Source organism: Triticum aestivum, chromosome 6A (genome assembly GCF_018294505.1).
Source record: "Triticum aestivum cultivar Chinese Spring chromosome 6A, IWGSC CS RefSeq v2.1, whole genome shotgun sequence".
NCBI lineage: Eukaryota > Viridiplantae > Streptophyta > Magnoliopsida > Poales > Poaceae > Triticum > Triticum aestivum.
Window position 1 is genome coordinate 602013764 of NC_057809.1, and position 72089 is coordinate 602085852.

The 72089-nt window shown below is 49.2% G+C and overlaps 1 protein-coding gene, 1 long non-coding RNA gene and 1 pseudogene across 7 annotated transcripts; 2 read left to right on the plus strand and 1 right to left on the minus strand.

Moving 5' to 3' along the window:
- Window positions 1-3928: 3928 nt before the first annotated feature.
- Window positions 3929-17949, plus strand: LOC123129790 (protein ATAF2-like; annotated as a pseudogene).
- Window positions 17950-37515: 19566 nt separating this feature from the next.
- On the minus strand, window positions 37516-43515 carry LOC123128907 (uncharacterized). Of its 6 annotated transcripts, none has more exons than XR_006463489.1 (11): window positions 43357-43515; window positions 43152-43283; window positions 42605-42715; window positions 41957-42095; window positions 41797-41871; window positions 41500-41582; window positions 40621-40713; window positions 40452-40518; window positions 39777-40007; window positions 38651-39698; window positions 37516-38380 (listed from the first exon to the last, which is right to left on the minus strand). It is a non-coding gene; the product is annotated as an uncharacterized lncRNA (long non-coding RNA). The 6 variants fall into 6 exon arrangements; XR_006463487.1 differs by having other exon boundaries at window positions 37516-37844; window positions 38172-38380; window positions 40621-41582; XR_006463488.1 differs by having other exon boundaries at window positions 37516-37923; window positions 38172-38380; window positions 40621-41582.
- A 17482-nt stretch (window positions 43516-60997) lies between these two features.
- Window positions 60998-64076, plus strand: LOC123131286 (NAC domain-containing protein 92). The gene is made up of 3 exons (XM_044550990.1): window positions 60998-61616; window positions 62659-62945; window positions 63057-64076. Exons 1-3 carry the CDS (start codon window positions 61439-61441, stop codon window positions 63525-63527), a joined length of 936 nt encoding a protein of 311 aa, XP_044406925.1. The 5' UTR covers window positions 60998-61438; the 3' UTR covers window positions 63528-64076.
- Window positions 64077-72089: the final 8013 nt, after the last annotated feature.

The following is a 72089-nucleotide window of genomic DNA, read 5'->3' on the forward strand; positions in this document are numbered from 1 at the left end:
ATCTAGAAATTTTTTAAGACAAGTATTAATTAGTGCACTAAACTAGTACTAGTACAACTCATCAACTTGTCATACTATTTGTATTTATATACATGCCAGATATATGCAATTCCTGCAAGTGCTTCTTCGGATTTGGAGTGGGATACCTTGCTGTTAGACAATTAATCCCATAGGACCTACTTAACAGATCGTAAGCTAGACACTAGATCACCTAATTGCATCAATCAGAGAGATAGATTAGGCTCTTACCACCAATGAAAGCAGCCATTGGTGTCGACGATGCGAAGTCCCATGCCTGCACGATGCAGGCTTGATGTAGGTGCTCGCTGCAGGTAGCGGCGTCCCTCCGGGCGCCACAGGCACTGCCCTGGAACAGGGACAGACCTTGGAGATGATCTTCCCGTCGTGCAGCGCTCCCCCAGATCGGTTAGGGTTTTGGGATGTGAGGAGTAGGAGTAAACGGTATGAGAACTAGTCTCACATAGGTGTCGGCTGCTCCCCCATCTTTTTATATGCGCTGACGACAGGGGACCAAAACCATAGTTGGTTAGGGTGTCCCCGATCAGGGCACGTAAGTTGGGATCGAGGGGTACGAACGTTGGTTCGTGACTGTTGAATATATGGTTCGTGCATGTATATTGTATAGCCTGCCCACCTCCTAGTCTTTGTATAGTTGAGGTTGTGGCCCACCTTGTACTCCATATATACGTGCGCTATGCACCGATCAATACATCGTGAAGCATTGCCAAAACCCTTGTCTCCAACATGGTATCATACCTAAGATCCTAACCCTAACCCATGTGCCGCTGCCGCCGACGCCACCCACCATCGCCGCCACCACCACCCGCCGTCGTCGCCGCCGCGACCGCCGCCCCCGTGTGCGCTGCAGCCCCCGCTTCTGCCTCCACACTACAGCGCTGCCATCCGGCCGCGCCGCTTCCCTGCGAGACGCCGCCAACCCCATGGCCTCCCCCGGCTCCTCCGGCACCACCCGCAGCCGCCGCACCAACCCATTCGAAGGTCCCGATCCCGTCGTCATCCGCGATCTCAACATTCTCACCCGGTTTCCCGTCGTCCTCGACCACCTCACCTCCATGTACTATGCATGGAAGACGTACTTCTCCCTCATGTTCCCGGAGTACAACATCCGGGATCACATCGATGGCTCTGTGGACTCCCGCTTCATGGAGGACGATGAGGAATGGATGTCCATCGACGCCACTCTCATCCGTTGGTTCTACACCACCATCTCGAAGGACCTCTTCCACACGGTGGTCTCCGCCGACGATGATGCTCACGTCGTTTGGACCAAGCTCAACGGCCTCTTCACCGACAACGCGCTCCAACACAAGGTTTTCTTGCACGGCGAGTTCTTTGGGTGCCAGCAGCTCGACACGTCCGTTGGTGATTACTGCATGCGCCTCAAGAAGCTTGTTGACGAGCTCCGTGATATTGGTGAGAAGGTCTCCGATGAGCTCCTCCTCAGCACCCTCATCGCCGGCCTGAACGACGATTTCGGGAACGCCGCCTCCAACATCCCCCTCACCACCAACCCAACGTTCCCGAGGATCGTTGCATACCTGAAGTTGGAGGAGCGGAGGATGCGGATGTCACGCACCCAGGCCACCCACACCGCCCTCACCGCCGGTACCCACGGCGGTGCGCCACCGATCGCTCCGCCAAGGCCCCCCTTGGGTCCCTTCCCAGCGCCGCCGCCACCCGGGTTCCCATACCCGCAGCAGTCGTCGGCCGCTCCGCAGCCCCCCGCCGAGCAGCAGTAGCAGCGCCGCGGGGGCCGCTGTGGCCGAGGCGGCCGCAAGCTGCAGCAACAGTAGCAGCAGCCGGCTGCGCTCGGTGGGGCGCCGCGCCACCACCAACAACAACACCCACCGGTGCCCTGGCAGGCCGGCCAGAACCCCTGGACTGGGGTTGTGCACGCATACTCCATACCTATCCCGCGTGCCCCCGTTCCGGGTCTCTTCGGCGCCTGCCCTGCCGCTCATCAGGCGCTTCATGCGGCCCCTTAGCTGTACCAGCCCGTGCCGCTCTACGGCCCCTCCGCGGCCTACGGGCTGCCCTCGGCCGATCGGTACGTGGCGCCACTGCCTCAGCCGGCGCCGTCTGCCCCAGCTCTTCTGCCGGCACCTTGGGACCCCACGCTCCTAGCGGCCCTCCACACCGCCCCCACGCCGCAGCAGTACACTGGCGGTGGCGACTAGTATATGGACACCGGAGCCACGGCTCACATGGACGCCAACCCCGGTAACCTTCTTGCCGCTCACCCCGTTCACACCGCCGCTCACATTACCATGGGTGACGGTTCTTCCATGCCTATTACTCATGTCGGCCATGCTGCTTTTCCTTCTAACTCCATGCCATCATATCTTTCTAACATACTTATCTCTCCTGACATCATTAAAAATCTTGTTTTTGTTTGTTCTCTTACACGTGAAAATCCTGTTACCGTTGAATTTGACATGTTTGGCTTTTCTGTTAAGGATGCCCGTACCCGATGGTGCTCCACCGATGTGACAGTCCCGACAAGCTCTACCCGGTCCACTCATCCACTTCCTCTGCCGCTGCACCCATGGTGCTTTCCGCCAGAGTGGACCTCTGGCACGCCCGTCTCGGTCATCCCAACACCGCCACCCTTTGTCATATTCTTCGGAGTTTTTCATTCATGTGTAATAAGATCGACGATCACACTTGTCATGCTTGTCGTCTCGGCAAACATGTTCGTCTTTCTTTTAGCAATTCCTCGCATGTCGCATCATACCTGTTTGAGTTAATTCATAGTGATGTTTGGACCTCTCCTGTTGCAAGTAACACGGGCTATCTTTATTATCTTGTCATCCTTGATGATTTTTCGCACTATGTGTGGACCTTCCCGTTGCGGCGAAAGTCGGACTCTGTTGCCATTCTCACCACTTTCTACTCTTATGTCTTCATGCAGTTTGGACGTTCCATTCATGCGTTGCAAATAGACAACGGGAAGGAGTTTGATAACCTTGCGATCCGCAACCTTCTCGCCACACACGACACGATCTTTCGTCTCACTTGCCCATACACTTCGCAACAAAACGGCCGCGCTGAGCGCATGCTTCGCACTCTTAACAACTGCGTTCGCACCCTCCTCTTTCATGCCAACGTTCCACCATGTTTTTGGCCTGACGCGCTAGCCACCGCATCACTACTCATCAACATTCGTCCTTGTCGCACTCGCGGGAACTTTGCACCTCATCACCTCTTGTTTGGCATTCCACCTTCCTATGCTGAGCTCCGTATTTTCGGTTGCCTGTGCTACCCCAGCATCGCTTCCACTACCCCTCACAAGCTCGCACCTCGGTCTGTAGCCTGCATCTTTCTCGGCTATCCCCCCAACACCAAAGGCTACCGCTGCTATGATCCTATCTCACATCGGGTGATCACTTCACGACATGTTTACTTTGATGAGATGGTTTTTCCTTTCCAGTAGGTACCTTCGGATGTTACGGCTTTGCCCACTCCCGGTGGCGGCCACCCACGGGCTTCTCTTGGGCCGCCTCCCGGCTTTGAGGATGCCCCCCACGCCATGGGTCGAGTTTCTCCCTGGTTGGCTGCCCTGGGGGCTGCACCTCCCTCGGCACCCGCGGCCCCGCCCGTCGCCTCACCGGCGGCCTCGCCCGCGGCGGCCACGCCCGCCGCCTCGCCGGTGGCCTCACCCTCCATCTCGCGCGCGGCCTCGGAGGAGGTGGGCTCTTATTCGTCGTCACCCGTCTCTGCTCCGGACCCGCTGCCCCGTCCGATGACTCGCTCTCGGGCTGGCACCCTCCGCCCGAGCACACAGTACCCCAGCGATTAGTAGCTTCTCGCTGCTTCCATATCTGAGCCATCCCCTCTCCCATCGTCAGCTTGAGCCGCCCTTCGGGATCCTCATTGGCTCGCTGCGATGCAGGAAGAGTTCGACACGCTCCAGTGGAACCGTACCTGGCAGCTCGTCCCTCGGCCGCCCCGTGCCAACATCATGATGGGCAAGTGGGTCTTCCGGCACAAGACTCGTCCAGACGGTACTCTCGAGCGCTATAAAGCTCGCTGGGTGGTTCGGGGCTTTCGACAGCGCACGGGCGTGGACTTCACCGACACATTTGCCCCGGTTGTTAAACCGGGCACGATCCGCGCCGTTCTCTAGCTAGCCGTATCTCGCGCTTGGCCTGTGCATCAGTTGGATGTGTCCAACGCCTTCTTGCACGGTCACCTTGCTGAGCAGGTGTTCTGTGAGCAGCCCACCGGCTTCGTCGACGCCACGCATCCAGATCATGTGTGCTTGCTCTCCCGTTCTCTTTACGGGTTGAAGCAGGCACCTCGGGCCTAGTACCAGCGCATCGCCGCCTTCCTGCAGACGCTCGGATTTACATCGACTCGCTCCGATGCGTCCCTTTTCGTGTATCATCACGGAGTTGACATGACCTACTTGCTGTTGTACGTCGATGACATCATTCTGACGGCATCCACTGTCGCGCTCCTCCAACGGCTAACTGGTCGTCTTCACGATGAGTTTGCCCTGAAGGACTTGGGTCCCCTGCATTACTTCCTTGGCATTGAGCTGGTTCGACGGCCCGATGGGTTCTTCTTGCACTAGCAGCGCTACGCCCATGAGCTTCTCGATCGAGCTAGCATGCTTAATTGCAAGCCCGCTCCTACGCCCGTCAACACCAAGGCCAAGGTTTCCACTTTTGAGGGTTCGCCTGCCTCTGGTGCGGCCTTCTACCGCTCCATTGTGGGTGCTTTGCAGTACCTGACCCTGACGCGCCCCGACTTGTAGTATGCTGTTCAGCAGGTTTGTCTCCACATGCATGCTCCGCGCGACTCCCACTGGACTCTGGTGAAGCGTATCCTCCGATACATACGCGGCACCCAGTCTTTGGGACTTACGCTGACAGCCTCCGCTTCCACCAACCTCGTCGCCTATTCTGATGCGGACTGGACCGGCTGCCCGGACACACGGTGCTCCACCTCGGGGTACTGTGCCTACCTTGGGCCGTCCCTGATCTCTTGGTCCTCCAAGCGACAGCCCACTGTGTCCCGCTCGAGTGTTGAGGCTGAGTATCGAGCAGTGGCTAACGGCGTTGCTGAATACTCTTGGCTCCGTCAGCTGCTTCAGGAGTTGCTTTGTGATGTTCACAAGGCCACGCTCGTCTATTGCGACAACGTCTCCGTCGTCTACCTCTCCGCTAACCCGGCCCATCATCGTGGAACGAAGCATATTGAGCTCGATATACACTTCGTTCGTGAGCAGGTGGCTCTTGGGCGCATCTGGGTCCTCCACGTGCCGACGGCACAACAGTTCGCCGACGTCATGACGAAAGGACTGCCTACTTCTATTTTTGAGGAGTTCAGATCCAGTCTTTGCGTCTCCGACGACGCTTCGACTGCGGGGGGTGTTGAATATATGGTTCGTGCATGTATATTGTATAGCCTGGCCCACCTCCTAGTCTTTGTATAGTTGAGGTTGTGGCCCACCTTGTACTCCATATATACGTGCGTTATGCACCGATCAATACATCGTGAAGCATTGCCAAAACCCTTGTCTCCAACAGTGACCTCCATGTTTCCCTTTTCAATGTAACTTATTTCTGGTTCTTTTATTTTCGTTTTTGGCCCATTGGGCCTTTAGATCAATACCAACACTTGCAAGCATGAACTTCCTATAATTAATAATCTGTCAACTGTGCAGTCCAGTATGTAATTTTTTGGATTCAAAGGAACTGACTTGCATGTGGCATTTCGTATCAGCCTTAATTTTTCCGCCCTCTCCCTCATATATATGCGTAGTTTGTTTTCAATTTTGTTACCTAAATTCAAAGGGCACGCTGGTATGCAGACGAGGCGAAGCTGACCACGAACGAGTGGTACTTCTTCAGCTTCCGCGACTGTCGGTGGGAACGACACCTATGGGATCACAAGAATCCCTACTACGGTTGCGGGGCGCGGGGTCGTGAGAAGAGTGGATCAAACAGATAGCACACGGTTCGTTTATCCAGGTTCGGGCCGCGGGGATGCGTAAAACCCTACTCCTACTTTGGTGGATTGTATATCTGTGTTCTTGAGCTAGCTATGGGGCGTGAGGAGCTCCAAAAAGCCGAATCCTCCTCCTGGTCACCTCGGGCCTCCTTTTATAGGAAAGGGGGTGCCACAGTAGCACCAGGAGGTGGAAAGGGAACAGTGATGCGAGGTTATCCCTTGCATTACATGATAAGGTGCATTTAATGCGTCTTGCCCAGGTGTCCTTGCTTTATCGGGGACGGGGGAGAGCCCTGTCTCGTCCGTCGCCGCTCCCTCTCGCGTCGACACGTGCCCTGGCCAGCGGCGCCCGCGGTGCCATGTAGGCAGGCAGGCAGCTGAGGTGGCGCAGTGGTGGGTCTCCACGAAGATCTGCATGCCACCACGCAGGTGCCTGCCCAGCTAGTTGGGTCGGCAGCTGCATGCAAACGGCGGTGGAGGTTTGACTGGCGTGGGCTTGATGGTGGCCTAATGGGTGTTTTTGGCAAGGGCCTTGCCGGGGCCCCGGCAAGGGTCTTGCCGTGGTGCCTGCTGTCATCTCCGGCAAGGCTCTTGCCGGGGCCTTGTGGTCCTCCTTGGCTGGGATCCCGCCAAGGATCATCATCTTCTGAAGGGTGTATCTGATCTCGAATGTCTTCACAAAGATCTGCATGCCACCACGGGGATGTCTCCCGAATCCTTGCCCCATGGGGGTAGTAGACTCAAGGGTGACTCACTCCGTAGGTGTGGGGCGAGCTGCCACGGCAAGGGTCTTGCCGGGTTTGCTAAAACTGCCTCCCGGCAAGGATCTTCCCGGGGGGGTCCGCTTCGTCCCCTTTGCTCTTTGTGGTCTTGGTCTTGGCGTCGTTCTGCTTCTCTTGAGCTTCGTCCTTACCTTGGCTCACCTCCCTTGCCTTGCTTAGTGTGGTGGTGCCCGTGGCTCAGACTGCCCGTGCACAGTTATAGGGGTACAAAAAGTGTATCCCTCTTTTTGTACACCGACAGGAGCCCCCGGGCCTGGGCCACACGTAAGCGCAATCGCGTCGTTGGTCTAGGCCCAAAAACGGTGCGTGGGCAGGCGGGGCGGTTTTTACCGCGGTAAGTCTCTTTGCGCGCTGCGCTTCCCATGCTTCCCGCGCGTGGTGGCGCGTGGGGAGGCGTGTGTGACGTGGGCGGCATGCGTGGGGCTGAGCTCTGCATGCATGCATCATGTCGTAGTAAAGGGGGCGGTTTGCGCCTTCCCCATAAACGGAGGGAGGCGTGGAGGCGCAGCCCATTTACTGAACAGGGCCGAGGCGTGATCTTCAAGGCGTCCACTACCCACGATCACGGGGCGGGGAGAGGTCGCATCACCCGTCGCCTCGGTCCTGCACGCCTGCTACGTGGCTCTCATGCGCTTGGGGTGGTGAACAGTGGAGGTGGGAAACCGGGCCGCCCCGGGCTGGGGCGGCGGGTCGGTCCCAGTTCCCTTCGCCTTTCGCGTCTTGATTGGCTGAGCGGGGCGGCCGAGCCCCCACCCCGTTCCTCTATAAAGAGCGGGAGGGGGGATGGCGTCCCACATTCCTTCATCTTCTCCTTCCTTCAGCTTCTGCTCCCCCCTTCCATCCGTCATGGAGAAAGGGAATCCTGGTCCTTCAACAGTGGCGGCGAGGGTCGCCGCTCGACAATGTGTCCCTCCTTCTCCCGCACCCGCGGTGGCAGAGCCGGCCGCGAGGGGAAGGGGGAGGGGGCGAGGCCGAGGCGGTCGGGGAAGAGGAGGACGGGGCGGCGCGCCGGCCTCGCCTCCGCCAACAGTTCTTCCCCCTGTGGAGGGCCACGTTGGGGATGACCCTTGCAAGTTCTTCGTCAGGCTACGCCGGTCGCCTCACCGTCACCTTCGTCTCCCGACTCCATTCACGCGGGAGATGGAGCTGGATCTGCCGGAGTTGTTGTGGCTGCACATGAGGGGTTGCGCGATCAGTGGCACGCGGGCCCACGTCGATTTCCCCGCCCCTCACGTGATGTATCTCCGTCGGGGATGGAAGATGTTTGCCCATATCCACCGCTTGACGAAGGGGCTCACTCTCCATTTTAAGCTGATGGAGGGTGGCCTTCTCTCCGTCAAGGTCTTCGGGTGCTTTGGGACCCGTGCAAGGTGCTGCATGGAGAGCTCTTCTGATAGTGAAGACTCCTCCTCGGGCGGGAGTGACGAGGAGGACAGCGGCAGCGAGGACAAGGGTAGTAGGCGACAGGATGATGGGTCCGATTAGGTGTCGGGTGCCGCTCCATGCGGCACCGGCGACCCCATCATCCGCGTCGCCGGCTCCCTGAACTTCCCGGGGTCGTCTCCTTGGGCGGCTGGCGTTGGGAGGCTGCGGAAGAGGAAGAGGGCGGGTGGCAAGGCCGTCAAGTCGGAGTACGCGGGCACCGATGCCTTCGACGCGTGCTGACGTCCTGCCGCTTCGTCTTCGAGCTTTGCTTCCGCCGCCGCCATCACCATCCAGCCTTCAGACGACCAACGAGATGTTCTCTTGGTGTCTTCTGCCACCCGTAGCTCGCCTAGGCGCCCCTTTTGCCATTTTCGCCTCCTTGACCTGCCTCCTGAGGAGATGGACAAGAAAGGGATTACAGGCACCTTATCTCTTTTTAGTTTGTAAGCCTTCGGGCCTTAGCTGAATTTAAAACTTGTAATCCCATCATTCATGTTTTTCATTCCCTATGGACTGTACCTGAGTGGAATGTTTTTAATGAAAAAGGGATGCTTGCCGGGTCATTCGTTTGTGGGTAGAACCCACGACAAGGAGTAAATCCTTGATATCTTCAAGATAAACATTTCCTTGCCCGGCAACAGGCCTTGCCGTCTTCCCACTTCGCTCGACCTTCCTCACGCCTTTGGCAGAGGTAGGGATGAGGCGGGTTCTGGCTCCTTGTTTCATCGTTTCGCTGCCGCGACTACGACCAAACTTGGCCCCAGGAACGAGCCCTAGGGCCTAGAGTTATGGGAGCATGGTAGTTTAGGGGAAAACGAGGTTTCACATACCTCAGTCCATAATGGAATGCATGATAAGGGATGAAGAACTTATCTAAAGATGCAGCCCCCGGCAACTCTGGTTCGCCGTGGGTGAATCTTTGCTCTTGCAGCCCCCGGCAATGCTGGCTTGCCGGGGGCTAGATGCTGGTCCATTCATCTTCTTTTCCTCCCCAAGTGGTTCGGCACGGATATCCGTGTGTCCTGTGAACCAAAGAGGACAAAAGAAAGACAAAGAGACGCACACTCGACCTCTAAGCTAGGGGTTAGTCACCGCTAAGCACTATCAACCCTAACCAAGTACGAGACTCGACCTAGCATGCATGCTATAACTTAGGGTGCCAGCGCTTCATTTATTTGTGCTTAGGGTCTGCGCCTGGCTTTGTACAAAGGGTTACATGCATCATCGGCAATGCTTGTACAAAAGGTGGCTTGCCGGGGGGCCCGGCAAGCCGCGCCTCACGGGTAAAACTTGCGAAGATGCTCAATGTTCCAGGAGTTACTCACTGGAACGGCATCTTCGGTCTCCAGGCTGACTGCGCCGGGCCTGGTGACTCGTATTACCCGATAAGGGCCTTCCCACTTTGGCGTCAACTTGTTGGAATTCTTGGCCGATTGAACGCGCCGAAGGACAAGGTCGCCTTCCTCAAGGCTTCGGGCATGAACCTTGCGGCTATGGTAGCGGCGCAAGGCTTGCTGGTAGCGTGCTGCTTTCACAGCCGCCCGAAGACGATCTTCCTCAAGGAGCATTGCGTCATCTTGCCGCAGTTGCTCTTGCTCAAGCTCATCATAAGCGAGCACTCGAGGTGACCCGTATATGAGTTCAGTGGGGAGAACTGCTTCTGCCCCGTATACCAGGGCAAAAGGTGTCTGGCCGGTGGCTCGATTTGGCGTCGTCCTGATCGACCAAAGAACCGTCGGCAACTCATCAATCCAGCGCCTTCCACTCTTGTGCAGCCTGTCAAAGGTCTTGGTCCTTAAGCCTCGCAGTACTTCAGCGTTTGCCCTCTCAGCTTGACCATTGCTTCGTGGGTGAGCAACGGAAGCGAAACAGACTTTGCTGCCGAGGTCTTGGATATATTGCATGAAGGTGCGGCTTGTGAACTGTGTGCCGTTGTCGGTGATGACCCTGTTGGGTACACCAAAACGGCACACTAGTCCCTTGAAGAACTTGACGGCTGACTGAGCTGTGACCTTCCTCACTGCCTCCACCTCCGGCCACTTTGTGAACTTGTCGATTGCAACATACAAGTACTCAAAGCCCCCGACAGCGCGGGGGAAAGGGCCCAGTATGTCGAGCCCCCAGACCGAGAAGGGCCAGGAGAGAGGAATGGTTTGAAGGGCTTGAGCTGGCTGATGAAGCTTCTTTGAATGGAACCGACACGCTTCACACCTGGTGACTAGTGTCGTCGCATCCTGGAGGGCGGTGGGCCAGAAGAAGCCTTGCCGAAATGCCTTGCCGGCAAGGGCCCTTGACCCGATGTGGGACCCACATATGCCTCCGTGTATCTCCGCCAACAGCTCCAGTCCTTCCTCCCGAGGGATACACTTCAATTTCACACCGTTCGGCCTCTTTCTGTACAGGACGTCATCGACGAACTGGTACATGGTAGAGCGACGGGCTACTTTTTCCGCTTCTTCCCGCTCTTCAGGAAGTTCCCCTGTTTGGAGGAATCGGACGGTATGTTGTGCCCACGCTAGAGCTTGGGGCTCGACGGTGAGGACTAAAGGCATTTCCTCCGCTATAGGAGCTGCTGTCTCGACGGCAAGAGCTTGACGCTCCGCCGGAGCTAGCCGTCCCGTGGCGGGCTCAGTGTCCCTGGCAACATCCTTGCCGGCGGCTCCGGGGAGCTCGGCGGGAAAGTACTTGCCGGGTCCTGATTTCCTCCTCTTGTTCTGCTCTGTTGATGGATCAACGGATGGCTGAGTTAGCTGGAGCACAAAGGTACCTGGTTCCACAGGTAGCTTGAGGCCAGCGTGTTTTGACAGGTAATCAGCGATATCGTTCTCCGCTCGGGGAACGTATTCAGCCTGTATACCGTCGAAACGCTCTTCCAGCTTTCTCACTTCATCGACGTAGGCCTTCATCAACGGGCTCTGGTAGTCCTTGTTGACTTGCTTGACGACGAGCTGCGAGTCGCCCCTGACGATGAGCTTCTTGATTCCGAGGTCCGCCGCGATCCTAAGACCGGCAAGCAGCCCTTCGTACTCTGCCGTATTGTTTGTTGACACCTCCCTGGGGAAGTGCATCTGGATCACGTACTTGAGGTGCTCTCCGGTGGGCGCGACAAGCAGTACGCCAGCCCCGGCGCCGTGTAAGGAGAAAGCTCCATCAAAGTACATGATCCAACTGCAACTTGCCTCCTTGCCGGGGAGAGCAGTCTCTTGGGCTTCTTCGTCAGGCGTTGCGGTCCATTCTGCAATGAACTCCGCCAGGACTCGGCTCTGAATCGTCGAAGTACTTTCAAACTTGAGGCCAAAGCTGGACAGCTCCAGTGCCCATTCCACAATTCTTCCCGTTGCATCTGGATTGTGCAATATCCGTTGCAGAGGGAGGCGAGTGACGACAGTGATCTCGTGTGCCTGGAAGTAGTGACGCAGCTTCCTCGAGGCCATAAGAAGGCCGAAGAGCAGTTTCTGCACGCCGGAGTACCTTGATCTAGCCCCCTGCAGGAGGGAACTAACAAAGTAGACCGGGTGCTGCATCATTTTCTTCTTCGGCGGCACTTCAACTGGCTGTGTCGTCTCTGCATTGGTGGTGTCGGGCTCTGTCGCTGCCATTACCTCGTCGTCAACCTCTCTCTGCGCCACTAGTGCGGCGCTGACCACCTGGTTCGTTGCCGCCAGGTATAGCAGCAACGACTCCTGTGGCCTAGGCGCAACTAGTATTGGCGCGGAGGAGAGGTACTTCTTCAAATCTTGCAATGCTGCTTCGGCTTCTGGCGTCCACTCCATCGGGCCCGCCTTTTTCAGGATCTTGAAAAAGGGAAGGGCGCGCTCGGCAGACTTGGAAATGAATCTGCCCATGGCGGCGACGCAACCAGCAAGCCGACGCACATCCTTGATTCGCTTGGGTGCTTCAATCTGCTCTATAGCTTTGATCTTGTCCGGATTGGCCTCTATCCCACGCTGTGACACAAAGAACCCGAGAAGCTTGCCGGACGGGACGCCAAAGACGCACTTCTCAGGGTTCAGCTTGAGATTGATCTTGCGCAGGTTTGCAAATGTTTCTTGCAAATCCGGTATGAGGGTTGCCCTGTCCTTGGTTTTGACCACTATGTCATCCATATAAGCTTCCATATTTCTATGGAGCTGGGGTTCAAAACCAATCTGGACCGCCCTTGCAAACGTCGAACCAGCACTCTTCAACCCGAAAGGCATCCGCATGAAACAATACGTACCACATGGGGTGATGAATGTTGTTTTCTCTTCGTCTTCTCTTGTCATGAAGATCTGGTGGTAGCCGGAGTAGGCATCGAGGAATGACAACAAATCACACCCAGCTGTGGAGTCAACAATCTGGTCGATGCGCGGCAACGGGAAGGGGTCCTTAGGACAAGCCTTATTGATATCTGTGTAATCAATACACAGCCTCCACTTCCCATTAGCCTTGCGCACTACGACCGGATTGGCCAACCACGTTGGATGGAGCACTCCTCTTACCAAACCCGCTGCTTCCAGTTTCCGGATCTCCTCTGTGATGAACTCTTGTCGTTCCAAAGCTTGCTTTCTGACCTTCTGCTTGACGGGCCGCGCATGAGGACAGACAGCAAGGTGGTGCTCAATCACCTCCCTGGGAACGCCGGGGATGTCAGAAGCTTGCCATGCAAACACATCGACATTCGCCCGCAGGAAGGTGACGAGCGCGTCTTCCTATTTGTCGTCAAGGGTGGAGCTTATGGTGAAAGCCCCTCCCGTGCCGTCCTCATTGACAGAAACCTTCTTGGTTCCCGGCGGTATGGCCCTGGGCTTCTTGTTTCCGCCGGTGGAGCTCTCTGGCACGTCCTCGACGGGAGCGCTACACTCCGAAGAGGTGCGCTTGCCGGAGTGGGTGTCCGAGGTCTCACCGGTCTTCTTCTTCTTCTTCCCTCCCGGGGTCCCAGCGGCAGGAGCAAGTGCCCTAGTGGCGGCAGCTGCTGCAACTGCTTGCTGGTATAGTTGGTCAGCGCAAATCAGCGCATCTTTCTTATCGGAGGGGATGGTGATGATCGTCACAGGTCCTGGCATCTTCAGGGTGTTGTAGGCGTAGTGTGACGCCGCCATGAACTTGGCCAGCGCTGGGCGGCCAAGGATCCCGTTGTAGGGCAAGGGGATCTTGGCAACATCAAACACGATCCTCTCCGTCCTGTAGTTCAGATCGCTTCCAAAAGTCACGGGCAGCGTGACCTTTCCCTTAGGTTGGCTTCTTCCCGGGTTGACCCCCTGAAACGTGCCCGTCTCCTCGAGGTCTCCATCAGGAATCTGCAGTTTCTCGATCACGGCAGGCGAGATCAAGTTCAGACCGGCCCCGCCATCGACTAGCATCTTTGTCACCTTGAGGTTGCGTATTGTTGGTGAAACCAACAATGGCAAGCACCCGACCGCAGTAGTGCGATCAGGGTGATCCTCAGTGTCAAAAATGATAGGTGTGCTGGACCACTTCAGCGGCCTTTGGGCATCAAACGACGGCTCTGCCGCTGTAATCTCTCGCGCCCACTGTTTAAGCTGGCGGTGAGAAGTATGCAGCGAGGCGCCGCCGTCGATGCACATGGCCTCTGTAGCTTTCTGAAACTCTTGGTCGCCGGATTCGTCGTCCTCTTCGTGATCGTCGTCTTCTGGCTTTTTGTCACGGCCCCGGGCGGGCCTCTCCTGTTGTTTATCCTTGCCGCGACGGCCCGCCTGGCCGTCACGCTTCTTGCCGGACCCCTCAGCACCGTCTTGGCCCTTCTCCTTGTCCCGCCTCTCATATTCAGCCCTCTGCTTCTCAGCGAGGAGCTCAACCTGTCGGCAGTCTTGGAGAGCATGGCCTTTGGTGCGATGGATCTTGCAGTATCGCTTGTCGGAGTTCCCTGGCTTCTCGGCAACCGCCAAGGCCCGGCAGGCGACACATCCGGCAATTTCCTTGCCGGGGTCATCTGCCTTGGTTTTCTTGGTGGAGCCGGTGTCACCAGATCCCTCGACGGCAAGCACGGCTTTACCTTTGCGCTTCCTGTTGCGGCGCCGGCCCTTCTTCGCCGGGGCGGCAGTATCTTCATCTGAGGAGTCGGTTTCCACGCCGGCGTCTTCGCCGGGGTACTTCCTTCCCTCTTCAGCCCGGGCACATCTGTCAGCAAGAACATAGAGTTCTGCTACATCTTTCACCTTGTTCATTGCCAGCTCTTCGCGCATCTTGCGGTTACGCACGTTCTGATGGAACGCGCTGATGATGGCGGCAGGGTGAACATCAGGGATATTGTACTGTATCCGGCTGAACCTCTGTATATACTTGCGGAGACTCTCGCCTCCCTTCTGGGGAATGACGTGCAGGTCGCTCGCTTGGCCATGGGCTTGGTGGCCTCCAGTAAAGGCGCCCACAAACTCATGGCACAAATCCGACCAGGAGGAAATAGAGTCTACCGGCAAGTGCATCAACCATGACATGGCGTTGGGTTTAAGAGCCAACGGAAAGTAATTCGCAAGCACCTTATCGTCGCGGGCTCCGGCAGCTTGCATCGCAATGGTGTAGATGCTGAGGAACTCGGACGGGTGGGTCTTGCCGCTGTACTTTTCGCCCACGTCAGGTTTGAAGGTGCGGTGAGTGGGCCACTGGAACTGCCGCAGCTCACGGGTAAAAGCCGGACAGCCTACCTCGTAAGGTAGGCCTCCAGGGCTCTCCGGTGCCGGGTGGTTCACAGCAGGCCCTGCTCGCCTGTCTGACTGGTGGCGCGCTCCGCGCCGGCGCTCGATAGTGGTTCGAGCGTCTTCATGTTCTCGTTCCCGAAGGACTTGGCGCTGGTCACAGTGGGTCCGCGGGTCGGACGACGCTATGGAGATTTCGTCGCCCGCAACGTCGCGACGGGCTGGCGTCCGCGGTACCGGGCGAGGAGGAGGCGAGTGCACCGTGGTCGCGGCGCCGCCGGCTTTCCTGCCACTGGTGCGTGGGACTCCGTCGGAGCATCGACCCGGGGGCTCCACCGGACTCGGTTCGTCTTTGTTGGCCACCGCAACAAGGCTTCGGATAGTGGCTCTCCATTCGTCGAGTTTCCCCATAGTGGGAGGAAAATCGAGGAGCAACTGCGCGCGCGCCAGGGCTTCTGCTGGCGTTGGTGGCAGCGAAACCTTCACGGATCGCGACGCGCTTCGACTTCTGACCATGTCAGAAGGAGCTCTATCACGACCCCGCGGTTGCATGCCATCTTCACCAGCGCCTCGGCGAGCGGGCAGGTCTTCTACCTCCCGGGAGTGGCGCTAGGGGCTCTTCCCGCGGCAACGTCCGGGGTCTTCAGCGTGGTTGCGCCGTTCGTCGCGCGCCGCTTGAGAGGAGCGCGCCGTCGGCGCCGGCGTGGGAGTCTTGGAGGCCCTCGCATCGCCTTCGGGCGGGGCGGTAGCGATCTTGGAAGGCCCCGCGCCACCCGCGGAGGGCCTGGCTCCGTCTTTGGATTTGGCGGCGTGCGGCCCGTTACCAGGCGCACGAACATCGCCGCCTCCCAAACTCCGGCTGCTGGGACGGTGTTGGTGTTCGCGAACGGCGCCCCGGGTCCTTTCTGCGACCGGTCCGCTGCTCGCCCGCGTCGGGACGGGATGTCCGGCTTCCGACGGGCCAACCGCCACCGTCGTCTTCTTCTTGGGCGCCATGACGATGAAGAAGCGTCGAACTAACTGCTAAAGCCGATTCTCACAACTGCGCCCCCTACCTGGCGCGCCAAAGATGTCGGTGGGAACGACACCTATGGGATCACAAGAATCCCTACTACGGTTGCGGGGCGCGGGGTCGTGAGAAGAGCGGATCAAACAGATAGCACACGGTTCGTTTATCCAGGTTCGGGCCGCGGGGATGCGTAAAACCCTACTCCTGCTTTGGTGGATTGTATATCTGTGTTCTTGAGCTAGCTATGGGGCGTGAGGAGCTCCAAAAAGCCGAATCCTCCTCCTGGTCGCCTCGGGCCTCCTTTTATAGGAAAGGGGTTGCCACAGTAGCACCAGGAGGTGGAAAGGGAACAGTGATGTGAGGTTATCCCTCGCATTACATGACAAGGCGCATTTAATGCGTCTTGCCCAGGTGTCCTTGCTTTATCGGGGACGGGGGAGAGCCCTGTCTCGTCCGTCGCCGCTCCCTCTCGCGTCGACACGCGCCCTGGCCAGCGGCGCCCGCGGTGCCATGTAGGCAGGCAGGCAGCTGAGGTGGCGCAGTGGTGGGTCTCCACGAAGATCTGCATGCCGCCACGCAGGTGCCTGCTTAGCTGGTTGGGTCGGCAGCTGCATGCGAACGGCGGTGGAGGTTTGACTGGCGTGGGCCTGATGGTGGCCCTAACGGGTGTTCTTGGCAAGGGCCTTGCCGGGGCCCCGGCAAGGGTCTTGCCGTGGCGCCTGCTGTCATCCCCGGCAAGGCTCTTGCCGGGGGCCTTGTGGTCCTCCTTGGCTGGGATCCCACCAAGGATCATCATCTTCTGAAGGGTGTATCTGATCTCGAATGTCTTCACAAAGATCTGCATGCCACCACGGGGATGTCTCCCGAATCCTTGCCCCATGGGGGCAGTGGACTCAAGGGTGACTCACTCCGCAGGTGTGGGGCGAGCTGCCACGGCAAGGGTCTTGCAGGGTTTGCTAAAACCGCCTCCCGGCAAGGATCTTGCCTAGGGGGTCCGCTTCGTCCCCTTTGCTCTTTGTGGTCTTGGTCTTGGCGTCGTTCTACTTCTCTTGAGCTTCGGCCTTACCTTGGCTCACCTCCCTTACCTTGCTCAGTGTGGTGGTGCCCGTGGCTCAGACTGCCCGTGCACAGTTATAGGGATACAAAAAGTGTATCCCTCTTTTTGTACACCGACAGCGACCGCAAGTAGGCGACAGGATTGCGCACGAACCGTGCCACTAGGTCCGGCTACCCGATACCAGCTCTTTCTCCCACTCACATAAATAAAGGTGGAAGATGAAGCACATAATTTTTCCGGCGCACAAACACCTCCGTCGCATGAACGGCGCCTCGGCCGCATGAACGACCTCACTTTACTAGGCACATACCCGGACGCGGCAACACTCAACAGCTTACCCAGAGGAGCTCTCTCACAGCCGACCGATCGCATACCATGGTCTCGACGGAAACTACTTCATCTCTGGCTCCTAGGCTCGGCTCATACCGACGCTCTTGATCAGTGCATTGGGAGGGGGTTTTATACCCGGCTGCGCAAGACTCTCGTCTTCTACCATGCCCCCCTTAAAACGGCACCAAGACCTGCTGGGTCATGCACGAGTTTTGCATAGAGAACCCTCACTCCCCACCCAAGGCGTGTTCAATTGCCAAGCTCATACAACAGAGATCTGATGTTTTATGAGTTTTTAATTCATAAGCTGTCCCAATATGCATGTTTTCATTTGAATTTTGTTTTTGCAGGAGGACTGGGTGCTGTGCAGAGTTTTCCATAAGAAGAAAGCCGACTAGGAGTATGCCATTGACGACGAACATGCGATCATCGGTAGCATGGCTCGCAGCGTTGCTACTGTGACCGGATCCAACTATGTCATCTCCTTGGCCTGCCATGATCCAGTTCAGTACCATCACTCACCAACGGCGTTGTTCCCCTCCCCAACTACTGAGCTACGACATAATCCTCGACTTCAGCCAGCAACGCCAGGGCGGTGGCAGTGCAATGGCGGGTTTGAGAGAGGGTGCCGGGGTTCACTATGGCGCGGTGCTGATGGACCTAGGGCTAAAGGTGCAGGAGGAGCACTACAACTACAACATCTTGATGTAGACTAGGTGTTGGGGCGCGCCCGTGGCGCGCCTCTTGAGGGGGAGTTGGGCGGTGCTTGGTTGTATTCGCCCCTTTAACACTCTTTTCTATTCTAATTAGCGTTTGGGATGAATGCTTTAATTAAGAAACTTAGCAGCCGAAATAGAAAATATATACTCTACAAAGAAAGCCCATTATGGATCTGAACATGAAACATCTGACTGACAATAGTGCACTTAACATAAGCAACAACATAGGTTTAGCATCTTGAAAAGCATGTGATAAGAGGGCCCAAAAGTAAACCATAGATTATCACAGTATATAGCATAATTAGGAGTGCTTAGTGGTACATTATATTAGATTATATTGACACAGGGGCGGCAACGTCTTCTATGGTGCATCCAGAGGCAGTGCACGGTGACAACAAAGCGGCACATTGAAGTGATCCTGAAATGAAATGCACAAATGTCTCCTTTGCGAATGTTGGCGCAGCAGCAAAACTCAGACCAGTTGGTGGTTATAGTGGCCCTCTTATCAGTTCCTAGCATGATGCGACATTCAGCGAGTAGATTGCCATCTGCAAGTCTGACCATGAGTGTATATCATTGTTTGGATCAATGTAGTCCAGTAGGTTCTCTTCAGTATAGTTAAACTGAAAATACTGGTAGAAGAAAGCAAGTTATTTACATGGACAGAAATTGTTGTGTGATATGGAAGATAAGAGCGTGTTCTATGGATATTAATGATATTAATGGTGATAGCAAAGTACTGTTATTGACTACATGTCTTGAGGACCCAAACTTATGAATGCTGAAGTAAAATGGCTGATGAAAGAGCAAAGAGAAGTCAATATTTCTGGTGTCTAGTTGATGATTTGAGTATGTACAGTCTACTTTTGTAAGATGACTAAACTGCTGACTGTTAAGTAGTATGAACAGAACAGAAATTTTTATATGTTAAGCATGGATAGAACAATAGTATATATGAGAAACTCTGTATGCAACTTCCGTTTGTATCGTCACAAACTTACAGCTGTAAATGTAATTAAAATGCATAAGAAAACAGCATTGTATATTCTGTACAATGGCTGGTGAAGCTCATGAAAAGATTCTCCTCTTTATCATGTGCATTTGTTCGTATTACATGGATGAAAATATGAGATGGAAAAGACATCAACCTACAATAAACCTCTTCCAGATTTAGTACCAACTTAAATACAAGAATGAAGAGCTGGTCTAAAAGAGAGTGCCAATTCTAAGTTCGTGGAGAATACGTGCATACCCAGTGTACATTGGAGCAACCATTATATATCAATCATGTAAAAAATGCAATCACATACACACACGTTTATTTTCATCAGACAACACAGTGGTCCCATCTAATCAACGATACTTGTTGAGAGAAACCAAGCATGTGAGTGACTTAGTAGCAGGGACAAATAACAGAAAAGGGAACGGCCTGGAGACAAGCAATGTAGATGCTCTGGCGCATGACGTCGATGAGCCCGTCGTCGTAGTCGACGACGGAGCAGCGGTCAATCCAGATGTCGAAGGATCCACGATTGTTATGGATGACGTCGATGTCGTGGCTGCAGCCAACCTCGAACTGGACTGAAATAATTCAGAATTAGTACCGACGACATTTGGCAGCAATAAAATACTAATGCATCTAATTATGATGCCATATGTGGCAAGTAAACAAACCCAAAGCAAGAAGCGTGTTATCATCGGTAGCACGGTTAGTCTCCTCTAGCATCTTAACAATGCAAAGGCAGGCAACAACGGAAAGATGCTCCAGATGTGCTCAACTAATAACCAAAGTAAATATGGCCAATAATATAACCTCTCCCTTTTGGTTTTGCCTTGCATCATGCCAAGATAAGAACATCAAAAGGATGTACCTTTTCTAGCCTAGTCATTGGTGCAGGACTGACGATAGGTAGAAAGCCTCGATTTGAACAACAAAGTATATATTGTGTGGAAAAAGTATACCATTATATTTATATGGGAAAGAAGTTTCCGATGGTACATTTTGTAGGCATATAACTGTTGGGGAACGTAGTAATTTCAAAAAAATTCCTGCGCACACGCAAGATCGTGGTGATGCATGACAACAAGAGGGGAGAGTGTTGTCCACGTACCCTTGTAGACTGAAAGCAGAAGCGTTATAACAACGCAGTTGATGTAGTCGTACGTCTTCACGGCCCGACTGATCAAGCACCAAAACTACGGCACCTCCGAGTTCTAGCACACGTTCAGCTTGATGACGATCCCCGGACTCCGATCCAGCAAAGTGTCGGGGAAGAGTTCCGTCAGCACGACCGCGTGGTGACGATCTTGATGTTCTACTGCCGCAGGGCTTCACCTAAGCACCGCTACAATATTATCGAGGATTATGGTGGAGGGGGGCACCGCACACGGCTAAGAGATCTCAAGGATCAATTGTTGTGTCTAGAGGTGCCCCCTGCCCCCGTATATAAAGGAGCAAGGGGGAGGGGCGGCCGGCCGGGAGGAGGCGCGCCAGGGAGGAGTCCTACTCCTACCGGGAGTTGGACTCCCTCCTTTTCCTTGTCCAAGTAGGAGAGGGGGAAGGAAGGGAGAGAGGAGAGGAAGGAAAGGGTGGGCGCCGCCCCTCCCTCCTTGTCCAATTTGGACTAGATGGGGAGGGGGCGCGCGGCCTGCCCTGGCCGCCCCTCCTCTTCTCCACTTTAGGCCCATGAGGCCCATTAACCCCCGGGGGGGTTCCGGAAACCCCCCGGTACTCCGGTTTTATCCGAAACTTTCCCAGAACACTTCCGGTGTCTGAATATAGTCGTCCAATATATCAATCTTTATGTCTCGACCATTTCGAGACTCCTCATCATATCCGGGACTCCGAACTAACTTCGGTACATCAAAACGAATAAACTCATAATATAACTGTCATCGAAACCTTAAGCGTGCGGACCCTACGGGTTCGAGAACAATGTAGACATGACCGAGACACGTCTCCGGTCAATAACCAATAGCGGAACCTGGATGTTCATATTGGCTCCCACATATTCTACGAAGATCTTTTATCGGTCAGACCGCATAACAACATACGTTGTTCCCTTTGTCATCGGTATGTTACTTGCCCGAGATTCGATCGTCGGTATCTCAATACCTAGTTCAATCTCGTTGCCGGCAAGTCTCTTTACTCGTTCCATAATACATCATCTCGCAACTAACTCATTAGTTGCATTGCTTGCAAGGCTTAGGTGATGTGCATTACCGAGAGGGCCCAGAGATACCTCTCCGACAATCGGAGTGACAAATCCTAATCTCGAAATACGCCAACCCAACATGTACCTTTGGGGACACCTGTAGAGCACCTTTATAATCACCCAGTTACGTTGTGACGTTTGGTAGCACACAAATTGTTCCTCCGACAAACGGGAGTTGCATAATCTCATAGTCATAGGAACATGTATAAGTCATGAAGAAAGCAATAGCAACATACTAAACGGTCGGGTGCTAAGCTAATGGAATGGGTCATGTCAATCACATCATTCTCCTAATAATGTGATCCCGTTAATCAAATGACAACACATGTCTATGGTTAGGAAACATAACCATCTTTGATTAATGAGCTAGTCAAGTAGAGGCATACTTGTGACGTTTAGTTTGTCTATGTATTCACACAAGTATTATGTTTCCGGATAATACAATTCTAGCATGAATAATAAACATTTATCATGATATAAGGAAATAAAATAATAACATTATTATTGCCTCTAGGGCATATTTCCTTCAGTCTCCCACTTGCACTAGAGTCAATAATCTGGATTACATAGTAATGATTCTAACACCCATGGAGCTTTGGTGTTGATCATGTTTTGTTCGTGGAAGAGGCTTAGTCAATGGGTCTGTAACATTCAGATCCGTATGTATCTTGCAAATCTCTATGTCTCCCACCTGGACTAGATCCCGGATGGAATAGAAGCGTCTCTTGATGTGCTTGGTTCTCTTGTGAAATCTGGATTCCTTTGCCAAGGCAATTGCACCAGTATTGTCACAAAAGATTTTCATTGGACCCGATGCACTAGGTATGACACCTAGATCGGATATGAACTCCTTCATCCAGACTCCTTCATTTGCTGCTTCCGAAGCAGCTATGTACTCTGCTTCACATGTAGATCCTGCCACAACGCTTTGTTTAGAACTGCACCAACTGACAGCTCCACCATTTAATGTAAACACGTAACTGGTTTGCGATTTAGAATCGTCCGGATCAGTGTCAAAGCTTGCATCTACGTAACCATTTATGATGAGCTCTTTGTCACCTCCATATATGAGAAACATATCCTTAGTCCTTTTCAGGTATTTCAGGATGTTCTTGACCGCTGTCCAGTGATCCACTCCTGGATTACTTTGGTACCTCCCTGCTAGACTTATAGCAAGACACACATCAGGTCTGGTACACAGCATTGCATACATGATAGAGCCTATGGCTGAAGCATAGGGAACATCTTTCATTTTCTCTCTATCTTCTGCATTGGTCGGGCATTGAGTCTTACTCAATTTCACACCTTGTAACAAAGACAAGAATCCTTTCTTTGCTTGATCCGTTTTGAACTTCTTCAAAACTTTGTCAAGGTATGTGCTTTGTGAAAGTCCAATTAAGCGTCTTGATCTATCTCTATAGATTTTAATGCCCAATATGTAAGCAGCTTCACCGAGGTCTTTCATCGAAAAACTCTTATTCAAGTATCCCTTTATGCTATCCAGAAATTCTATATCATTTCCGATTAGTAATATGTCATCTACATATAATATCAGAAATGCTACAGAGCTCCCACTCACTTTCTTATAAATACAGGCTTCTCCAAAAGTCTGTACAAAACCAAATGCTTTGATCACACTATCAAAGCATTTATTCCAACTCCGAGAGGCTTGCACCAGTCCATAAATGGATCGCTGGAGCTTGCACACTTTGTTAGCTCCCTTTGGATCGACAAAACCTTCTGGTTGCATAATATACAACTCTTCTTCCATAAATCCATTCAGGAATGCAGTTTTGACGTCTGTCGATGTCAAAACCGGCGAATCTTGGGTAGGGGGTCCCGAACTGTGCGTCTAGGCCGGATGGTAACAGGAGGCAAGGGACACGAAGTTTTACCCAGGTTCGGGCCCTCTTGATGGAGGTAAAACCCTACGTCCTGCTTGATTAATATTGATGATATGGGTAGTACAAGAGTAGATCTACCATGAGATCGGAGAGGCTAAACCCTAGAAGCTAGCCTATGTTATGATTGTTGATCTGTATGTTGTCCTACGGACTAAAACCCTCCGGTTTATATAGACATCAGAGAGGGTTAGGGTTACACAAAGTCGGTTACAATGGTAGGAGATCTGTATATCCGTATCGCCAAGCTTGCCTTCCACGGCAAGGAAAGTTCCTTTCGGACACGGGACGAAGTCTTCAATCTTGTATCTTCATAGTCCAGGAGTCCGGCTGAAGGTTTAGTCCGGCCATCCGGACACCCCCTAATCCAGGACTCCCTCTGTAGCCCCTGAACCAGGCTTCAATGACGATGAGTCCGGCGCGCAATTTGTCTTCGGCATTGCAAGGCGGGTTCCTCCTCCAAGTACTTCATAGAAGATTTTGAACACAAAGATAGTGTCCGGCTCTGCAAAATAAGTTTCCACATATTGCCATAGAGAGAACAACATTTACACAATTCTAATCTGCTGATGTATTCCGTAGTGCGACACACCACAGCCAAGCCTTTATCCGAGTCGCTTCATTATCCCACCTCAGCGCATTATGAGAGGCGGTTTCCTTGGCACGTCTTGTCAAAGCAGAGATCGTGTCCCCTTATTCCGGGATTCTCATCAATATGGGCGTGGGTAACCCAACCGCTTCTGGGACTTCTAGATTATAGGCAAGTCCAAACGGACACGGAGAGGACGCTTGATATTCACCCTCTTTATAAAGGGACAAGGCTTTCTACTTTTCCCTCCCATGTTCAATCGAATCCTTCCCCCACCTCAAGCTCAAACGCCCAAGGTCCAGGTCAGGTGCTCCGAACCTTCAGTCATGTCCAGATCTAGCCATCAAGGCCGATGGGTGTCTTCCTCCGTCATGGAAGAAGACATCAAAAAGTTGAGGGAGGCCAGATATCTGACCGCCGAGATTTTGCATCGGCTGCCTTCCCGGGGGCAGGTCGTCCCTTCCCCCAAACCCAACGAGAGCGTCGTGTTCTTCTCCCACTTCCTCTGAGGTCTAGGCCTTGCTTTGGATCCTTTCGTCAGGGGCTTGATATTTTACTACGGGCTAGATTTCCATGATCTAGCTCCGGACTCCTTTCTTCATATCACGACATTTATCATCGTGTGCGAGGCCTTCCTCCGGGTTACCCCCCACTTTGGCATATGGCTCAAGACCTTTGAAGTAAAGCCGAAGATGATCAAGGGGCAACATGCGGCGTGTGGAGGTGCCTCAATATGCAAGATGAAGGGAGCTCCATGGCCCAAATGTTCCATCCCAGAGGTATCTGAATTGTGGCAACAGGAGTGGTTCTACATCACGGCTCCTAGAAGCGCCAAGTGGGCGGCCGCCCCCGTTTTCCGCTCGGGCCCTCCACCACAACTGATGTCATGGATTAGCAGAGGACTGAGCTGGGGTCTAGCCAAGGACGTACCTATGCTGCAAATCCGCATTCGAGATCTCTTTAATGGAGATCTCAGTTTGATTGCGGTGATACAAGTCATGCTGGTCCGTCAAGTCTAGCCTTGCAAACGCCGGCCGCTTCGCTTGTGGGAGTTCAATCCCAAGGGACCGCGTGTCATTCAAAATTTCCTCGGCCTGACGCACGAGGAGATGTACAAGTCGTTCTTCGGACGTCAAGTGGAGTGTCCGGAAATCACCGAGGATGTGGGCCTGAGCAGTATCCGTGCCGCCGAACAGGTAGGGAATCTTCCGGCCGAATATACTATCTCTCACTTGTTACGAAGTTATCTCTGAGAGTTTGCTTTTTGACCCGGACTGGCTAACAAGGCGAAGCTGATCCGGTGTTCGGCCCCCCTTCCTAAGGGTTTGGAAAATCCGGTACTGGAAAAGATGCTCCAGGTCGCACCCTGCCCGAAGCCCTTGAAGGAAGATACCGAGGAGGATAATACGGGCGGACGCGGGCCCCCAACGCTGCCCATTCTAGCCGAGGGAGCGAGCGTCTTCATGAAGGAAGACGACCGGGGGAGGAAAAGGACCGCACCCGGGGGTTCGGAAGCCGAAGCTTCCAAACGGGAGAAGAAGTCTCCCACAGAGGGTCTTACCTTAGGGGGCGCTATTGCCGCACAAAGTCCGCGGGGGGATCAATTCTCCCACGAGTCGTAAGTGACCCGAAATACTTTAATAGTACAGATACGCCATCTTTTTCTACTGAGAAAGTAACCACCGCATATATCTTTGCAGTTTGGGCCTTAGCCTCTCTCAAATGAGCTTGTCTTCGGGGGATCTCCTTCCAGAGATGATGGAGAGTGAAACGCCTCCTCCGGACTCCTCCGCTCCAGAAGCGGGTGATCCTGAAGTGTCGTCGCGGAGGGCTTCTCCAAGTCCGGTGAGGCCAGAAAATAATCCCGTTGACCCCCGAAGCTCCCAGTGTCCGGTTCCCGAAAAGAGCAGACAAAAGAGTCCGACACCGTCTAGTGTGCGATCAGATGTTCTGAGGGAGTTGGTGGGGCGAGCGGCCATCTCAGACGAACACCATGTGCTGATGAATACGGTGATGGAGAGGATATCATCCGCCGAAAGCGGATCGCATGAAGCTTTTATGAGTCTACTGACAGGCTTTGAGGTACGTAAAAGAATGTATGATAGTCCTGCACATGCTAGGTGTGCCCTGTGTAGATAATAGCCCCTGAGACTCTGGTTGTCGTCAGAAACGACGACAAACAGAGGATCATATTCCCAGGTAATAACCATACTGCCTTTATGTGCAGGTAATGGAAGCTCCGGTGGCTAGCCGGACGAGCGAGTTTGCCCATTTAGAACGGCAGTTGGATGCAGTAGACGCCGACATCGAGCTTGTTAACAAAAGGCTTGACGAGGCACAGGGTAAGTGTCATTATCTGGTAAAAGCCGCATAGTAAGAGCAGTATGAAGCCAGTATCTTTAATATGTTATGACTGTAGATGGAGCTGCCACCGTTGAAGCCTTGCGGGCGGAACTTGCCTGAGCCAAGGAACAAGCAAGGTTGGGTAATGCGGCTGCTTTGAAGGCGGCCGAAGAGTTGCGAGCCGAGAAGGTCGCGCATGGCGAGAGCCAAGACAAGATGGCCAAAGAATTAAAAGCCGCCGCCGACCGTTGCCGGGTTCTCAAAAAGGAAAACCAAGCGAAGGCATCGGACCTTGAGAAGGTTGTTGCGACGAGAAAGGACCTCCGCTCTGCTATGAGGGCAAAGAAGGAGGAGCTGCGGGAAGCCGGAGATATTGTAGCCGGGAAATCCTTTATGTTGCGGAGGAAGTTCGGAGGTCCATGATATGCTCCTCTGGATCGGCTGTGGAGTTCGGAGGATGTATACATGGATTTGGCGGCGAGCGCTGCCGATGCGGCCAAGTATTTCCAGGGTCAGACAGACCATGAAGTAGACCGGCTGTTTTGGAGACAATTTCATTCTCCCGAGCGTCCACTTTCATTGAGTGACCAATTGGCCGAATGGGCCGAACTAAATAGGTTGTCCGGACTCTCCATGACGTCTGCTGTGGATCAGCTATGGCCGGAAAGGTCAAAACCGAACTCTTATTTCGGCTTGGTGCAGCAGTTCCTTGACGTGGTGCCACGCATTGATGCGATGAAGAGGTCGGCGTGCATAGAGGGCGCACGGATGGCCTTTGCCCGTGTTAAAGCATACTAGGCAGAGATGGATGCTACCACCGTTGCAGCGCGGGATTCGGCCATAGGTCGAAGGGCTGCTGAGCACTACTTTAAAGAAGTTCTTGAGGGTGCTCGTTTGATAGAGACCCAGTGCTCAAAAAATATTATGTTTGAGTGATATGTAATCTCATTGTAAGCGAAATGCTTTTGTAAATTTTTGTAAGGCTATTTTTATACTTTTGCCTGAAAGTAATATGATGCCTCCTATGCGGCTGTTTATGTATACATGTGTATAACCTGAAAGATTGCAGTCGTCGGCTTCAACCCTCACACATATAATGCGGAGGTGCTCGCACAAACACGCGTTCACACTTAACCCAACGTCTTGGTCCTATTAAGGAGGTGATAGCGGAGCGAGCGAGGCAACCGGACTATAATGCTTTAGCACTTTCACTTAGCCATAGGAGTTTGACAGGGGGGCTACTAGATAGCCCCTGGTGGCTCCGCACTCTCCCGATCCCGGGGTGCGTACATGCCTGGCCGGAAAATGGCCCTTCATTAAGGCGGAGGAATTCTAACATTCCGACAGGTCGTCGAGTGGTTGACCAGTCTCACGCTATATCATGACAGTCAGTTTTCGGCTTTCTCTACTGAGGTGCTCGTCCGGATGAACCAGGGCACAATCGCAGTAGTTCTCCTGGTGCTACCTTAGCCGGTAAAGCGGAACATAAGCCACCAAAACATAGGAGCCGGGCAAACCCAACATTTGACCAAAGACAATGATTCGGAGCTGATGCATATAAGGCCGAACTCGCGACGCCGAACACTCCCTAAGGTATTTGGTCTTAGTGGTATAAACCGGGCCTAAATAATGGCCTTTGTAAGAAGCCCCTTCTGTCGAGGGACGGGCATTGTTCTGGCATGGCCACATGCCAAGACGTCAGCATCCTTTGGTGGAGATGTATCAACAAGAGACAGTAAAAAAGGTTTACGCAGGGTCTTAATCTAAAAAGAATCCTTGGAACGGGTCCCTGCTGCACGTCTGCGCCTGTGTCTCCGTTGTGCCGTATCCTGGACGGGTGTAGCACGATGATCGTCTGTAAAAGAGAGGAATTTAGGTGAAAAAGTTGTCGTGCAGAAGGATAGTTTTTTAAAGAAACCATGCATAATTCAAGATGAGAAGAAATTGCCACTTGTCTGCGCGCGTTGAGCCCCTTGTATTGACAAATAGGGGTGTGACTGTTTATAGCGGCGCCGGAATCGATTAGTTGTGTCTGAGGTCTTGACGACCTATTGGATGCTTTCGCTGGTCCAGGCGCCTTTAGTGTGCGGCTGCCAAGGCAGCCTCACTCTCTTCAGCGCGCAGAGATTGCTTGATATTTCTGTGCACTGCAATGATGCCACGTGGACCGGGCATCTTAAGTGTGAGGGAGGCGTAGTGTGGTATTGCATTAAAGCGAGCGAACGCTTCGCGTCCGAGCAGTGCTTGATAGCCACTTTGAAACGGAGCGATGTGGAAAGTTAGATGCTCGCGACGGAAGTTATCGAGGGAGCCGAATATAACTTGTAGTAGGAGGGAGCCCGTGCAACGAGCCCCCGGGCCTGGCGTTACTCCTTTAAAGGTAGTATTGCTATGGCGAATTTGTGTTGGGTCTAACCCCATCCCGCGGATTGTATCCTGATATATTAGGTTTAGGCTACTGCCACCATCCATCAGGACTCGTGTGAAGTGATATCCGCCAATTACTGGGTCTAATACCAAGGCAGCCCATCCTGCGTGCCGGATACTTGATGAGTAATCGCGATGGTCTAAAATGATCGGTTGAGACGACCAGTGGCAGGACCTCGTGGTTACAGGCACTTGGGTATATTTTTCTGGGGGTGCCGTGTTGTTTTTTCCCTTGATCACGTGTAACACGCTTACTGTTTTGACTTCTGGTGGAAATTTCTTTTGTTCCCCCGTGTCTTGCTTGGGAGGCTCGTCCTCGTCTTCACTTGGCGTATCCTCCCCCTTGTGTACGGCGTTGAGCTTGCCGGACTGCTTGAAGACCCAACATTCTCTGTGGGTATGATTGGCTGGTTTACCAGGGGTACTATGGATCTGACATATTTGGTCCAGAATTTTGTTGAGGCTGGATAGTTCATCCCTGGTGCCTTTAGGGGGCGGGTTTTGACCTGGCCGAGAGCTTTTGAATCCGACATTTACTGCCGTGCCCTTCGTGCGGTCTTCTTTATTCCGGTGTTTGTTATTGCTGTTGCACCATGATTTCCCGTTTCCATCTCTAACTTCGGATGTACTGGGGTCGCTGGTGCTGCATCTGGCTAGCCAGCTGTCCTCACCCGCGCAAAAGCGGGTCATGAGGTTTGTTAATGCGGCCATCGTTCTTGGCTTATTTTGGCCAAGGTGTCTGGCGAGCCATTCATCACGGACGCTATGCTTGAAAGCCGCTAAGGCTTCGGCGTCCGGACAGTCGACAATCTGGTTCTTTTTAGTAAGAAACCTATTCCAAAGCTTTCGGGCTGACTCTCCGGGCTGTTGAGTTATATGGCTCAGATCGTCCGCATCCGGAGGTCAGACATAAGTCCCTTGAAAATTTGCCCGAAAGGCGTCTTCGAGCTCTTCCCAACTTCCAATGGAGCTTTCGGGGAGGCCTTTGAGCCAGTGACGAGCTGGCCCTTTGAGCTTGAGGGGTAAGTACTTGATGGCGTGGAGATCATCTCCTCGAGCCATATGGATATGAAGGATGTAGTCCTCAATCCAGACCCCAGGGTCTGTTGTTCCGTCGTATGCCTCTATGTTTACAGGCTTGAATCCCTCTAGAAATTCATGGTCCAGCACCTCATCGGTGAAACATAGGGGGTGTGCGGCACCCCTGTAGCTGGGTGTGCCGCGTTGTTCGGATGTTTGTTGTGTTGCATTGTATGCTGGGGCGCGCTTGCATGGTCCATAGATGGATCTTGTTGCACCGTCCTTTGGGTGCGAGCCCTTGCATGGGTCGCGTGTTGTATTGTGAGCGGCGTTGAATGCCGTTCTGTGTTGGTAGAGGGGTCGTCTATCCAACCATGTGGCTGCTTTGATGTTTGGTTGTGGGGGGTCTGAGGGCTCCTCATCGAATTCGGGTAGCAGCTTCCGCTTTGGGTAGCTCTTGGAGGGGTGATCATCACCGTACCTTGCTGCTGCGTTGAGTATTTTACTCCATCTAATTTGGAGTGTGTCTTGAGCGGCCTTGAGCCTTTGCTTCTACTTTTTAAGACTCCTCGCAATGGCAACAAGCCTTTTACGGGCATTCTGCTGCTCCGGGTGTCTGTCCGGCGTTATGTTGTCCGGACCATTATCCTTGATGAGGTTTGTTTGTTCGGTTTGATTATCCGGATTGCCGTTGTCCAGCAGCGGTTCGCCCTGTTCCAACGTTGGGTCTGTGTGATCGTTATTTTTGTCGAGGCGAGATTTGGGGCGGCGTTTACGCCGCCGCTTTGACTGCTTTTTGAGGGAACAAGCCTTCGGTGCGTCCTTCCGCTCCTCGTCGTCATATTTTGGTGCGTCCACCATGTATACGTCATATGACGAGGTGGCATTCCAGGGCCTAGTAGGCGCTGGTTCTTCATCGTCTCCTTCATCGGCGTCCATACCGTCGATGTCTTCGGAGTCGAAGTCGAGCATGTCGGTTAAATCATCGACAGTGGCTACAAAGTGGGTGGTGCGTGGGCTTTGAATTTCTTCATTGTCCAAATCCCAACCTTGCTGGTCGTAGTCCGGCCAGGACTCTCCTGATAAAGAGAGAGACTTCAGTGTCTTCAGGATATCGCCAAAAGGCGAGTGCTGAAAGATGTCCGCGACAGTAAACTCCATGATCGGCACCCAATCGGATTCGGTCGGCAGGGGCGCGGAGGGTTCGGAGTCTGAAGAGGAATCCGGCTTCTTGGAGTCACGAGTCTCGCGGAGTGCGGGGCTGGTGTTCGACTCAATCACCGTTGGGATCGCAGCCCCCGAGGCAGCGTCCAACCGCCCATCCTCCATCGGCGCAGTTGGCTCCGAATTAAGGGTCGAAGCCGATGCGGGTGCGGCCTCCAGGGCACTGTCCGGCGGCAGAGCTAGATCATGCTCGTCGGGACAGTGCGGTGCGCTCGGCAGTGGCTCGAATCCGTCAAAGATCAAGTCCCCGCGGACGTCGGCCGTGTAGTTTAAACTTCCAAATCTGACCTGACGGCCAGGGGCGTAGCTTTCGATCTGCTTCAGATGGCCAAGTGAATTGGACCACAGTGCAAAGCCGCCGAAGACGAAGATTTGTCTGGGGAGGAAGGTCTCACCGTGGACTGCATCGCCATTGACGATCGTAGGAGCCATCGATCCTGACGGCGACGACACAGAGGAACTCTCAATGAAAGCACCAATGTCGGTGTCAAAACCGGCGGATCTCGGGTAGGGGGTCCCGAACTGTGCGTCTAGGCCGGATGGTAACAGGAGGCAAGGGACACGAAGTTTTACCCAGGTTCGGGCGCTCTCGATGGAGGTAAAACCTTACGTCCTGCTTGATTAATATTGATGGTATGGGTAGTACAAGAGTAGATCTACCACGAGATCAGAGAGGCTAAACCCTAGAAGCTAGCCTATGGTATGATTGTTGATGTGTATGTTGTTCTACGGACTAAAACCCTCTGGTTTATATAGACACCGGAGAGGGTTTGGGTTACACAAAGTCGGTTACAATGGTAGGAGATTTGTATATCCGTCTCGCCAAGCTTGCCTTCCACGCCAAGGAAAGTTCCTTCCGGACACGGGATGAAGTCTTCAATCTTGTATCTTCATAGTCCAGGACTCCGGCTGAAGGTATAGTCCGGCCATCCGGACACCCCCTAATCCAGGACTCCCTCAACGTCCACCTGCCAAATTTCATAATCATAAAATGCGGCAATTGCTAACATGATTCGGACAAACTTAAGCATCGCTACGAGTGAGAAGGTCTCATCGTAGTCAATCCCTTGAACTTGTCGAAAACCTTTTGCGACAAGTCGAGCTTTGTAGACAGTAATATTACCGTCAGCGTCAGTCTTCTTCTTGAAGATCCATTTATTCTCAATTGCTTTTCGATCATTGGGCAAGTCAACCAAAGTCCATACTTTGTTCTCATACATGGATCCCATCTCAGATTTCATGGCTTCAAGCCATTTTGCGGAATCTGGGCTCACCATCGCTTCTTCGTAGTTCGTAGGTTCATCATGATCTAGTAGCATGACTTCCAGAATAGGATTACCGTACCACTCTAGTGCGGATCTTACTCTGGTTGATCTACGAGGTTCGGTAGTAACTTGTTCTGAAGTTTCATGATCATTATCATTAGCTTCCTCACTAATTGGTGTAGGTGTCACAGAAACCGGTTTCTGCGATGTACTACTTTCCAATAAGGGAGTAGGTACAGTTACCTCATCAAGTTCTACTTTCCTCCCACTCACTTCTTTCGAGAGAAACTCCTTCTCTAGAAAGGATCCATTCTTAGCGACAAATGTCTTGCCTTCGGATCTGTGATAGAAGGTGTACCCAACAGTCTCCTTTGGGTATCCTATGAAGACACATTTCTCCGATTTGGGTTTGAGCTTATCAGGTTAAAGTTTTTTCACATAAGCATCGCAGCCCCAAACTTTTAGAAACGACAACTTTGGTTTCTTGCCAAACCACAGTTCATAAGGCGTCATCTCAACGGATTTTGATGGTGCCCTATTTAACGTGAATGCGGCTGTCTCTAGAGCATAACCCCAAAACGATAGCGGTAAATCTGTAAGAGACATCATAGATCGCACCATATCAAGTAAAGTACGATTACGACGTTCGGACACACCATTACGCTATGGTGTTCCGGGTGGCGCGAGTTGCGAAACTATTCCGCATTGTTTCAAATGTAGACCAAACTCGTAACTCAAATATTCTCCTCCACGATCAGATCGTAGAAACTTTATTTTCTTGTTACGATGATTTTCGACTTCACTCTGAAATTCTTTGAACTTTTCAAATGTTTCAGACTTATGTTTCATTAAGTAGATATACCCATATCTGCTTAAATCATCTGTGAAGGTGAGAAAATAATGATATCCGCCACGAGCTTCAACATTCATTGGACCACATACATCTGTATGTATGATTTCCAACAAACCTGTTGCTCTCTCCATAGTACCGGAGAACGGTGTTTTAGTCATCTTGCCCATGAGGCATGGTTCGCAAGTACCAAGTGATTCATAATCAAGTGATTCCAAAAGTCTATCAGTATGGAGTTTCTTCATGCGTTTTACACCGATATGACCTAAACGGCAGTGCCACAAATAAGTTGCACTATCATTATCAACTCTACATCTTTTGGTTTCAACATTATGAATATGTGTATCACTACTATCGAGATTCATCAAAAATAGACCACTCTTCAAGGGTGCATGACCATAAAAAATATTACTCATATAAATAGAACAACCATTATTCTCTGATTTAAATGAATAACCATCTCGCATCAAACAAGATCCAGATATAATGTTCATGCTCAACGCTGGCACCAAATAACAATTATTTAGGTCTAATACTAATCCCGATGGTAGATGTAAAGGTAGCGTGCCGACCGCGATCACATCGACTTTGGAACCATTTCCCACGCGCATCGTCATCTCGTCCTTCGCCAGTGTTCTCTTAATCCGTAGTCCCTGTTTCGAGTTGCAAATATTAGCAACAGAATGAGTATCAAATACCCAGGTGCTACTACGAGCTCTAGTAAGGTACACATCAATAACATATATATCACATATACCTTTGTTCACCTTGCCATTCTTCTTATCCGCCAAATACTTCGGGCAGTTCTGCTTCCAGTGACTAGTCTGCTTGCAGTAGAAGCACTCAGTTTCAGGCTTAGGTCCAGATTTGGGTTTCTTCTCTTGAGCAGCAACTTGCTTGTTGTTCTTCTTGAAGTTCCCCTTCTTCTTCCCTTTGCCCTTTTTCTTGAAACTAGTGGTCTTGTTGACCATCAACACTTGATGCTCCTTCTTGATTTCTACCTCCGCAGCTTTGAGCATTGCAAAGAGCTCGGGAATAGTCTTATTCATCCCTTGCATATTATAGTTCATCACGAAGCTCTTGTAGCTAGGTGGCAGTGATTGGACAATTCTGTCAATGACGCAATCATCTAAAAGATTAACTCCCAATTGAATGGAGTGATTATTATACCCAGACATTTTGAGTATATGCTTACTGACAGAACTGTTCTCCTCCATCTTGCAGCTATAGAACTTATTGGAGACTTCATATCTCTCAATCTGGGCATTTGCTTGAAATATTAACTTCAACTCCTGGAACATCTCATATGCTCCATGACGTTCAAAACGTCGTTGAAGTCCCGATCCTAAGCCGTAAAGCATGGCACACTGAACTATCGAGTAGTCATCAGCTTTGCTCTGCCAGACGTTCATAACATCTTGTGTTGCTCCAGCAGCAGGCCTGGCACCCAGTGGTGCTTCCAGAACGTAATTCTTCTGTGCAGAAATAAGGATAATCCTCAAGTTACGGACCTAGTCCGTGTAATTGCTACCATCATCTTTCAACTTTGCTTTCTCAAGGAACGCATTAAAATTCAACGGAACAATAGCACGGGCCATCTATCTACAATCGCACATAAACAAGCAAGATACTATCATGTACTAAGTTCATAATAAATTTAAGTTCAATTAATCATATTACTTAGAACTCCCACTTAGAAAAACATCCCTCTAATCTTCTAAGTGATTACGTGATCCAAATCAACTAAACCATAACCGATCATCACGTGAAATGGAGTAGTTTTCAATGGTGAACATTGCTATGTTGATCATATCTACTATATGATTCACGCTTAACCTTTCGATCTTAGTGTTCCGAGGCCATATCTGCATATGCTAGGCTCGTCAAGTTTAACCTGAGTATTCTGCGTGTGCAAAAACTGGCTTGCACCCGTTGTAGATGGACGTAAAGCTTATCACACCCGATCATCACGTGTTGTCTGGGCACGACAAACTTTGGCAACGGGCATACTCAGGGAGAACACTTTTATCTTGAAATTTAGTGAGAGATCATCTTATAATGCTACCATCAATCAAAGCAAGATAAAATGCATAAAAGATAAACATCACATGCAATCAATATAAGTGATATGATATGGCCATCATCATCTTGTACGCGTGATCTCCATCTCTGAAGTACCGTCATGATCACCATCGTCACCGACGCGACACCTTGATCTCCATCGTTGCATCATTGTCGTATCGGCAATCTTATGCTTCCACGACTATCGCTACCGTTTAGTGATAAAGTAGAGCATTACAGCGCGATTGCATTGCATACAAGAAAGAGACAACCATACGGCTCCTGCCAGTTGCCGATAACTCGATTACAAAACATGATCATCTCATACAATAAAATTTAGCATCATGTCTTGACCATATCACATCACAACATGCTCTGCAAAAACAAGTTAGACGTCCTCTACTTTGTTTGTTGCAAGTTTTACGTGGCTGCTATGGGCTTAAGCAAGAACCAATCTTACCTACGCATCAAAACCACAACGATAGTTTGTCAAGTTGGTGTTGTTTTAACCTTCGCAAGGACCGGGCGTAGCCACACTTGGTTCAACTAAAGTTGGAGAAACTGACACCCGCCAGCCACCTGTGTGCAAAGCACGTCGGTAGAACCAGTCTCGCGTAAGCGTACGCGTAATGTCGGTCCGGGCCGCTTCATCCAACAATACCGCCAAACCAAAATATGACATGCTGGTAAGCAGTATGACTTATATCGCCCACAACTCACTTGTGTTCTACTCGTGCATATAACATGAACACATAAAACCTAGGCTCAGATGCCACTGTTGGTGAACGTAGTAATTTCAAAAAAATTCCTATGCACACGCAAGATCATGGTGATGCATAGCAACAAGAGGAGAGAGTGTTGTCCACGTACCCTCGTAGACCAAAAGCGGAAGTGTTATAACAACGCGGTTGATGTAGTCGTACGTCTTCACGGCCCGACCGATCAAGCACCGAAACTACGGCACCTCCGAGTTCTAGCACACATTCAGCTTGATGACGATCCTCGGACTCCGATCCAGCAAAGTGTCGGGGAAGAGTTCCGTCAGCAAGACGGCATGGTGACGATCTTGATGTTCTACTGCCGCAGGGCTTCGCATAAGCACCGCTACAATATTATCGAGGATTATGGTGGAGGGGGCACCGTACACGGCTAAGAGATCTCAAGGATCAATTGTTGTGTCTAGAGGTGCCCCTGCCCCCGTATATAAAGGAGCAAGGGGGAGGGGCGGCCGGCCAGGAGGAGGCGCGCTAGGGAGGAGTCCTACTCCTACCGGGAGTAGGACTCCCTCTTTTTCCTTGTCCAAGTAGGAGAGGGGGAAGGAAGGGAGAGAGGAGAGGAAGGAAAGGGGGGGGGGGCGCCGCCCCTCCCTCCTTGTCCAATTCGGACTAGAGGGGGAGGGGGCGCGCAGCCTGCCCTGGCCGCCCCTCCTTTCTTCACTTTAGGCCCATGAGGCCCATTAACCCCCGGGGGGGTTCCGGTAACCCTCCGGTACTCCGGTTTTATCCGAAACTTTCCCGAAACACTTTTGGTGTCCGAATATAGTCATCCAATATATCAATCTTTATGTCTCGACCATTTCGAGACTCCTCGTCATGTCCGTGATCATATCCGGGACTCCGAACTAACTTCGGTACATCAAAACTAATAAACTCATAATATAACTGTCATCGAAACCTTAAGCGTGCGAACCTTACGGATTCGAGAACAATGTAGACATGACCGAGATACGTCTCCGGTCAATAACCAATAGCGGAACCTGGATGTTCATATTGGCTCCCACATATTCTACGAAGATCAGATCGCATAACAACATACGTTGTTCCCTTTGTCATCTGTATGTTACTTGCCCAAGATTCGATCGTCAGTATCTCAATACCTAGTTCAATCTTGTTGCCGGCAAGTCTTTTACTCGTTTCGTAATACATCATCTCGCAACTAACTCATTAGTTGCATTGCTTGCAAGGCTTAGGTGATGTGCATTACCGAGAGGGCCCAGAAATACCTCTCCGACAATCGGAGTGACAAATCCTAATCTCGAAATACGCTAACCCAACATGTACCTTTGGAGACACCTGTAGAGCACCTTTATAATCACCCAGTTACGTTGTGATGTTTGGTAGCACACAGAGTGTTCCTCCGACAAACGGGAGTTGCATAATCTCATAGTCATAGGAACATGTATAAGTCATGAAGAAAGCAATAGCAACATACTAAACGGTCGGGTGCTAAGCTAATGGAATGGGTTATGTCAATCACATCATTCTCCTAATAATGTGATCCCGTTAATCAAATGACAACACATGTCTATGGTTAGGAAACATAATCATCTTTGATTAATGAGCTAGTCAAGTAGAGACATACTAGTGACGTTTAGTTTGTCTATATATTCACACAAATATTATGTTTCCGGATAATACAATTCTAGCATGAATAATAAACATTTATCATGATATAAGGAAATAAAATAATAACATTATTATTGCCTCTAGGGCATATTTCCTTCAGTCTCCCACATATATTTTGTTGGTCAAGCCCATGACCAGGGTTCAGAAATGAGATTGATATGGGGCTTATAGAAGGGGAAAATGGAAATTATGGTCACCAGTTAGAATTGGGGTATGATTTTTACTGGTGGTAGATAAGATCCACCATTAGTTTCCATGGAATTGGAGGGGCAGTAAATTGCTTTTGGAGATACGAGTGAAGGCAACACACCAGCAGAAGACAATGGAGGAACAAGAAAGCAGAAAACACCCAATTCTGTTTACGTAAATGTTGCTACTTTGCTTTAGTCCAGCCAAGTAAAAAAAAGAGGCAGAGTGAAACTGGAAATGTTCTAAAAAAAGTGAAACTGGAAATGAAATAAAAGAGGTTCTCGTCCTGTAACGCAATGCAACAAAGCTCGGACACCATTGTCTTTCTGTTCATGCAGCCGTCCATCTGCATATAAACTGGCGAAGGAGATCGGGCGAGGCAGAGACCTGTTACCTTGCTGCAGGAGTCGTGGTAGTGGGTGAGGGTGTAGGCAAAGGTGTAGGAGACAACAAAGACGAAGGCGCTGAAGAGCGCAACTGACCCACCGGACAGCACCCGAGAACGGGAACGAACAACAAAACTTAGCCAGTCCTTAAATTAACACAGGATAGTAAGTCTAAAATCTTCCAAAAAAAAGGTAGCAATAACTAGACAAATGTGCACTTGTAACTCAGTTGAATCTAGACTAACTACTCTAGAGTTGAATCTAGACTAACTACTCTAGAGCTCCATGCTACAACAATGGCTGCCTGTTGCAAAATTTAAGAGAGGCTATTAAGGTTACCTTTACGTAGGTGAAGATTTCCTTTGACAAGAACTTGCCTTTCTGATCTATGCCCACCACATTGATGTTACATCTCTAAGTTCTCGTGCAGCAGAGAAAGATCTTAACAAATAGAGCAAACCAAATCTGCTGAATCGAACAGGTAAGCTTCCTGTCTTCGGTTTACATGCTTTCTCCTAAGCTTCCATGTTTGAAAGGTAGCTAGCACTCTGTAATCATACATGAGTTATAACCATATAGGCATATGGCAATGGCAGGAGAAGATATTGTCAAATGTAAACTCTGAAAATTCTAAATTGACAACAGAAAAATAATGACATGAACATAAAAGGCATTCATCTCCTACAACTGAAGCACGTACATCTAGCAAATTAAAGCACTCGTCCGTGTAATTAGTTTCAGATTAAGCTTTCGCACATTACCATGCATCTTTTAGAACGAAGAAATCATACATCACCAAAAAACTACAGAAAGGTTACCTAGGTGAAGATGGGAAGAAGGTGCTGCCGTCCCCTTGCTCTCCTTTGACCCATGTGACCGAAAGCCGCCGGCGCCCTCTTCCTCCTCCGCCACCGCCATCCTCGCCACACGGCTTCAGCTCCCAAACCATCGGCACCGCCGTCCTCCCAATGCAGATGCAGGTTGCCGAACCACGACCGGAACGGCGCCAGCCCCCCCCCCCCCTGTAGACAGGAAGGCTGTTGCAAGGTCTGATATTGGCGTAGGCTCACACCACACATCTAGCACACATGCACACCTCCAGTAGCACGAACACCACACGCACAACAACTAATCTGGGCATGTTCTAACAAGATGTTCTTCAGGAGGAAGATCTCAAAATACTTCTCGCCTCCTTTCAAAGAGCTCAATGTCATAAAGCAAACAAAGGCTCAAGAAAAGCTCCCAACCACATGACGAGAAACAACAACTTAGTTGCTTCGACAAATCTAAGCGATGGAGTCCTAATTCATATATTTTTTTACAAAAAGTATAGTACAGAGCTATCAACTGAGCAATTTAGATCGACTCAGACCTTAAAATCAAAAGTACAGATTAATGCTTATTATGGGTATGCATTAGTTGTGTTTTGTTATGCCGATAAGTATGTATGGTGTTCAAATAAAAACATTTTGTCTTGGACAACAACGAACTGACATAGATCAGATGCGTAACTAATATATTATCAAAAAGATACTAAACTTGTGTCGGCATATAATTTAGTAAATAGTTCCAATACAAATATGAAAATTGAGAAGCATAAATAGCCAGGTTCCCCAACCAATCAAGACGCTCTAGCAACTCATCATCAATGCCCTCAACATGAACAACACAAAGAACACCTACACTGCTGTCAAGGCTTTACGATGCATTCATGAACAAGCAGAAGCCACCCTCAACATGAACTACAGGACATTCACAGTTTCATACCTGCCTGAAAATAAAATCTTTCTTTCCTTCAAGAAATTTAATCAAATTCTCCTTCTTAGTTGCCTTCATGAACAAGCAGAAGCCACCCTCGAACACGTCCTGCAGTTCATTCCAAATCAAATATGATTACTTAACATAAGAGAGAAGAGCCCAAGAAAAGAAAGAAAAGAAAATAACCTGCAAACTGAAACGTAGGTGGAGACAGAGGCGATATGAAGCAGACAACTCCTATCCTTATTATTGATGTTGTCGGAGGCCTACGGGATCATAAACGACTCTAAGACCTTGTTCGGTCGATGGCTCGATGCTCCCCGGTGCAGTCTTCCACAACCCACCTTTGGTTCCACCGATCCAGCGATGCCTGATCCCGGCCGCGAAGCCGAGCCGTAGGATCCATTGTACTCCACACTGCAATGGCAATTTTAAATATGTTCAATGGATATACAGACTGCTACAACCCACATGTATTACATTTTAGATGGAGTTTTAATATCTGTTTTTTCTTCACATTTTGTACGAATGCTGGACGTATCCAACTCCATTCTCTACAAATTAATATCTTTGCCTGCACCCTTTATTGAGAAATCAGATTATATAGTTGCTTAGAAAAATCATATGCATCACTAATTTATTTTCAGATTCTATGCTAGGTGCACATATACAAATTCCTTTGTTTATCCTGTATGCTTCTCGATCCTAACAATGGCAAGTTATGTTTCTTTTTAGAAACAGTATTTTGAAGAAAAAAATTGAAACGTGAGAGCAAGATAACATAAAAACTTTGCTTCATGGAGAAATGTTTGAACAATAAATTCTTGGACAAAAGAGTAGAAGGATCATAAAGATTCATACTTGTATAACATCAGGGTTTTCACTTGTGCAAGCTTTGAACAGAGAAGGAAGATATGCGTCATAATACCTGAGAAGTGAGAACCAGATAACATAAAAACTATCCTTCATGGAGATAGGTTTAAAGAATAAATTCTTGGACAAAAGAGTGGGAGGAGCATGAAGATGTTACCTAGCTATCGCTTCTCAAGAGTGTTCTGCAACATCACCAAAAACGCATAGGGTAACTCTTCTTTGTCCTGATGTCTTATCCTTGCCTTGATAGCTAATAATTTTTTTAAAAAAATACCGTGCGACAAACTAAAATTATATATGATATGAACTAAACTGAAAGTATCTCAAGCTGTATATTTTGACCAATCGGTTATGCCTTTGAAAATATATTTCAGAGCACAACAATATAGAAGTAGCATCGCATGCAATTGCAGCATGATTATCCCAGTTGTCGAAAGTGTAAAACCTACTTGACAGATAAGCTGCAAAATAGCTAAGGATATGAACAACCAGCACAATTAACTGAATATTCTGAAAAGCTTCTTGAAGCATGCAAAGCAAGGCATGGCAAAGGTAAGAAATTCTACCATTAGTTTATCCAAAAATCTGGGTATGAAAGGTTAAGCATAGCAAAACAAGGATCAAGAAGTTAAAACACATATATGCTGGAAGCATAGTTGAAGGACAATAACAAGCTGCACCTTTTGGATTAGCAAAACAGAGCGCCGGTACTTGTTCTTAGAAGGATAATACTACGAAACATATAGCAGCGTATTATGTGCACAGCAGCTGTAAAATCAGTCAATATCTTTTAAGTCAGGATAGTAAATCATAAGGAAATGCATTAGTTCTACCAAGATACCACCATTGTTGATTTTAGAACATGAATACACTCATAATACAGTCTATTAATTATATAAGAAGCTACATTTATATATATATATATATATATCAGGAAATAATCATAGATTTGCAGGGAGGAGAGCAAAAGACAGCACCTTAGTGCCATAGTGGAATTTTACAATTTCAAAATTGTACATGCCCTGTAATGCATTACCTTGAGACTGCTACTACTACGTATGCTCTGAACTGGCTCCACACGTGCACCCATATGCCATGCCGGTTATTCTTCTGAAGATCCTATACGCCATTAAATGTTCGTTAAACAACAACAGTTATGACAGATGCAACAATACCTGGTATTAGTAGAACGTAGACTGAATTGAAAAACTGCAAACCTATAAGCTACAAGTATAACTGGATGGCAAAACTGCAAACATGATCAGCAGCAAAACATTGACAATTCATTGTTTTCCATAATTATTCCCTAAAACTGAAGATTTTCCATGCATACCTTCAATCTTCATGAGTTTTGGACAAAATGCAAACACAAGCGGCTTGAAAGCCCACCAAAAAAACATAAGAACACCTGAACAGCAAGCCAACAAAAATTAGAGATGCAAGAACAGCTGGTACTGACAGCAACATAGCAGTAGATGAAAAGAAAAAATCACCTTAATATCAGTAGCTTGACCGGAAGTCTCATTTATTCCATACTGCTATTTTGACCATGATAGCCAAAATAGCAGAGTAGACTGCCACGTCTTGATGAATATGCAAAATATGAAGAAGCCTATAAGATCGAACAAACACCTGCACACATAATAAAAACAAATGGTGATCACCGGTTTTGTTGGAAGAACAGGCATTGGTTGATAATGATGCTGATTTTTATCGATTTGTGGAAAGAAAAGGGGCGTCGAGAAACAAATCTTAAATAATTTCACTACCATTGAGAAGAAAATGGAAATCAGATATGGCAGGAGTAAAAGTGGATTTTTTTGCGGTGAGTATAAGTTGAAGTGTATATAAGTTGAAGTGTATAAGATGAAGATTCCTGCAGCTAATTTGCATGTAATGGCTCCACCTGAAATTAGGACCAAGAACCAAGAGGGAGCCCAGTTATAGTTCAGTTCAAAAGTACATGGGGGGGGGGGGGGGGGGGGGGGGGGGGGGGATAGATCAAAACTAGAATAGATAATTTAGAAAGAATAGATATTGCTGTTATTAGTGTGTGGTGAAATATCAGGGCCAATCAGCACACTTTGTGTCTTATCAGATATAGTACATCAAGAGTAAAGTTCCAGTTTAGATATACTTACGAGATTTAAGTACAGGAAAGAAGACCAGAACCACAGCCACATAGCAGGAGCTCCAAGGCATTGTCCTGCACGGTGGATATATCTGAGTTCAGCTCCCTAATGGCCCTTGAGCTGATCAAGACATCCAAGGATATATTAGTGAGTTTCATTAGTAAATTAGCCCAGCCACTCTGCATTTCGGGATATCACTGTACACCTACTCATATAAAGAATAGTTACAAACCAGTCAATAATTAACCCACCAGAACAGGGTTAAATACTTGAATTAATCACATAATCAGAGATGATGTAAACAAAAAAATATTTTTTTTAAAAAAATGCTCTCAAAGGAGAGAATTAATCAGATAACCTTAAAGAAACTTAGTCCGACAATCCCGTTGAGCCAACAAACGCTCTCAAAGTATTCATCTCTAGGAAAAGAACAGAGGCCGCTGCCGCAGAGGCCGAGATCGTCGTTCGGGATGATGTGTTCGAGGCTGGGACAGAAGGAGATGGCATGCAGGCGAGGGCGGAGGGAGAGGAAGGGGACATGGGGAAGGCGGCGCACCTTTGGCACCGCGGGTGCACGATCTCCCTCGTCTTGCTGTCGTTGCAGACCAACTTGCCGCCGATGCAGCGCCTCCGACCACTTCATTGTCCCGTCACCACTAGGCCTGGCCACTGCCGCCACTCCCCGGTCCTATGTTAGATGGGCATGAAGACAGATTGGGAGTGGAGGGGAAGAAGGATAGAGAAGCTGGTGAATTACTCACCGGAGTCGCCCCTCGGCTGCAGATCTGGCGAAGAAACCAGCTGGCCGCCCATCCCGCTCGCCCCCTTGACTCCCATCCTGCTGCAGCTGCAAGGCCCCCGGAGAAAGAGGCGGAGGCGAGGAGGCGGCGGTTGCGTTGGCTTGTGGAACGAGAGGAGGTCGCGTGCGTGGGGGGAGAATACAAGAGGCTTGGAACCTGATTTTTTTGTCTCTATTTCTGCCCAATACGGGAGCGACCCAGTCCCTCCCACCCAATCGCAACGCGTTTTTTTTTCATCTCCTTGTGATGACGTGTATAGCGCGAGAAGGCCCCTTTGATGCGTACCTTATTGTTTCTAATGAGAATATAAGAAATAGCTAAGTACAGTCGACTGAAAACACATATTGGGTCAGTTGATTTTGCCAGGATCAATCTGAAACGTTCGATAAAAAACGAACGGGCCAGATTACGTTCTCTTCATCTAACCATTTTCTTCTTGAAAAATAGATTGCATTCTTCTTCCTCCCACCGCCCACGTGTGGAATCCAACTACCTTGTTCAATATGAAGCAATCGTGTGTCCGGGAAAGACAAGATGTATGCGTGCCCCCGCACTTGCGTGTGCCTATGAATTTCCATGTTCAAAACTAGCAACCAAATGAATGAATAGTGACCAGCAGTGAAAGATCACACTCGCGCACATTAGCATCCTATTTGCACCTCTGAAAGTGGGTGGTATTCGTCTCAGATGGACCGCAAGTTTCTGGAAACAGTGTCCGGCCTGTTGGCCTCTCCTCTCCTCTCCGGTAATAATACATTCAATTCATTCATCTCCTTGTCTCTTTGTCTCTTCCGTCGCACACTGTCACCCAAATCCTCATTGCTCCTCGTATGTACTCCCTCCATTCACAAATATAAGATGCTTTTAACTTTCTGAATTAAATGTATATAGACACGTTTTAGCGTCTTTGTTCACTTATTTCTCTCTGTGTGTAGTTTATGTTGAAATATGGAGAACATCTTATGCTTTCAACGGAGGGAGTATATGTTCAACAGCTAGCACTTGATGGATCTGCTGCGGTGTGCCTGTCCGTGGTCCTCCTCTATGACGCCGAGACCGGACTAGACCGGACATGCATGACATGCACTCATCGGCCGCGCTTACTCTACTTGGCTCCCTTATGAATGAAACCGAGTGGTCAGCTGCTCGTATGATCCATTGTTAATTGCTGGCAATAGTTGCAGTATGATCCACTCCTGAAACAGGCTAGGCTAGATCTTGGCTATTTCCCTACTGATATTTCACTTGGATCATACGATCACTTGGGGGTTTATTAATCCACAATAGCTACCTGTCAATCACCTGAATTTCAAAAATGGGTTAATCGATTTTGGTTGTAGGAAGAAACAACCGGAGTGGACAAAGAAACTCGCTGGAGGGGAGGAAGAAGCTCGCTGGGCAGGCTACCCCAGTATCTATGTTAAGGTTTAGGGTGGGCCGATGGTGGACAGTGGTGGTGTGGGAGGGCGGCGAGGCAGCGCTCGGCCGCAGGCGGTGGTGGCCGGTTGTTTGTGGTGGCAGCTGGGGGAGAAATTGGGTGAGGAAGAAGAGAACCGAGGCGGAAGATATGCCCATTGGATCTTGATCCGATGGTTAAGATTGAATGCTAGAAATCGACTAATCCACTTTTTCAGGTGACTGTTGTGTAGCCACTCCCTTCTCCTCCCTTATTAATCGCAATGCTCCTCCTGATGCGGTACTCGTGTGATGTGCATGGGCAGACGAATCTGGTGTAGGTAGGTCGATAGCTTGTCTTGGTCGATCACCATGAGCTAGCTTGCGCCATCGGCATGGCTGTCCCTTTCTGTCTGTACTAGCAAGGCGCGTGATCTGGGATTGATCGCATCATCTCTCAAATCCCACGTTTTGTGACAGGGCTAGCTCGGTTGATCAGGACTTGAACGATCCCGCGAGAGCGCGGCGTGGCATTAATCCCCTGCCGGCCGGCTGGCTGGCTGTCATTTTCCTTTGGCGCCCTTTAAACCATCATCGTTTCCGGCCGGGCCGGAGCTTCAATGAACACTAGTGTTCCTACTATTCCGGCGAGCAAGGAGGAGGAGGGGTGGTTCCTTGAAAGCAAAATTAGCATTCAATGCATACTACGGAAATGGTGAGGCTCGCCGGGGGAATAAACTCACACTCTTCCTCCGTACGTACGTGCCATGCATGTACACGGGTGCATCCCTCTTGTAATCGATTTTACGGGGTATATATTGCCCTTTTGTCCATTTTTATGTAACACAAATTTTCTTTCTAATCGAAAACCAGGGGCCTTTTTAATTCAAAAATTAGTTTGGAGTATTCCTAAAATAAAATTCTAAAGAATAAATTGAGAGGATTAATCTTTACATTTCTTTCATTGTGACGCTCTCTTTTAGAATAGTAGGATTGCAATTTATCTCTTCTTTTCTTCTTCAAATTATTTGCACTAGATTTTATTATTTTTGTTGCAAAAAGGCCAAAGACCATACATTACGTAGCTCAGACCCTTGCAAAAAAATAGATGCAACATATATTCAAATCATTGGAGACGCCCAATCTTCTTCATGCATTTTCATCGACGGTGCGCCGTTTGAAAAGCTCATTGCCGCCTCTAGGCCTTCGCCTCAAAAATTTTGTTTGTTGAAACACTAGAAAGGTTTTCGATACAGTCCAAAAGACGCAAACGGCAATGGTCTGTGTAGCAAATTGTCGCCCTGGAAAACAAGATGAAAGAGAGGGCATGTAGCACACCTTAGGTACTGCCATTTAAAGTCAGGAAACAAAAATCTCACATGCTCCCCGACGGAGCCGAGGCTGGCCGACATCTTGTAAAGAATTATATAATTTTTCTGTGTACACTAAGCGTCTAGGTAATACTACAATATTCGAGATCTGCATTTTCTTTCCCACTCATCCGTTTTACAAATCATGTGTCAAAGGGACCCTATAATATAGAGCAATTAAAAAGGATGATTATATGGACATGCAAATACAAAAAAATTATGATTTGATGAGGATGGCCAAGACTAGCCTTTTTTCTTCTAGAGAGTAGAATGCACAACCCAAACACGTCTTGACAGACAAGGCATTGCTTGAACAATATTAGTCACGGCAGCTCACTCATTACTCAACGGATGCCTAACCCAACCGCCTCCTTCCCAATTAGGGTTTCTCTGCCTTTCGCCGGTGCCGCCGCCGGTCCGCCTCGTCTCCGGTAGCCTTAGGGTCATGAGGACGCGATGGATTCGGCCCTTGCCGGTTAGAGGGTTTCGTTTTAGACGTGTCTTCGAGATTTCTTAGGGTTTGTGTCCTGCTCCGAAAGGCGAGACGGCGGCAGCTTCCTGAAGATGGAATAAGGATCTCCCCGCCTAACCTCCTTTCTGGTGATGCGTCTAGCATTATCGGTGGGCGTGTGAAGGTGTGTCGCCGGCAAATCTATCTTTTGTGGATTTGCTTGGATTTATTCATTGTTTGTGTACGTTCGTGTGTCTTTAAATTGGATTCTTTTGATCTACGTTACTCTTCATCGGCGGCGGTTACTGTTCTGTAGCGCTTGTCCTATAGGGACTATAGGGACTTGACACGACGACTTCCCGACTGTTTACTACAACATGTTTTGGCCGACTCCTAAAAAGATGGGGCGATGACGGCGGTGCTCCTTCGGCTCGCTTGAGTGCTTGTAGTTATCTTTAGATGGTCTACGGATCCGGATGTAACTTTTATTATTTCTGATGTTCTTTGCGCCCTCATGATTGAAGATGAATAGATCGGATATTTTTTTTAAAAAAAATCACTCATCACACGTGAGTCGTCTTCAGGGAGCAACTAGTCAGGAGGCGTGCGATCGAGTGAGGCAGCGACGGTGCATGCATGCACACGGCGGAGGCCACATCACTTTGAACGAGTAAAGGTCCGCAATATCATGAAGCGGTACAGTGTGTTCGGAGAACCAGACACTCGGTGGCGTCCATCGTTAAGTTCCCTCCTTCTGCAGTCTGCACAGTGATTTTCTGTTCCGCCACGTACATCATCCATCACTAGCATGAGCATGAGTACGCGTAGTAACATACTTTTTACGTATCGGCCGCTTCCTCGATAGCCGGCCGGGGGAGCCGGGGATCGATGGAGACTAGACGGCGATGCGAGGGCGCAAGGTTCGGCACCGCCGGCTCGATCGGCCCATCGTTTCCGACGGCGCGGGGACCGGGCGACGTGATCGGGGACGCGATCCAGCGAGAGCTTTGTCGCGGTTCCCCCGAGCCGAGGCCGACGTGTGCGGGTCGCCGCGGAAGCCGTGGCCGGCTGGCTGGCACCGTCGGAGCGACGGAGACTGCAGGAAGATGCCGCGCTGCGTCGTCTCTTCTTACGCGGTCGGTCGAGGAGCAGGAGACGACGACGCGGCACATGTCCACGTACGCCGCTTCGTGTGCGCGCGGGTCGGTGTCCCGGTCGACGTGGAGGCGTTGCAGCTTCCTTGCAGACAAGCGTTTCCCCACCCCGCCAAGCCACCCACCTCGACGGAGAGCAACCACAGTGGGTGTGGTGGACGCTCGACCGAGCAGTGCAATTACTGTGCCGCGTGCAGACACGGACGTCGCCGTCGCCGAGGGAATATATATGTGCTGACGCGCGACGGCCGCCGGGCCAGCCGGAGCCCGATCAATCGTTCGCTACGCGCCACGGCACGACCTCGATCACCAGCTCCCCCGGCCCGTCCAGCTCTGTAACAAACTCCAGCCCCTCTTCTTTATTCCATCAGTCAGTGCCGTTTGGTGTGTAGCTTTTGCTTCATTAGACTAGTCATAGTGAAAAATAATTTAGACTAGTAATATGCATATGTTAGTAGTCTATATTACTATCTCTATAATGAGGAGTAACATATGTATGGTGTCATGTAACACATCTTTTATTAGGTTATGGACTCATCTTGCCTTGGTATGTGTGATGTTACTCACATACTACTAGTAAGTAGCCATGTTATCACATGTCTATCTTTCTTCATTAATTACTTGCCACATCATCTATTTGATTTAGATATGTGTGATGTTAACACCTATGTTACTCTCACTGTAGGTAGTCTAGTAAGCACGGTGGAATATCGACCAATCACCGGAAACTGATCACTAATACATGTTCGCTATTTTCAGGTCCCAGCTGTAGCTGTTATTTTGAGTCCAACAAGTTATTACACGTCAGGAGGCCAGAAAATGATTTACAAGTGATTTATTTCTAAATTGTGCAACCATATTATAATTTTGTTAACAATTGATCCAGAATCAATAATTAAATAAAAAATGCAACCAGGAGCGGATCATTTTTCGAGAGAGAGGCGGCAAGGTGGGTGAACGCAAACCCCTCACCGACACTGGCGGGGAGGTCTTGATCAGCGGTGGCCTGGTGTAGACGTTGGACAGTTGTTGTGCGACGCCAAAGGAGATGGGTGCTTAGGCCACGGTCCTCATCGGGCAGTGCACGACAGCGTCGACCGGATGGATCCAACACGTCATTCTTCATCGATGCATCTTTCTCGAGGGTGGCGAGCTTGACAATAGACCTGAATCTATCGTACAACAGATGAGTGTTATTTTACAGGTTTTGGTTTGGGACAACAAGGCAGTGGTGTTACCCCTGGATAGGAATAATGTTCTCCTTGCCATATCCTGTTACGTTGGTGTGTTTTACATCGGTGGAGAGCGTATGGAGCCATGTCTCCGGCGGGTCTTCTGGTATCTGCCCGGTTTTGATTTTCGGTAGATCTGTCTACATCAACCTACTTTCATGATCATGATCCTTGGAGTTTCTATAGGTCCTTATCAGCATTTTTCTTTGGTGCAGCGATTTGCTTTGCAGATAACAGCTGCCGTTGTCTCCTGATCTACATCGAGAACTTTACGGCCGCTGCATTTACAAGTTACTGGATTTCAAAAGTTTGCTTTGCCGGGTCAAAGGTTGGCACGGGGCTATGCTCATGGCGCAATGCCGGTGGATGCAGGAGAAAAAATACTTCAGCACTCCAAGATTTTGAATGCAATTTTCTTTTTGTGAAAGTAAGTTTGTAAGAACATGTGATACTTAATATGGACTTATGCCATAAAAATCAATAATTACACAAGGTCCCTTGAGCGGGAGATGATTTGATGCATGCGGTAGGAATACAGTGACAAGCGCGCAGTGCTTCTTTGCCCAATCACCAGTAATTAGGCTGCGTTGAGAGCGACACGACGACAAGTCCCCAACAAGCTGCTCCTGCTGGTGCTGTCCGTGTACAGGCCATTTCTATCGGGGGGACACAGCCCACTCGACACGCACAACCAAAACAGCCCAGGGAGCAAATAGTTGCGATGATTTGTTCCATAACAGCTGATTCAGCACTGTATTTGCAGGGATTTCACTAGGTAGGCAGAAGCGCACATAGATCACATCGATCCATGCCGCACTGCAGCCGTCTTGATTTGATTCCACACTAGTACTGTACAACATTATTGGATTCAATCGATCGTATATACTCGCAGCCTGATTGTTCACTTGCTCTCCATGCATGCATTCATATCTTTATATTCATACATTGGCGATAGGGTTACATGCTGCATGCACACTCAGATATATACATTCATATTGATCTGATTCATGCTCGTGCATGCATGCACACGTAAGAACTTTGCCTTAATTAACCCTAATCAACTCTAAGTTAATTAGGTATAAGAGCTGGACAATAATACCGTACCATATTTTATATGAAACCCAGCTTCGTGGAGTGTCGTTGGAGTAGATTTCAAATATAATACCTTGCCTCTAATCAAAAGATATATTAATAGAGAGGAATTTTGGTGCTCTCATCTGGTTTGTGTCGCTTTCGTAGGCAGGTCCGGGTGGAAGGAAGGAAATGCAGTGTGGAGCTGTCACTCTTCCCACATACATGTAATATGGTACTAAGAGTAAATAATGGAGAAGAGATTAATATCAAGAAGCTTCTTAAATGAATGTACATATTGATTAGACTTAATCAATGTAATGATGCTGATATGGCAGTACTAGTAGAAAGTATGGTATAGTAGGCATCATCTCTGACATACTCCCTCCGTTCTAAAATGTAGTATGATTTAAAACATGGGTAGTGTTTTTCATTTGAATATGTTGGCAGAAGATTGCAAATGAATTACACCGAAAAATGATAACAGCTATTAAATATCATTCGATGATCCTCGTATATCCCTGTATACTACAGGTCAAAGTTAGAACTATTTGACTGTATCCTCTCTAGAAAGTTGCTCTTGGAAAAAAACTAATTAAATCCACAACTAGGAGTTATAAGCTGCTGGTGTTTTGGTACCATACAGAATAACAACAATTGAATTATGGTTTATACATCATGCTCCACAGGAAATCAAACCGTAGTCCTAGTCGATACATGGACGTCTACTTGATGGGCATGTAGTGTTTGTTTGTTTCCGACGCCCATACAAGATACATGCATGCATGTCAAGAACTCTACAAACTTTGGTTGGATCATGGAGTGCGTGTACAGTGTTCAGAGGAGCGCCATACAATTATGCTTTTTGTACACGCCACCTCACATTTTTCCCGCGCACACTCCATAACAACCATTTCTTTTTTAGGTTGCATGCATGCTTCCAAAAAAATCGTAAAACAATGGGCGAAATCAACAGCAAATTGATTGAGGTGCAGCGCAGCGTGGCCACGCGGTGGAGACTGTTCATTGGTCAGCTGCTCGGAGAACCCCTGGCCAGCATGGAAAACTACTCTACCAATAATTTTGATTGTTTCTGGGCTAGCCAGCTAATTAATCCCAGTTTGCATCATCAGCTTGAACCCACCAGAACTGGTCCGAAGAAGCAGTAAAGTACACATCTTTAAAACCGGTTGATGGTCACCTTCTTTTACTTTTAGGCTTTTAGCTATGCCTTCTCGGAAACTTTAGTCCAGACACCAAAAGAGAAAAGAGGCGCAAAAAGTTACTCCCTCCATCCGAAAATATTTATCATCAAAATAGATGAAAGGAGATGTATCTAGATGTATTTTAGTTCTAGGTACATCTCTTTTTACGTGCTTTCTTTATTGTTTATGTCGACCCTTATGAACAGTTAATCTCTATATGATTAATCAAAAATCTAATCACGTGATTAGAGGGATCGACGACGAGACAGCTCCCATGCCGTATGATAAGTAGCCGGCCATAGCTTCCGCTCGCCGTCTTCCTGACGAGCTGTTAGACAAATTAGGATTTGAAACAATGCTCGATACCCTAAGCGGGTACGGCTGTCATGTATATATAGGAGAGAACGTACAGGTACATGTATTGTGTTACAACACGTAATATCTACAATATACCTAGTCTAACACCCTCCCTCAATCTTAACTATGTCCTGAAACACTCAGGAGGTTAAGATTGCGTCGGCATCCTTGAAAAGAAGGTAAGGGCAAGGGTTTAGTGAAAATGTCAGCAAGCTGATCCTTAGAAGAAACAAATTTGATCTGAAGTAGCTTCTGTGCAACACGTTCTCTCACAAAATGATAGTCAACTTCGATGTGTTTCGTTCGGGCATGAAATACCGGATTGGATGAAAGATATGTAGCACCGATGTTATCACACCAAAGAACAGGCGACTGGACTTGAGAGACCTTCAACTTTCGAAGCAATGACTGCACCCATATGATCTCAGCTGTGGCGTTAGCAACTTCTTTGTACTCAGCTTCAGTGCTACTCCGAGACATGGTAGCTTGCTTGCGAGCTTGCCAGGCGATCAAGTTAGGACCAAGAAACACAGCATGTCCCCCCGTGGATCGCCTATCATCGGGACTACCAGCCCAATCAGCATCAGAGAAGGCTGAGATCAAACCAGAAGCCGCAGGCTGCAGATGTAGACCATATGAAACAGTGTGTCGAACATAGCGCAAAATGCACTTAACCGCCGTCCAATGAGGACCACGCGGTGCATGAAGGTACTGACACACACGGTTAACTGCGAATGATATATCCGGTCGAGTGACAAGCAAGTATTGCAGTCCACCAACGATGCTGCGGTACTCAGTGGCATCCTAAGAGGAGAGCAAGTCCCCATCAAAAGCTGACAATTTGTCTGTGGAGGACATAGGAGTCGTAGCAGTTTTACACTGCATCATACCCGCACGTCGTAACAAATCCTGAGAGTACTTCTGCTGAGTGAGAGTCAAGCCACTGTCAGAATGAAGAACCTCCAGGCCCAAAAAATAGTGCAGTCTCCCAAGATCCTTAACAGCAAAAATAGCCCCTAGAGAAGCCACAAGTCGATCTGCAGCAGTGACGGACGAACTGACAAGTATGATGTCATCAACATAGACCAGAATGTACATAGTCACCTCAGGTCGCTGAAGAATGAACAGAGACGTGTCTGCTGTAGACGGTATAAACCCATGTGCACGAAGAGCAGCGCCAAGACGTGCATGCCACGCACGAGGAGCCTGCTTCAAACCATAGAGAGCCTTGTCGAGGCGACACAGATGATGTGGCTGAGCAGGGTCAACAAAACCTGGTGGCTGGCGCATATATACCTCTTCTTCCAGAACTCCATGAAGAAAGGCATTCTGGACATCGAGCTGACGAAGCGACCATCCTCGAGTAACAGCCAGCGAAAGAAGAACACGAATAGTCGTGGGTTCGATAACAGGACTAAACGTATCTTCATAATCAAGGCCATACCTTTGTTTAAACCCCTTGGCAACCAATCTTGCCTTGTACCTCTCAATGGATCCGTCGGCATGTTTCTTCACCTTGAACACCCATTTAGAGTCAATAATATTGACACCAGAGGGAGGTGGAACCAGGCGCCAGGTATTATTCTTTCGAAGAGCATGGATCTCCTGTTCCATAGCAGCGCGCCAGTGTGGAATGCCAAGCGCTGCCTGAAAATGGCGCGGTTCCGCCGTAGGATCAGCCTCAGCACGAGCAACACAGGCCGCAAGCCATGCGATGGTACCATCCGTGCGCTGGAGAGGCTTGAAGATGCCACTCTTGCTGCACGTATGAGGGTGAAGTGTGACATGCGGCGGAGGTGTCGGAGAAGCCACCGCAGCAGAAGAGCCAACATCGAGGAGCGGCGCGGAAGACACACCAGCAGGCGAGTCCATGGACTCTGCCGAGGGGGAGTCCACAGGCGCTATTGGGCCCGGGGTGGCCGGCAAAGACAGGCCGGGCGAGGGCGGCAACACTGCAGTAGCAGTCGGACTATGCGAGGCTGCAGCCTCACCCGATGCATGTGCATGGGGCATGCACGTAGCCTCACCCGATGCACGTGCATGGGGCACACATGTACGGGCAGCCGGCTCACCCAATGCATGTGCATGGGGCATGCACGTACGGGCAGCCGGGCTAGGTGAGGCGGCCGCTCCACCTGATCCAGGCGCATGAGGCACGCACGTGCTGTCGACGTCGAGCTCCCCGTCGGGCGACCCAACCGGCGTAACGGTTGCAGTTGGTGCAGCGGCAACCACGTCATCGTGAAGAAGCTCAAGGCGAGCGCCCCGTCCAGTTCCTGCACCGTGGTTAGGCAACAGCAAAGGAGAATATGCAGCATCTACAAATTGATCAGGCAAAACTGGAAAGGAGTGCAGCTCAGTAGCGGTAGTATCAGTGGATGGTGAGAGTGTGGAAAAAGGGAAAACAGCCTCATCGAACACAACATCACGGGAAATGTAAACACAATTTGTTGGAATGTGAAGACACTTGTAACCTTTGTGAAGAGGACTGTACCCGAGAAACACACACTTCTTAGAGCGAAACTCGAGTTTGTGCTTATTGTACGGACGGAGATGCGGCCAACACGCACAACCGGACACTTTGAGGAAGGAGTAATCTGGAGTTTCATGAAACAACACTTCTAGAGGGGACTTCATGTGAAGAAGTCGTGTGGGAATCCTATTTATCAAGAAACAAGCAGTAACAAAAGCATCGCTCCAGAACCGAAACGGGACAGAGGCATGTGCTAGAAGTGTTAGACCAGTTTCAACTATGTGACGGTGCTTGCGCTCAGCTGCACCGTTCTGCTGATGTGTATGAGGACAAGACACATGGTGTGAGATGCCAAGCTTCTGAAAGAAGGTGTTAAGATTACGATATTCACCCCCCAATCAGACTGAACATGAATAACTTTGTGTTTAAGCAACCGCTCAACATGTGCTTGAAATTGCATAAAGACATGAAATACATCAGATTTGCGCTTAATAAGATAAATCCAAGTAAAGCGACTGAAAGCATCGATGAAACTGACATAATAGTTGTGACCACTGACAGAAGTTTGGGCATAGCCCCATACATCCGAAAACACAAGTTCGAGAGGAGCCTTGACAACACGACTCGATACAGAAAAAGGCAACTGATGACTCTTGCCTTGTTGACACGCATCACACACTAGAAACTCCTTATTACTTGACTCAACAGGAAGATGATGACGATGAAGGACATGGCGCACAATGGGAGTGGCCGGATGACCAAGACGAGAATGCCACTGTGAAGACGACACCCGAACCCCACTGAAAACTTGAGATACTCGTGGAGACACTCGTGGCACATCAAGCGCATATAAGCCGTCGCGAGCTCGACCACTAAGTAGAACGTCCCTCGTGTCCCGGTCCTTAACAAAAAAATAGAAAGGGTGAAACTCAACAAACACATTGTTGTCAAGAGTTAATTTAGGGACCGAGAGTAAACTACGTGTGACTGAAGGAACACGAAGGACATCAAGAAGACGCAAGGTTTTAGTGGTACGCGAAAGAAGAGATGCCTGACCAACATGTGAGATGGGCATACCTGATCCATTGGCAGTGCGGACCTGATCATGACCGGTGTAGGGCTGGCGAGTGGTCAGCTTGTCAAGCTGGCTCGTCAAATGGTCCGTGGCGCCTGTGTCCATGTACCAGGCAGGGTCCACAGAATATGAAGGAGTGAACCCAGGCTCTTGCGTAGCGAGAGCGGCCTGCTTCTCGTTACCCTTCCCATTGTTCCCAATGCCAAGGAAATCACGTTTGAAGCGACGATGGCATCGAGACGCCAAGTGCCCCTCAATGCCGCAGAGCTGACACTCAACGCCACCACCACATGCCTCGCAGTGAAGGCGTTTGCGGCCAGCCAGTGGAGGAGCTGGAAACGGGCGGACGGGGCTGGTTGCCCGTGGACGGCGACGGTTTCTGCTTGGCACCACGGGCACACCCGCGGTGAGCAGCGTTTGCAGAAGGGCCCTCCGTGTAGATTCCGACAGAGCGGCGAGCAGCGAGCCTCTGTTCCGTGTTGAGGAGGCGCGCGTAGAGGTCACGAGGCGGCATCGGCGTGTCACGTCCATTGATGTTTTCAACAAGAGAGTCATAGTCCTCATCAAGCCCATTGAGAATGAACGAAGTAAACTCCTCATCACGGAGAGGTTTCCCAATAGATGACAGTGTATCAGCCAAACTTTTGACCTTGTTGAAGAAGGCCGTGATGGAGAGATCATTTTTCTTGGTCTCACCCGGCTGGTTACGAATGGCAGAAGAACGTGCCAGCGACTGCGAGGAGAAGCTGGAGTCGAGCGTGGCCCATGCATCCCTCGACATCGCAGCAAAGACCACCATGCCGGCAACGGAGGGAGTGAGCGAGGACTGAATGGCACCCAGAATAGCTTGATCCTGAGCGATCCACCGACGATGAGCAGGGTTGGACACCATGACGGAGCCACCAGCAGCCGAGGGCACCGGAACCATGGCCGGGGGACACGGCAGCGTACCGTCGACATACCCCTCAAGGTAATGACTACGCATCAGCGGCAACACCTGAGCGCGCCACAGGAGGTAGTTATCAGCAGAGAGCTTCACCGTCACCAGATGAGCGAAGTGGAACGGTCCTGGTTCAGCCACCGGTGCGGAGAGCTGCGAGTCGTACGTCGGAGGAGCACTGTACGACGTCAGTGCATCGGCCGACAGAGGCGCACGGTAGTGTTGGTGATGACCGTAGGGCGCCGTCGGAGGTACGCTGTAGGGCTGCAGCGATGCAACATGCGGCACAGGGACAGTATAGGGAGCGCCATACGGCGCCTCGTAGGGAACCGCGGAGGACGAAGCATACGACGCCTGTGGGACGTACGGCGATGGCGACGGCGTGACGTACGCCGCTGGATATGCGCCGCCGTAGGGCACCTGCGAACCTGAAGCCGGCGGCGCAGCATGCGATTGGATCCCACCGTAGGGCAACTGCGCCGGGACGCCATACTGCAACGGTGCGACGTACGCAGCATCGCGGGGCAGCTGGGACGCCAGCGATGGATCCCGATTTGGCTGGGACGCATCACGGGTAGAGCCGTATGGCACCTGGACATGCCCCGCAGGATAGGAGTTCGGCGCATCATCACGGGAAAACGACGCATCACGGGCGACGGAAGGATGGATCGCGGGCGATGGGGGCGCTGGCGGGCGCGATCCCGCCGGAGCCGGACGGGCCCAGGCGAGCGGTGTAGACGCCATGAACGGCGAGTCCGTCGCCAGGTTTGACAGAGACGGCGCGGCGGCGGAGGTCGACGCAGCGGTGGCAGAGGAGGCGGAAGCACGGCGCGGATCAAACGCGGCATATGATACCATGTTAGACAAATTAGGGTTTGGAACAATGTTCGATACCCTAAGCGGGTACGGCTGTCATGTATATATAGAAGAAAACGTACAGGTATATGTATTGTGTTACAACACGTAATATCTACAATATACCTAGTCTAACACGAGCGATCAATCTCGCACAAGGATGCGTCGGCGTCGCTGTTGTCTTCGTCTGTGTGATTGGGATGGAACAACTTACATTACATTACATGGGCTATCTCGCAGCACACACGCACAAATCACCAGGAAAAATATACTTGTGTCGCCTATCAACAGATCAATCAATGCGACCAAGAAGTAATTATTCCCCATGATTAACTCCCACGTTTTAATTTATGAATCTAGATCGGTCACATCACCTTGATTTTGGTTTAGTACGAAATTGCCCTGCATGTGCATGGTAGTATAGCCTAGGGGTGTTGTGTGCACGTCATGGGAAGGGAGCAGACAAGCCGGATCAATAGATGCGCGCCATAAAATTACATGCATGCTTTTTTCAGGGAGAAATTGCTTGGATGTTGCCAAGTCTTGATCAAGCAGACACCGCAATTAACGGTGCGAGTATGTACAACTTGCATCCCTTCCTTCATCACGACACACCCTCGTGCCCTACTCAATTAGTGCCATTGTTACGTGCATGTACCAAACCTTGCATTCATACTTCCGAGAGTGAGTACATGCAACGTGCGGGCACGTACTACATATGCATGTGTGGTGATCATATAGGCACACATGACGCATCTTAAGTTAATCCTCTCCATACAATTTTGTCCATTAAGCAGTTAATTAGTACAAGACGAATAATAGCTATCAGGTGTGCATGTCATTTCCAGCTACATGTTGCTTGTTTTTCTTCACCTTGTAAGCCTCCCAATGTTTAACACTGCAAGGTTTATAACCCATGCGATCTAGTCACTTGCTCGAGAAGGTCTCTGGTAGGACTTGACCCGGCGGCAGCGCCTCCTTGGTGACAACTCAGCGGCGAATTCCTAGCCCGCCACCACCCCTACACCTCTCTCCCCTCCTCAAAATCAAAGGTGTCCGAAAAGCATGCCCGCTTGGCACCGATGAAGGGGTGCCGAGGCTCTTGGTGGTCCCTCTTGCATGGAGGGATATGGATGCAAGTCGGGACATCAGCCTCGGGTGGAAATTGTGTCGCTGATAGTGGTTGTGGCGTATTGGCTTGCCCCCACAAGTTTAGTGTCAAAGCTGAAGAATAGATGTGGCGTAGTGGTGCTCGCCTATCTCAGTTGGTACCAGATCATAGAAGCCTTCAGTCTCATCGGATCTAGGTGTTAGTCGGGGTGGATGGTGCAGCAAAAATCCACATCGATGATGCGGTCTTCATCTCCTTCCATGGAGGGTTAGAATTTTTGTATGTTATGTCCCTCCTCTCCAAATGACATTCTTTTCATTTGCAACTATGTCTTGCAACTTTCATCTTGTGTGTGATTTGAAATTGTGATAGTGGTGTCCGCAACGATCTCAGCTTATGTGATGGGCATTCCTGAAGTCCACCCATTCGAGCTTGGTTGCTAATAGCTCATTTGGGTTCTAGGATGAACCACTCCGAGTGTCGACAGTGATGCCCTTCAAATCAGGGCGACAAAGGAAGGCCCTGTTTGGCTACGTAGATGGATGGTGTTGTGGCCATGTTTGGTCAATTGGTGAGCGAGGACATGTTTCTAATGTAATGCCACCCCCCCCCCCCCCCCTCGCCGGGGCGCGCTTTTGCCGAAGGTGGATGATAGCATTGGCGTTTCAAGCTGCGCTTCTTCTAATCGCGTGTCTTGCCTTACCCGCAAGTTGTTTTTGTAGGCATGTTTATTTGCTGCACGGGGCTTACTAATTTAAAGTCGGGCATGCCACGTGGTTCCATTAGATCATGCAATCATCACAGCCATGTGTACACGCAGCAGCGGGCAAATCCGACTGTAAGCACCATGGCGCGCTGGAAAAAATTACGCAGAACGTTCGTTCCATAAGAGCATTTCCAACAGGCGCCGAACGCGGCGCGCGCAAAAAACAGCTTTAGCGCGCGCCCATCGCCTGATTTGGCGCGGCGTACAGCGCTCGCTCCAGCAGCCGCGCTAAAATGCAGCACGCGCGCCGCTCCAGCAGCGCGCGCGACTCGCACAAACAACATATGCATTCGAAAACAGAAGCAAAAAGATCAAAACAAACAAAAATAAATAGTTCAATTTCATTTATTACAACTCAAACAAACAGTTTATCGTTCAATACAACAAATAGTTCAACAATACAATAATGGACGCCGAGCGGCAGCGAGCGCGCGGGCGCTGTTCGTCGGAGGACCAGCACGCGCGCGGGGCGGCTGGACTAGAGGGGGGCGGAGAAAGCGCGCACGGGGCGGGGATAGGCCGGGGAAGCGCCGGAACGGTCGCCGGGTGGCGCGGTCGGCGGCGGCGGCGCGGCTGGATTGGGGTGGGAGGTGCGAGCGAGCGCGCGATAGTCCAGCGCGCGGGAGCGGGCGCGGCAAATAAGCGGCGCGCGATTGCATTTCGGCCCGCGCGCTGGACTACGTATGCCGCGCGCGCTGTTTTCGCGCGTCCGCTGGAGCAACTATTCCGGTTGCGCGCGCGGTAAAACGGGGGATTTTGCGGCGCGGCGCTAGTTTGGCGTGCCTGTTGAAGATGCTCTAAGAAATCTGTTAAAGAAATAATCTGTTCGTTCAGGTGGACAACATGCCCCGTATAATTGATTCCTAGTGGAAAAAGGACTCGTACAGTACACATGGGACTGGAGGGAGTGGATGCTGGGTGTATATGACGCGTATGCTCCAACAACCGTATACCATGATATGTACTGATCACCGACGGCCGGTACACGTACGTTATGATATATACGCGCGTGCCACCTTTTATTCCGTCGCCTGGATCGTACATACTGTGCTTGAATAGGGTAGCTGCATGTGCGCTAATCAACGTACGTACACGGGCAGTTGCCGTTCCATATTCATCTCTAATCTCTCTCCTGGAGAGAATCTGATGGTGCGTGGCGAGCTAGCACGCCGCACGTACACATTCAAACATATACATAGTGATTGGGCATCGTATCGATCGTTTCTGCCGTCTTCACATCGTTATCGTCATATTTCATATTGCAGTGAGCAAAAGGTTAGGTTGTTGATAGGTGCTTAGCTGAAACGATGAAAGCATTGCTGACGTCGCAGTTCCTTAGCGCGGGCATGCACGTACGCACGTAGGCCACCACCTTTAACTCTCGGAGAAGAGAAGAAGAACAGTACATACTGTAAATTGGGACACATGATAGATATTAAGATTAAATTGATCATACGTTTTGCTTTTTATAACAGATAAAAGGAAGTGATAATAAACATAATAAAAATAGTATGTAGATACACGTACGTTCCTTGCTTTAAGTTAATCACACAGCCATAATTAATCCCCAGCTATGTATGCCTCCGTTGGTTGCTTGATTAAGCACCATGCTAATTAATCGATGCCCTGTTAATCCTCTGTACGATCACATATACACTTACTTGCAAGCAAAATTAACAAGCCAGACACGTGCGTACGCACACAAAAAGCGAGAGGAGATACGTATCTAGAGAGAGATGATGATGATGATGATGATGACGACGACGATGTAACGATGAACAGCGCTAACTATATGTGGAGTGTGATGATGGACTAATAATTAGCCCTGGCTGATGCTAAATGTGGCCGCGTCGACAGTGCCACATATGTTGCTGCGAACATCACTGTGGGGCTTCCTTGCGAGGTTGGGTCACCTCCTCCCCTCCTCTTCTCTCTTCCTCCCACCAGCGACCTAGCCACATCGATCGAGCATCGCCGCCCCGATTGATCGCGACACGGGCGCACAAGCATGTCCTCTCCCCACCTCCTCCGTCTCCGCTTAATTTCTCCAGCTCCTGCTCCTGGAAGTTAATAGAGTACAGAGTACTTGCTCCATTGCTGGCTCTGATCCGTCCGGCGCATCAGCTTCTCGCGCCGGCCGACGCGCACACGGCACACGCAGGGAGGTTGACGGAGACCTCCGGACTGGCCGAGCTAGGGGGTAGACAGGCCTTTGTAGGAGTACTACAAGTATAACCCCGGCCTTGTTGCTTGCTCCCCTACGCTTCTTCCTTCTGGCTACATACAATTATTCCTTCCGGTCCGGGCTCTGGCATCGCCAAGCTATATATTTCCTTCCTGCCAACCTCCCTATCCCAACCTCATTCATACAAACTCAAGCTATAGCAACATAGATATATGCCCTGCCTAATCTCTGCTACCTAGATACCTGCCTTATACTTTCTCTCCTTCTCCACTATCTTGCTAGCTCAATTTGGTGCTGTACTGGAAGCGACATCCATAGATTTCTAAGCCATATCTATCCATAGATTGTAGAGAGAGTTTAGCAGGAGGAGGGTTCATAGAGAAGATAGTGCATAGATATTTCCATGGGGCTGCGGGACATCGAGATGACGCTGCCGCCGGGGTTCCGGTTCTACCCGAGCGACGAGGAGCTGGTGTGCCACTACCTGCTCAGCAAGGTGGCCAACCAGCGCCTCTCCGGAGGAGCCGCCGGGACCATGGTGGAGGTCGATCTGCACGTCCACGAGCCATGGGAGCTGCCAGGTCAGTTTATTACTATTATTATTTTTATTTAGATCAAAAGGCTCCTCTCCTCTGTTCCATTCACTTTTTCCTACTACTCCATTAATTACCACAGTTAGCTATCCCCTCAATTTTTTTACCAGTTCGTTAGTTACTACGGAGTACTCGACCCATCTCCAGTCCCTCTCCACTAATCTTTACTAGCTACTCGATCGATCTTGATCCAGTACGTTTTTAGTCCCTCTCTAGCAAGCTACATATCTCTCTTAATTAATTTAACTTCATTCCATGGAATGATTAACTAAGCACGCAACCGTGTTTTATTGGCTCTAATTCGGACTTGTCCTCATTATTATTGATTAGTGCACTAAATTAGTGCTCATTCCGTCGGGATTTATTAGGCTCTCTCGTATTTTGAGTCAAATCTTGACCATCTATTTGACTAACAAAATACAATGATATTGATTTTTGTGACATACAGTTTACATTTTATTAATTAAATCAATGATCAAATTTTATTCCAAAATAAGAGGAGGTCTAATAAAATCCGACGGAGTTACTAGTACTACTACTCATCAACTTGTGATACTGCTCTGCACTATATACATGCATATATGCAATTCCTGCAACTGCTGTGTTGTTTCTAGCACAAGTTTCCTCTTAGGATTTTGAGTGGGTTACCACCACAAGCATGAACTTCCTATAATTAATCTGTCAAGTGGGCAGCATTGTTTGCATTTTTTTTGGATTAGTTAAGGAACTGGCTTGGATGTGGCATTTTATATCAGCATTTTCCCACCCCCTCCTTCCTTGGAGTATTTGCCTATTTCAACAAACAAACTTAAAATTCCCCATTTTTTTGAACTTCGTTTCAATATTATTTTTTACTAAATGAAGGATAAATGCATATATACTTTCTTTTGCCTCTCAACCTCTCTTTCTATGTGTAATTGTACAACCTGATATGATCTATCATCTATCACGTTTGCGTATACACTTGGTCATCCACCGAGGCCATTCTGTTGCTAATTTTGCGTATGGCTCCATCCATGGTGGTATGCAGACGTGGCGAAGCTGACCACGAACGAGTGGTACTTCTTCAGCTTCCGTGACCGCAAGTATACGACGGGGCTGCGCACCAACCGCGCCACCAGGTCCGGCTACTGGAAGGCCACCGGCAAGGACCGCGTCATCCGCAGCCTGAGGTCGTCCTCTTCCCGCTCCGGTCGTGACGCCATTGTCGGCATGCGCAAGACCCTCGTCTTCTACCGCGGCCGCGCCCCCAACGGCATCAAGACCTGCTGGGTCATGCACGAGTTCCGTATCGAGAACCCTCACTCCCCACCCAAGGTGGGTTTAATTGTCATGCTCTTGCAATATAAACCTGATCTTAATTACCTGATTTTTTAATCGATAGGCGGTGCTAATATGCTTGTTTGCATTTGAATTTTGTTTGTTCAGGCGGACTGGGTGCTGTGCAGAGTTTTCCACCAGAAGAAAGCCGACACGGAGTACGCCATGGACGGCAAGCAGGAGCCCGGCGGCGGCGGCGTGGCTCACAAGGCTGCTGCCGTGAGCGGATCCAACTACGTAAGCTCCTCGTCCTGCTACGATCCGGATCAGTATCAGCACTCGCCTTCCGCGCCGTTCCCTTCCCTTGGCGCTGGCGGCCACCATTACCAGATCACGTCCTGTGATCATCACCACCCCGACGGTGCAGCAGGCGTCTTGCACAGCAATGTGGACGCTTTCGCCGGCATGCCGCAGCTGCTGAGCTACGAAACTACCCTCGACTTCAGCCAGCTACCCCAGGGCGGCGGCAGTGCAGCGGCGGGTTTGAGAGACGGCGCCGATGATCAGTGTGGCGGGGCGCTGATGGATCTAGGGCTGCAGGTGCAGGAGGCGCACTACAACTACAACAGCTTGATGTAGATGTGTATATATGATGTAGATCCGTGGGTGATGCATGCCGCTATACGTTAGTTGACACAAATCGGTACGTTGACTCGTGTGCAACAAATCATAAGACCGGGGAAGTAGACAAGCTGATCATTGACCGGTACACCGGCTACGATAAGACACACACCCAACGGTACAGGTATGGACATTTGTTACATAGTATATACGAAGCGCCACTCTTCATACCGATCTAATAAACTTCATCATCTTTCTCGCAAAAAAAAAAACTTCATCTAAAAAAATGATCTGTATATTTCTGCTGCCAAGAAGAACTTATTTCCTCTTGAAAGCTTAATTACTATACCCGCGTTCCATAATAATTGATGTTTTGGGCTTGTTCAAAGTCAAACTTGTTTAAGTTTAACCACATCTTTAGAAAAATGTATTAACATCTGAAATACCATATTAGTCTCATGGGATTCTTTATGAAATAATTTTCAGTACTACGTGTATTTCGTTTTGTAGATGTTGGCACATTTTCTATAGAGTTGGTCAAAGATAAACAAGTTTGACTTTGCACAATCCAAAAACTTGAATTATTTTGGAACGGGGAAGTAATTAGGATTCTCAAATTGTATTCTACGAAGGATCAAGTAATGTAGAAAATTCTAATTCAAGATTCGAGAGAGGCGTCTACCCCATGAAGCCCCGATAGATTTCTTCAGCCAAGATGACATATGCTGTCTCCAAGGCTTCTCAATAATCTCAATGAAGTAGCATCATCGCATAGGCCATGCATTCATGGATATATTTTTTCCAGCAAGAAGGCGAATGCCCCGCCATATACTGAGGCCCTTAAAGTTTACAACTAGCAAGCCGAAATGAAGTCTTGAAAGGAAACTAAAAAAAGGTTCAATACATGCTCGGAAGAGACCAAAATTAGCTAATCAAAGACAAAACATGCCCACGAGCCGCCCAGTAGCACACGCTTGCACCGGACAGGAAGCTCCCCCAACTTTTGTTGTCCTGTTGTGATGTGACATGAAGCTCCCAAAACCTTGTTCAGAGTTTGTCAATGAAGAAGTCACTGTGCGGTCGGTCCTACAGTCTCCCCATTGACTTCCACAGCTGCAATAACAAAGCCCTTTACAAATGAGATCCGCCAGGTGTTTAAACATACGCATCTCCATAAGAGCTTCATTATACGATGTCCATCACGACCAAGCAAGTGTCTCAAAGCCAACCCAAGAAAGCCTCTTATCCTTGCCACTCGTCCCATTAAGTTGATGAAAATCTGTAAACCAAGCCGGGTTCCATGCGCACCCCGTTGCCTCATGGATATCACTCTAAGGAAATCTGTGCTATGGTACATCAGAAGAGGATGAAGTCGCGGTCACATCTGACACTTGGTACCCACCAGGAATTTTGTTCATGTCCACTTGCCACAAATGATTACTCCCTCCGTTCCGAATTACTTGTCTTGGATTTGTCTAGATACGGATGTATCTAGACTCATTTTAGTGCTAGATACCTCTGTATCTAGACAAATTCAAGACAAGTAATTCAGAACGGAGGGAGTACGATTTTAGCCAGAATTTTGGCCTTCCAAAATTGTGGCCGGCCTGTTGTCCTCTCCTCTCAGCAGTGCCCCCCCCCCCCCCCTGCCCCCGCCTCCAAAAAAATGGATTTTTTACTAGTATTCAGCCCAGCCTGGCATCAAAATTTTAATCTTATTTGAACTAAAAAGGTGAGAATCAATAGCTTTTTCTTCACACAGTTAGCATTGAGGATCTGTAAACCAAGCCAGGTTCCATGCGGACCATGCGCACCCCGTTGCCTCATGGATGTCACTGTTCGGAAATCTTGCTATGATACATCGGAAGAGGATGAAGTCACGGTCACATCAGACACTTGGTACCCACCAGGAATTTGTTCATGTCCACTTGCCACAAATGATTATGATTTTAGCCAGAATTTTGGCCTTCCAAATCCTGATTATTTCCATTCGAGGGGCCGCTTTGAAGATTTTCTTTGTATAAGGATCCTATAGGGAAAAGCCTTCAAGGCTCAAGATTCCATGATACCGAATCCTTACCGGTGGACAACCATTTGTCAGCCAAGTCATTCCTAGCTGATGCCAATCGACAACCTCATTTGGTCCAAAGGAGCGCCTAAAACTTGGTGCCTATGGATCCCCAACCCACATATCTTCCACTCTGGCATCAAGATGGCTGGCTATTGCAAATAATCAAGGATAGAGCGCACACAGGGGCTCTTGTAGACACCAGACATCCCATCAAAACTAGGCTAATTGCCCATTATGCTCCTCAATTTTTGTGCCAAGCCTGAGAAGGTGTTGCACCTTCTCTATAGCGTTCACAAACAATGATTTATTAATTCTAGAGTTCATCTCAACCCCTCCTCTAGGTAAATATTTGTTCTCAGATTTTTAGCCGCATGCCCCCATGTCCAACTAGGATTTTCCATGCCCACTTGGCGATCAAGCACCAGTTCATGATCTTCGTATTGATAACTCCGAGACCACCGACCTCCTTGATGAGCATATAGCAGGCCATTGACCATAAGATTTTTTTACCCCTTTACTTTTCCCAAAATAAGCAAGAGCAAACCTTATCCAGTTTTTGATGCGCTCCATCTTGGACAAGATAGAATCCCATCACGTACATACAAATGTTGGGGATGCAATCATTAATGAGAACCATCCTCCCTCCTGAGTCCAATAACTTTTCTTATATGGTTCAAGCCTACCGGCCATTTTATAAATGACCAGCTCAATATTCATAATCTGTAATGCTCGATTAAAGATAGACATCCATCGATAAGTTGTAATTTTTGTTGAAATAATGAGCTTCCTTGATTTACGCAGTTGAATAATATGATATTTTGTGGTGCTTTTCAATGAGCCGAGAGTCACCAACTTATGTATCTGAAGTTTTATAGTGTGTCGATGACACCTCTAGAACTTGTTTTCTCCTACATGTGGAGACTGGCACCATGGAGTAGGCCGACATTCTTACCTTGTACTAGTAGGCTTCTTAGATGATTGTATCAATTGTATCCTTCCTGGGTCGTTGTGTTTCTATAATTGGACACAAAACTCTCAACCAGCGACACACATTCTTACATGCGGGCCCTTGGCATCCTCGACGCACCATGAGACTCCAAATCAAGGGAGAGATAAGTAGGTAGATAGATATAAATATATAAAGTTCCAAAAACTCGTTTCAAAAAAAGTTCCAAAAATTGTGGCCGGCCTGTTGTCCTGTCCTCTCAGCGGTGTCTCTACCCCCCCTCCCAAAAATGAATTTTTTTACCAGTCTTCAGCCCAGCCACGCATCAAAATTTTAATCTTATTTGAACTAAAAAACTGAGAATCAGTGGCTTTTTCTTCACTGAGAATCAGATGGATATGGATCGCCTGCAGCACGCGTACGTCAGTTCCATCATATCTCATCCATTCATTCTGCATCCTCATGAGCACTCCTGAGCTCCCCACTACTGGTGCTAGGCACATATCATCTCTGTCTGCCCAGTGTGGCGAAACGGACCACCCCCACCACCTCAAGCATCGCACTCGCGAGGTGTACGTACGTACCGTATGTTCTGCATGTTGTTGCTTCTATAGCTGGTGATGCTGAGCTGAGCCAGGCAAAACGAGGCATGTCATGAGGTTTTTGGACGGGCTCCTTCATGCATCATGGTCCGGCCGGTCATGGAAGCTACAGGCCATACCGATCGATGGAGGTAGCTGTCGACTCTGCTGCTGCTGCAGGCAGCGGGACCGCGGGCGCGCCAATTTCTTCCTGGTCCGCTGTAGACTTCCGGGACGATCTTGTTGCTTTCGACAAAGCATTATTGATCGATTGTATTCGTAGGGTAGCCCATCTACCGCCTACCGTCTGTCGTCCTCCCGTGCATCCGCATTGCTGGCTGGTTCACTGCTATGGCCCCTTTGCAATGAAACCTTGTGCTCAGCTGCTCGTGCTCGTGCCGCCGCTGCAGTGATGCGCATGCGTTGGTCGCCAGCCGGCAGGGATTCCATCTCCATCTATCATCGCTGGCCGTTTTTTTGCCTTTCAAAAATGATTCAAATTTATTATCAAAGTTTACTGAAAGTACAAAGCACCTCAAATATAATAAAAATTACATCGGAATTTTGAGATCATCGAAGGACCACAACCGCCGCCAGAATGAGCCGACCGCATCACTCCCCTACCGAAGCCGGCTTGACCTAGTCGATGACATCCGAGAAGTCTTTGTGCACATGCTGTGAAGGACCAACGCCATGGAGCCGCGGTCGTCGTCGTTGAACTCCTGAATAAATCTGAGACACCTGACATCAAATCTCGCCACATGGCGAGAAACTCTAACCTCGCCGCCCCATAGGAGACGGCATAAATCTACGTCGGAGCGCCGCCGACTACGTGCAGATGGACGAATTCGAGGATTATCGAAGTCTAGAAGACAAATTGAAGAAGAGGCACCGTCGTCCGTCCGAATGCCCACTAAGCCTAAAAACCGTAACCTAAACTATTAATCAGAGCGAAGGCACCGGGGTTATCCTTCCCGCCACCAGCGGTTAGAGTGGCAAGCGGAGAAGAGGCGATTCCATGGACTCGTCAGGGAAATCTGGGGTGGAGAGTTGCCCTAGCTAAGGGAGGGAAAAAGAAACCCTAGATTAATCGCGGCTCGCCGTTGGTGCATGAAGATCTCCAACCATGCATGTGAGGCACTGACGACGCAGAGGGCGACCGATCGAGCTCCGCACCTCAGTGACCCAATTGCTGTCTCTACTTGCAGACGTGCAGTATGATCCATCCCGAAGCAGGCAAAGCTAGATCTCGGATTGTACTTCGTTTGGAGTATGTGATCATTTGGGGTTTATTAATTACAATTGCAATGCTGCTCCTGGTGCGGTACTCGGTACTCCTATGCTTCTGCATGGGCAGATGAATCTATTCTAGGTAGGTCGCTTGCTTGATGCCATGGCCGTCTCTTTCCGCTCTTAATTAGCGAGGCGCGTGAACTGAGACCATTGATGGACTAGGAGACACGAAGCGGGACTGATGAAACCCCACGTTCTTTTGTCGCAGCAGGTAGCTAGGTCGATCTAGACTTGAACGATCCCCCGAGAGCGCGGCGTGGTATTTAATGCCCTGCCGGCCGGCCGGCCGGCCGGCTGGTCGGTGTCACTTTCCTTGAGCTCCCTTCAAACCATCATCATTTCCTGCCGGGCCGGGCTTGGATTCATGGACAATAATGATGGATGATCATCGATCGGTCTCCTCCTACTCCGGCGAGCGAGGACGCGCCTCTTTAATAGGAGAGCATCTCACCTACTCCGGGCTTAGTAGGAAGTTCGTCTTGTTTCCACTTAAGTCACCTAGTAGGTAGGTAGGAAGCTTCTCACCTGCCCTCTTTTTAAAACATAATCAGACTTTATTCTTCAAATAAAAGCCATACTTTCATCATAATCGAACTCCACATGGCAGCAAAAACAGTTTTTGCTGCCAAAAAATTTAAATACTTTCACAACCATATAGCATTTTGCATCTCGATCACTATATACACCAACAACCGCACAATGGACAAACATATAGGTAATTATATAGAAAAGATATCTGAAGAGCACTACAAGCAAACTACTCCCTGTGTTCCTAAATATAGGTCTTTTTAGAGATTTCAAATGTGGACTATATAAGGAGCAAAATGAGTGAATGTACCCTCTAAACTATGTTTATATACATCCGTTTATAGTTCATATTGAAATCTCTAAAAAAGACCTATATTTAGGAACGCGGGGGGGGGGGGGGGGGCAGTAATATTTAATAACTACTTTCCTTAATACTTAGCCCAGCAACACACAGTCTTTCAAATGATGTCGACGACGATCATTATCCTCAGGCCATGGCGTCGGGTGTTCCTGATAGTGACTAAGACGGCCTATCCAAGCTGGAGATTATTGCCAATGAGGAAGTTCTTAACCCTACCTAGTTTAAGACAATGCGACCATCTGTGTCTGCTACGTACACACATGTGGTGACGGAGCCCCTTGTTGTAAGGCGTGCTCCAGCATAGCTTGCTTGATCAGCCTCGATGCCACAGCTCAGAGCTAGCCTCTTAGGCAATTTCTGAAGAAAAAACATATTAATTAAGTAGCCTCACACATACCCTCGCAAGCATATCATACAAATTTCCCTACACTATGATAAATGAGAATGTCATGCGGAATTATCAAAAAAACATACACGAAATCACATATATCATTGAATTATGCACTAAGCATATCAAGCATATCAATCAGATCGATTCCACACTAAGCATATCAATCAGATTCTACACATGCTAAGCGCATCAACAGATCCCACACTAACAAATAACTACACTAAGTAACATACATGACATGGCGGGTAACATTGGTCCTTGTTAGATAGGTCACGAATGGCACCCCGACGTAGTCATCACATGGCAAAAGTTTGTCCCGGAGGTTTTCGGTCTCATCATCGTTCAACCTCATTCTTTGGGAAAATACAACATCATCAAGTGGGTCCTCATCATCTTCATCCGTGTTGAGATGGATAACAACCAGTTTGGGTCTTCGTCTATTGAAGAAGAAGTTGGTCTATTCACTCCAGTGAGATGATTGTGGGCGAGGAAACGATCATATCCATCTCCTCCCATATTTCGTCCTTTCTTGGCATCCAAAGTGCAGGGGACCCCAGGAGCCTGAAGATCACCGTGTCTCTAGTCAGCTCATTGAATTCTAAACTCACATTGCGTTGGACAATCTCTGTAATAGAAAAACACAATGCATTAATGGTAATAGCAATAAAAAAAGAAATAACTGTTAGAAGGTTCACATAATTTGTTCCCACTACAGGAATAAAACTCTGATGGAAAATACATGTTGAACAACGTCCCAATTGCAAGGCTGTATGTGCACCTTGACTAGCATAGTTCGCATGGTGGTGGCGGCGCCATTTTCCTATTAGTGAAGATAGTTAACGGCTAAATAGACTATAAAATTTTGATTCTACACATAAGCAGTCATTGGATTGTACACACAGAAATGCATTCATCAGATTGTACCCAAAAGTGTATCCATCGATGAATCAACACTAAAAGATTGTATATCATCCCATCACTTCTAAACTAAAAAATATTCTACACTTAAAACTTTTCTACACTAAATTCACTATTAAAATCAGATTCTACACAAAAGCATTCATTAGATTGTAGACAAAAGAACATCAATCGAATTTTCAAACCTAAAATACTATGTATCATCCGATTGTTTCTAAACTAAGTAATATTCTACACACTCAAAAATTTCTACACTAAATACACTATTAAAATCGGATTCCACACAATAGCAATCGGATTCTACACTACTAAAATTTCTACACAAAGCAATCCATGGATATAACATTGGATTCTACATCACTAAAATCGATGATTCAACACTACTTAAATTCTACACAAATGAACTTATACATGATTCCCATGGATTCCATGGGGTCCGCGGATGAAGGAGGCGTGAGGGAAGGGGAATGAGAGGCGCGAGAGGAGAGGAAAGAAATGTTCAAACCTACTGCCGGTGGTGTGGCGAGGGGCGGTGGTGTGGCAACGGATGGCGAAGGGCGGGTGGGTCCGGAGGTGGTAGCGGTGACTGCTTGAGGGAGTACTGTGGGCGAAATGAGATAGGACGGCGGCTAGGTCTTTTACTACTGAGATGGGTCAGTGCCGGCGTGGGCCTAAGCCGCCATGCCATAACAAAGTAAAGCCACACCAAAAAAAAACTAAGTGAAGTCCAAATAAAAAAAGACTAAGAATAATAAAGGGTCATTTACATTTCAGCCCCTAACTTGAACCACCTGCTCACATTTAGCCCTAATTCCAAAGTGTGCTCAAATTTTTCCCTCTTCCGTTAAGTGCGGTTATAGGAATGCCCTTCCGTACATTTTCCATCAGGTCAAAGGCATTAGGGGCAAATTTGAGTAGCGGGTTCAAATTAAGGGCACAAATGTAATTGTCCCAATAACAGAAAACTAAAAGTAACTATAGACAATATAATAAAAGATAAAATATAATAGAAGACTCCAAATGATAACTGGTATTAAAAAATTAAAAGGCTAAACATAATAAAAGACCCAAAAAGGCTAAAAAAATCAACACTAAAATATAGTATAAAATGTTCACCATTTTGTAAATGATATTATCACTTTAATAATAGTAATATCATGTTTTTTTAACCCATAGAATTATTAAGTACTTAAAACACTTGATAAAAGAAAAAAAATATTTTTGACGTAACAGAAATTAGGATGTTAGTACTAGACTAATTAACTATGGCATGTAGAGAAATCAAACACCACCATGTCATAGGCAAACGGGCTTCTAGTTTCCGAGAACCCTCGGATCTGAGATCCAACAACCACTGGTCGAGCTTCTGGACTTGCAAGTAAGGGCTTGTTTGGGACTGATCTGCTTCACCAAAATCAGTTTCGCTCCACTAAATTTACTTTGGAGCAGTTTCAAGCAGAAGTTGTAGCACTACCAAAGAGAATGTTTGGC

Bases quoted from the DNA above. Each gene is read 5' to 3' on its own strand.
- LOC123131286 (XM_044550990.1), top strand. From the start codon at position 61,439: ATGGGGCTGCGGGACATCGAGATGACGCTGCCGCCGGGGTTCCGGTTC. The intron at 61,617-62,658 runs GTCAGTTTATTA...GGTGGTATGCAG, and splicing joins CGAGCCATGGGAGCTGCCAG to ACGTGGCGAAGCTGACCACG. The intron at 62,946-63,056 runs GTGGGTTTAATT...TTGTTTGTTCAG, and splicing joins ACCCTCACTCCCCACCCAAG to GCGGACTGGGTGCTGTGCAG.